The sequence below is a fragment of the Patiria miniata genome, unplaced genomic scaffold (assembly GCF_015706575.1).
Source record: "Patiria miniata isolate m_02_andy unplaced genomic scaffold, ASM1570657v1 HiC_scaffold_20, whole genome shotgun sequence".
NCBI lineage: Eukaryota > Metazoa > Echinodermata > Asteroidea > Valvatida > Asterinidae > Patiria > Patiria miniata.
Genome location: NW_024037059.1, coordinates 5,152,799 through 5,216,368, shown reverse-complemented (window position 1 = coordinate 5,216,368; position 63,570 = coordinate 5,152,799). Strand labels below are relative to the sequence as shown.

Genomic DNA, 63,570 nt, shown 5'->3' with positions numbered 1-63,570 from the left:
ACGTCGTTTCCTACAGACCATCCACGTGCATCGGCATTTTGAGCGTGAAACTTGCATATCGCGCATTGGCTGCATCATGTTTCGAATGCATTTCGAGCAACAAGCGCGTGTGTTTGGAACATTTTCAACATTGTGCCGCGCGTACTTGATTGCGTAAAATATGCAGAACATTGCAGTCTCCTACAGAGATGGCCGTCATTGGGCGAGCCCTAAACGGAATTACTCATTATTGATACATTGTATATCACCTCATTTTCTGAGGTGATATTGTTGCAGAAATTCAAAATTTTGTAACATCCTCAAAGTGAAAGCTGACATTCTTTGAGTTGATGAATTCTTTGCGCAACTGTTTGGCACAAGCATTTGATTAAGGACTCAACGCATAAACTGTAAATGCTTCTGCTTTGCCTGCGCGTAAGAGGCAATATATGAAACACGACATGCGCCAACAAGATAACACACGTGTACAAAATTACACAGAGAACAAGTAATCCTCTTTTGACGGTCGAATATGCACAAACTTGTAGCCTCTTTGTGTCACAGAAGCACACTTGAACACACGTCGTAGTGTCACTAAAACTTGTTACGTAATGAAGTTTTACAGTCAAGGCTGGGTGTAGTTATGCAAGTTGTCCGTTACATCGTTACATGGTTACCGTCCAAATTTCAAAAGCGTCAATGTCGCGGTTGCTTAGAGGCCGAGAACATTCATAGACTTATTATTTCAGTGCTTCTGTTTATAATTTTAATTCAATTTCCCAGGACCTGCCTAGGTTTGCATGTGAGCATGTACATTACCTGCCTTATGCAGGCATGCCTACTCCAGTTATGCCATGAGAATCATTGGGTTTAATGAGTAACAATGAGGATGTATAACCATGAATTGTACAGTGCATGAATTAATGAAAACTTCAATTAAACTTAGCATGGGCGACGGGACAGGCTTCCCCCGTGTCATATTGGATGTCACAGTTTCTATGGATGCTGACGGGCAGATTGCTACCACATCATCCACCGAGTCACTGAGCTGTATGGTTCTTCAGAAGGGCATGCCAGGATCGTAGAAGAAAACGAAAATAAAATTGGATTCTATCGAGAAAAAGATTCAATCTAACCTTTGAATCAATTCATTGTTTTGGCTACCCAGAAAAGCAAATTTGCCTATACTTTGGAAAGACAAATTGTCTGTTAGACTTGACTTGAACAACCAAATAAAGTACTGCGTACAGCAAACCAAAGTAAAACTTGGCAATACATTTTGTCAACGTTTTCGTGCCAAAAACATTGGCGTATACAATATTATGAACCAAAGAATGTTTTCGAAAGGTGATGACACAACTAAAAGCCAGAAAAGAATGGCTAACAATTCTTCAGTTGAAAATATAATATTTGTAATCAGGATGAATTCAAATACTGGAATCTTTGCACGAGAATCTCGTCCAAAAATTTATGGAGCTTGAAAAACTTTGCTCCTCTCAATATTTGTTGGAAACATTGAAGTGTGGTACATGTACATGTATCTACATGTACATGTACATGTACATGTACATGTACATGTGCATGTACACGTGCATCTACACGTGCATCTACACGTGCATCTACACGTGCATCTACACGTGCATCTACATCTACATGTACATCTACATGTACATCTACATGCAAGGCATCTTCTAATAGCCTTGACTGAAAATTACACTGAAAATTCTCCATGAAAAATTACTAAGGAAATACATGTAGTACATGTACCTTACAAATTATTAACTTTACTTAAACATTTGGGAAAGTTGTGTGCTACCAAAAGCCTTGTTTACTCTTATGCTTGCACGATAGTCTGTAAAATTTCCGTTTGGAACTACCTGTACATAAATACAGGTTAACTTGGTGAATTTTCACCACAATATTTTTGCAGCTGAAAGTAAGTAAAATTAAACTTGTCCTTTTCTACAAAGGAAAACATTGAGCATTATACGTGTGGTATCATCTACCGTGTGTCAGTAACAAATGTACGATTTGTTCGTTAGACGTACATGTAAATTGTAAAAACAACTGCTGTAAAAACAGCATAACAATTAGAGTTAAAACTGTGGAAATTTACCAATGTAATTGTGGCCATTACGATTGATTAGATATTATCCGACACTGGAAATATCCAAGAAAATCTTCATGACAAGGAAACTGAATGCTGGGTATTTTATTTGATCGGATTAATTGGCATGATGTAACTGTGAACGGCTGATATGTTGAGAGGAACAATAACGGAAAAGATGCAGAGTGTCTCTTTAATTGTCGTTCTTAGAGTAGATGGTGGGTTACCGTGGCAACGGTCATAACCAAAAACCCAAAGTACCATCTGCCTTGTAGAAAACTGAACCGATTGTCGGAGTTTAATAGGATCCTTATTATGTTGTTTTCTACTTGGGTTATCCATGATTGCACAACTTGCAAGATCTAGAGGGCGCTGTTTACACTCATCAATAGTTGGTCACAAGTTGGTGTGGGTAGTTGGGTGACTGCTGCTTGTTGGTGTCTGTGGGCGGGGACATGCGTGTGCGCACCGGGGGGGCCTGTGTGTGGCTGGGCTTTTTTTTTGGCCGGGCGAAAGGTCAAAGTTCAAAGGTCAGGTCAAAGTTCAAAGGTCAGGTCAAGGGTTATGTCAAAGTTGAAGGGTTAGGTCAAAGGTCGGGTCAAAGTTGAAAGGTCATGTCAAAGGTCACAGTGCAAATTTTATTTAAAAAAAATACAACTAAAAAAAAATAAAAACATTCAGACACATATATCTCTTTAGATTCTTTTTTTTTAATGAAAAACTTGGTCTATTTCATTATCTACTTTGCACTTTTATATGCTTTATACTTTATTTAAAAATACCCAGACAAATAGAGGGCGCTAGTCTCTTTTATAACCCCCAACCCCGAGGGCGCTATAATGCCATTTTCTCAAAACAAGTTTTTTTCAAATAACTTCAATTCGTGCTAGTACCCCTAAAATGACAAGTGTGACAGCGCCCTCATTAGTTTTCATTAGTTTAGTATTCGTTAACCACCCCCCCCCCCCCGAAAACCCCAAGTTAACACCTTGTATCTGCTGTCTACTTTAAAAAATTCCAACTATTGCAGCGTTTAGAGTTAAGATGCATGTTATTTCACAACTAAAACGGCCATTCAAATTTGGGCTTAAATTAGGCGCATAATAAATTTCCATCTTTTTTTTCCATTTTTTTTCTCTTGAAATATAGAGTAGACAGCAGATACAATTAAAATAATCACACCACTAAAGAAACCAAACACTCGTTTTATTTGAAGAAATGGGCACAAAACGGCTAACACTAGCACATCACATGAAACATTAATGCTCCATAAACCACAAGATCTTTTTTTCTTTCAAAATATACGAAGAAGTATTGAATGCAATATGCCGTCGTAGCGTGAATTTAGATGTCTATCAAATACAGACTCATTGGTAGTATTGCGCATGCCTAAGTGAAGATAATTATGTGACCAGTCGCACGAGTGTTTAACCTATAAATGGAAAAGGAGTCTTAATCTTCATGGCGTCTGTTTTCATACAGAACCGTCATACAAAAATTTCAGAGGGTAAGTTTGCCTCTCGTTTTCAAAAAAGTTGAAGCGTTACAGCCAATTACCAAATATATAGGAAAGACAACTTGTTTTTCAAGTGTCAAAAAAATATGTACATGTACAATTTCGAGCCTGCATTGCAGAAATATTCATGTGATGTGCTAGTGTAAACACAAACATTTATAAAATACTAAATAAAATATTGATATATTTAAATGTTGTTATAACATAAGTATTTTACATCAAGAAAATGCAATGTTTGAAATATTGCAAATATGATAAGCGATAAATTTATTGCAACAAAAAATAACAAACCAGGCACATGTCAGTATTTAAACCTTTTCTTTTTAGTATCCTGCGTAAAGTTAGCTCTTTTTTTAAAGGAATTGACCTATCGCGGAAGAGTCACGTTAGAATCGCGTCAACGCAGCTTGTGTAATATTGTCCCATTACGTGATATTCGAATGGACTCGGAATGCGCAAAATCTGAAACAAATAAAGCATTGTGTACAAAAACTCCATAGGGTTGGCTAACTCGCAAACGGCAACAGGACAACAGTTTTGTTATAGATGAAATCAAATAAAATGTTTAATTTGCATCTGCGCAAAGTACTGCCATGTCTGATCAACAATGACCTCCAGATTATGGAAAGGAAGTACAGAGCTATGTACTGTTAAAAATCTTCAGTTAATAAGAAATTTGGGATTTTATTTGAGTTTTAAGAAACTCTCCAAAAGTTTAAATTTGACTTTCGTTATCAGTGACATGTACCTGGTTCTCTCTTAAGTATTTTCCATTGAAATATCTTGGCAAATCCATGGCAAAATAATTGAATGATAATTTAGATTGTGGACTCCTAGCTCATCATCCCAACAATTCAACTATTGACCAAGGAGACGCAGAATAGCGATCTCCAACATTAAGTCAGAATAACGATCTCCAACATTAAGTCAGAAAAGCATTATCTGCCAAGATGGAAAAAATTTGAATATTCCAATTCAAAATTAATTTGAACTCAAAATTAATAGAAAGAGAACAGTTTCACAACCTTTCTGGGTCGTTTCCACAGCTCAAAGTTTCAATTTTATACAGCCTTAGCGGCAACACTAATGTAATTAACAGTGTGCTATTGCCATGGATTTGCGATTTTTTCATAAGATGAGTCCATTTATCTTTGATTATGAGAGTTCAACTGGATCAAGTCGACATCAATGATAGAGTACGCACTTGTAGATCGTGCACAATTCATGCTGTGTGCCGTCTTAGCATCCCTTCTTTGGATGCCCAAAGAGACGCCCATCCAGTCTTGATGAGAACCACACAGGTTGAAGCTGGACGCAGCAGTTGAAGTGAGCAACATCAGCCTTGGAGCTTGCACTTGTAGATCATGTACAGTTCACGCTGTGTGCCGTCTTAGCATCCCTTCTATGGATGCCCAAAGACACGCCCATCCAGTCTTGATGAGAACCACACAGGTTGAAGTTGGATGCAGCAATTGAAGTGAGCAACATCAGCGATGGAGTTTGCACTTGTAGATCATGCACAGTTCACACTGTGTGCCGTCTTAGCATCCCTTCTTTGGATGCCCAAAGACATGCCCATCCAGTCTTGATGAGAACCACACAGGTTGAAGCTGGACGCAGCAGTTGAAGTGAGCAACATCAGCGATAGAGTTTGCACTTGTAGATGATGCACAGTTCACACTGTGTGCCGTCTTAGCATCCCTTCTTTGGATGCCCAAAGACACGCCCATCCAGTCTTGATGAGAACCACACAGGTTGAAGTTGGATGCAGCAATTGAAGTGAGCAACATCAGCGATGGAGTTTGCACATGTAGATCATGCACAGTTCACACTGTGTGCTGTCTTAGCATCCCTTCTTTGGATGCCCAAAGACATGCCCATCCAGTCTTGATGAGAACCACACAGGTTGAAGTTGGACGCAGCAGTTGAAGTGAGCAACATCAGCGATAGAGTTTGCACATGTAGATCATGCACAGTTCACACTGTGTGCTGTCTTAGCATCCCTTCTTTGGATGCCCAAAGACATGCCCATCCAGTCTTGATGAGAACCACACAGGTTAAAGTTGGATGCAGCAGTTGAAGTGAGCAACATCAGCGATAGAGTTTGCACTTGTAGATGATGCACAGTTCACACTGTGTGCCGTCTTAGCATCCCTTCTTTGGATGCCCAAAGACATGCCCATCCAGTCTTGATGAGAACCACACAGGTTGAAGTTGGACGCAGCAGTTGAAGTGAGCAACATCAGCGATGGAGTTTGCACTTGAAGATCATGCACAATTCACACTGTTTGCTGACAGGCTTTCCTTCCTCCCATTGCCATGGATTTGCCCCATTAAGACGAGCCTCATCGAGTCTGGATAACGAGAAACCCAACAGGTTCAAGCTAGCAGCAGAGTGAGTCACTTCAGTGACGTTGTTGCCATTAGCTGCAGGTGTAATGGTGTACATCTACTCAGCTGTCATGGAGTTGGGGTTGGCACATGTCTCCCGTTCTTCTCAACATTTGCCAGTTTGTGCATGTAAAAAAGAAACCAAATAATTGCAAAGGTTAGTGTCGGTAGGTTACCTATTTTCTAAGCAGGGTACAGGATGTTTAATTTACAACAAAATCAGGGTGGCCAAAAATACAACACTATTAAATCAGACGCATGTATATTTAACTTTTTAAGATCCTTTAAAAAAAGATAACTTGCAGTTACACAAGAGCTTCTTTCAAGTGATTGAGACGATGAACCTTCAGCTGCAAAAGCACGGCTTCAAAATGTTTTATCAATTTGTTTCTTGAAATATATTTCAATCAAAAAAGGTGGCCACCCTGCATTGCTAATAGTCTTTTTGCATCTACTATAAGTGAGCACATCTTGTACCCTGCCCGATCACGTTCAACGTTGGTCAGCCAAAAAAGTCTAAAAGTTTAACCATTTAATAACTTATAAATCTGTCTCATTTAAAACTTTTATTCGATTACAATGTAGTTGGGACTATACTAGAACCATGGCAGTTTTTCATTTCAAGAAAAGAATCATCTTAATTTTTTAAAGAAGCAATGGATCAGGTTTGATTGTTCATGATCATATTCGGGGAGATTTTGAGGCAAAAAAAGAGAGATGTACATGTATTTGTAATATTCTTAATGCATGATACGATAGGTTTTCTTTTTAAATGGAGTACTGTGGAATAATTTCTGTTGGTGAATTTACAGACCACATCTTAAGTCAGTCTTGCTGAAAGGATGTAAAACATATGCAAGAACGAGAAAGGTTTGGCTAAAAAGGAATTTATGGTACAAATGTGGCAGAATACAGCCGAACAAAACGTTTAAAAATTATCAACAATTTTTATAGGAAAAACCATAACTGCTTCTGAAATTCTGAGAAATGTTTACATACATTGAGAAATAATGCCAAACACTAAAAACAAGTGGTTAAAAATTTGGCATGTAAACTCCCCCCCCCAAAAAAAAAACAACCCCAGACCCTAGTTCCAATAAAACCAAGTCAAATGTCATACAGGTTTCCAAGAAAATCCCCATCCCATAAATCAGCAGATCTTGGCATTTTGGCCCATCATTCATTTTGTATTATTTTGAATTGAAAGAAACTGTAATTCAAATCTTCGAGTGATCTAGTTATACTTCTCAAACTTTTTGTCAGAGCCAAAAAGTTTGAGGCACAGTCAACATTTTAAAACTACAAAAAGAAATCTTAGCTAGGCAATCACAAGTTGTCATAGGTAAACTTAAGACTAGAATAGCAAAAGTGCAGATGTGTGCTTCATACAGACTAACACATCTTAAATTTTACTATTTCTAGATTTCAACAGGCCAAAAGGTGTAACTTATTGTTTGACTTACAGCGGGGCAAAATCACGCAATATATCAACTTTTGCAAAATTAAAAAGTGGGAGTGACTCCAGACTTCTGCAGCTAAACTGATAGCATGATATGGGGCCACCCGTTATGAAAATGTATCAACTATTTTCGTTTAAAAAAAAAGGGAAAGAATGTTGCAACATGACACTGCTTCAGTTTATGGAGTCTAAAAATTGTTATTATGTTATTTCCTAACAAAATTGGAAATGTTTCTCAGTCCCAGATTCATGTCTTATCATTTTTGCAATGACTGAGCTTCATTGAGATGATATATGTGTATGAAGAAAAAAGCAGTATCAGGTTGCAACATTCTTTCCAAAAAAAAGTTTCGTGACTCGACTTGGTAAACCATACAGCTGAAACCAACAACCTAATATTACATACTTCAGAAAGTCTGTCACCTATATTCTGTTGCTTATAAATGACACTGCTACCAAGCCAGTAGAACCAACTTAAAGATACAATATTTAAAAAAATACAATAAAATAAAATCAAAGCTATTCACAATGCAGTGTGCTGACAAGAGGTCATTGCAGAAAGAAGTTCTTTTCACACAAAAATTACAAAACCTGTATTTCTTTTGAATATAGCCCTATGAAATAAAAACAGTTTCGGGTTTTTTGAATTTTAACTTTTAAGAACTTGTGTGTGAAAACTACTAAAGAGTTTTTTTTGTAAAAAATGAACAGGCACATGCATAACTACAGGATTATGCAGGATATTGACCGTGAAGTTGAAAAGTGACACATTCAAGAAATTCTTGGTGGCACACTGCATTGTGAATTGTTCATACTAGTTACTAATTTGTTGTGGGACATATTGCATTTTTGACACCCCTCAGGCTGCATGGCACCCCTCGGGTTGCGTGGCACCCCTCGGGTTGCGTGGCACCCCTCGGGTTGCGTGGCACCCCTCGGGTTGCGTGGCACCCCTCGGGTTGCGTGGCACCCCTCGGGTTGCGTGGCACCCCTCGGGCTGCGTGGCACCCCTCAGGCTGCGTGGCACCCCTCAGGCAGGTTGCGTGGCACCCCTCGGGTTGCGTGGCACCCCTCTGGTTGCGTGGCACCCCTCGGGTTGCGTGGCACCCCTCGGGTTGCGTGGCACCCCTCTGGTTGCGTGGCACCCCTCAGGATGCGTGGCACCCCTCAGGTTGCGTGGCACCCCTCTGGTTGCGTGGCACCCCTCTGGTTGCGTGGCACCCCTCAGGCTGCGTGGCACCCCTCGGGTTGCGTGGCACCCCTCGGGTTGCGTGGCACCCCTCGGGTTGCGTGGCACCCCTCGGGTTGCGTGGCACCCCTCGGGTTGCGTGGCACCCCTCTGGTTGCGTGGCACCCCTCTGGTTGCGTGGCACCCCTCAGGCTGCGTGGCACCCCTCAGGATGCGTGGCACCCCTCAGGTTGCGTGGGACCCCTCGGGTTGCATGGCACCCTTCAGGTGATAAAAAAATGTCCCACATCAAACCAGTCAACAAATAGTGCACAAGGCCCTAGCTGATGCTCTGATGGCACAGGACTCCATCTGCCTGGGTGATGAAGACGTCCATTGTGATGGAACTCTGGAAGTGTCTCAGGTGTCTGTTGCTTGACAGAGAACTGTGTGAGGACTTATCATACAGGCATCCACTCACTAGATGGTCATTTATTACTTGCTGTGTGTCCTCCATCTCCAGTTTAGTCAGGTCTCCACTATTAAGCTGGCCAGCTCAGCAAATCAACTAGCATGATATTGTCTCACTTTGTCAGACATGTACATGTACAGGCATCTTTGTGCAGTTACGGTTGTCATATGGTGACATGTTTTATAGTGTTCCATGGCAATCGCCACGAGAAGTTTGGTCAACCATATCATAAGCCACGCACTAATTACATATCTATTCCACATTAGTCATGATGATGGTAGTGTCTCGCATCTCGGACACAGGCACTTCTGGATAGTAGGACCTAATGGTGGTTTGCTGCATTTCATGGCCATCCCCACAAAACAATAAGTCGGCTATATGGGGAGGCCTACATCCTATGGCCATTCCCACAAGACCTTAGGTCCACCACGTTATGAACCACGTGCCTTCAATTACGACGTCATTACAGTAATGCCCGGGAATTGGGAACGTGTGTTGCTGTGGACACATGCACTTTCGGGTAGATTATGGCGGTTATGCGGACCTACATTTCATAGCCATCGCCACAAAACAATAAGTCTGCAATAGGGAGACCTTTAACATCCTCCGGCCATCGCCACGAGACCTCAGGTTCACCACATCAGAAACCACGTCATATTGTACTGGCATTGCTTTTCTTTGTCGTAGTAACGTCTGGCTGCAGTGTCTTGCTCAGCTCTGCAGACATGGACACCTTTTGTGTAATGACGGCAGAGGAAAAGGATCACAGCAGCAAGTTATACTCTTCTTGATTGCTTTGTAGACACTTTTGCGCAGCTTATACTCATAGTAGTTTAGGCTGACATTCATTTTATAGCCATGGAGAATTACGGATCCAGAAGAAAGACGGAGACGCTTTACTTCACATTCCCAGACTGATGTAAGTCCTGCAATCCTTTCAACGAGGGCCTTGTGCACAAGTTTTTATTACTAGTCACATATTAAAAGGTCTACACAATCTTCTACCATAAAGTTGCTCTCTCTGTGCTTTCACTAAATAATTTCCAATCGTTATTGGTTATTTAATTAATACCAAAAACAAATAATTAAAAAAGATACATCCCTCTAAAGCCCTCTGAAAAACCCCCCACATATTTCTGGTTGCTTTTGCACCTTCAATGCACAAGATTTGCCAGAATAAGTGTCAGGCTGCCAATTATTCAAAAGATTTGAGGTATTTTATTCCATAAATTAATGTAGGTGGATTTTGTTTTATTCTATATCACATCATTCAGAAGTGAATAACTTTTGCAATACTAAAATAAAACCAGAAATATATTTTTGGGGTGAAACTCGAAAAATAGCATGAGCAGAGAGCAACTTTAACGTCTGTGAATTGTTGACATGAAACACAAGAATCTTAAATCTGCATCTAAAAAGTCACGTGTTATTGACAACTTTCAGAATTACTGTTTTTTTTCCCTTCATATTTGGAATGGTAATATTTTTGTCAAATACGAACCACCGTCATTGTGAAAGAAAACAAGTGTGAAAAATACAACAGCTCATAGGAACAAGAAACAGAATGCCATCTCAAAAAACAGCATAAGTTGTCACTGAGTAATATTTCAACAAAAAATGTTGATCAAATTTGAAAATGGCTGGGTAAAGTTAAGTGACTCCATACCAGAATTATTGCTTGATTATGGAGTTCAATATCCACTACTTTAGTATTGTTCTAATTTGACTCAGTTAAGTTGATGGCATTCTGTTAGTTACGAGACCCATGATCTGACTAAGTATTCATTTGAAATGGTACCCTCCATAACAAATCTGCAGCGTTCTGCACTAACAGCAAAGAGCTATATTAAATTACTAGAGCGCTAACTCCTCATTCTTGCGCGCGGAGACGCTTGAAGCCGTCCTGGACGCAAACATTTTGAATTCATGTGCATGTTTGTTGAACATAATGGATTGAATTTTGAAAGTGTACTCTAAATGCAATGCGCAAGTAGAACGTACACAAACAACTTAAGCGCGTCATTACGGTTACAAAAAAATTCACAGTTAATCATCTGCAGTGGATACGCGCGCGCACGCGTTGCGCTGTTTGCGTAGAGCAAATTGAAACGCTCATTTGCAGATCGTGCATTTCGGTTTTGGGCATATCGGCTTCGGTAACACACCTGTATAGAATACAAATGCAAATATGCAAATAGCCTCACAAAAGCCGTACAAACTTTTGAGTTTTCCATAGGTATGTGCACAAACATGGATGCGCCCAGCAGGCAGCACTTTGTATATGAGTCAGCGCTCTAGTAATTTAATATAGCTCTATGGCTAACAGATACATTAATTCCCTACCATATCAAATTAATGAGACTTAGGCCAACAAAAAATGTTTCCTATTACCCAACCCAACAGAACAATCATCAAGAACCAAAATCCTTTTTTTTTGAAAAAATGTAAACTGAACCCCCCCAAAACAATTAGGTGCTGCCCCAAACCTTGTTTTGATGACATTGTCCTGCTTTTAAAAAATACTTTACTTCTTTCTTTTTTTGCAAGATGCTAGACAGTGTAGCCTACAAACAGCACAGCATACAGAATGAACAGTTGATTCTCCTTTTTACCCACCCAACCACCCATTTTTATGTAATACGAAACACGGAAAGATTCCCATATCTGGCCATCACTCGACACCCTGTGCACAAACCGTATGAGACTGTCTGAAAAAAAAGTGTTTTTCTAGTAAATACTTCAATATTTACCCTGCTAAATTTGACTTTTTAGGAAATATCACTTTCTGCTGACTGATAGGTCACTGAAGGGAAAAATGAGTGATGGCCAGATATGGGAATCTTTTCGGAAACACAACTTGTTTTGTTGGCCTAAACACATTTTTTTTAATCCAAAAAAAAAAGAGAGCAAATTCTAATTCTAGTCTATTTAAGCAGTGAGAACATTTGTTTTAATCATCAGTGATTTGTAAAGAATTATTTTGTCTATTTTGTCCCAACCCACATCTAAAACCATTCCCACTTCCACCCAATGTAACTCAGACAATACTGCCACTTAAAACAATGCTATCAGTTTCTCACGAACTACATTTATTTGTACCCTTTCTCTGATGATCAAAACAAATGCTCTCACTAGAAAAAAAAATACAATTGTGACATGTTTTTGTAAAATCAGATGGAATGTAGTTTCTTGACATTTTATTCAAAGTTCACCTCCTTCCACCAACCACAGAGTTTAACTGATTTTACAAGAACATTCACAAATTGAACATTACACTAAGTGTGGAAAAATGTTGCAACCTGATGCCACTTTTTCTTCAGATATCACCCCAATAAATGAAAAGACATGAATCTGGGACTGAGAAACATTTCCAAATTCAATTTTGTTAGGAAATACTTATAAACTTTTCTTGACTCTCCATAGACTTTGTACACAATCGCAGAAGTGGCGTCAGGTTGCAACATTTTTTCCAAAAGTTTACAAAAAAAAGAAGCCTCATGGCAGCAAATATATGCGTTATACCAGTGTAAACAAATTATTTCTTTCAAGACTTCTAATACAGCATCAACCAATGAACAAACCCTTGAATTTTCAAAACACTGTAACAGTTTGTTTTATTTTTTTATTGCTGCACAGTACTCTCATCCAGACAGGCGCATTAAGGCCAACTTACCACTAGGTGGGGCTAGTCCGCACTTCCTAGTCTGGTTAAAAAAATACTGCTCAGATTAATGAATGTGCTCAATTCTGCACATAATCCTCTGAACTGAGGCACATACTTCATCCACAACTGGAATTGTTACACCTTTGGTCAATGGTTGATGCCATTGGAAGTATAAGGAAACCTGCTTATTACACTCCTCTAAATTTGAAGGCAAGATTTGAACTGATAGACACAAAAGTTGATTCAGAAGCTTTCTAAGTATATTGACAAGATATTTGTCAGGATGCACAGGCTTTTCTCAATTGCCTATTTCTACCTTTTCACTCTAGATTTCTAAAAATCATATTTTAATAAAACCTAGGTTTAATAAAATTTACATGCAACACTTTTTTTTTTTAAGGAAACAGACGTTTTAGCATTCAGTTAAAGTCTGAAGGGGAAAACTGATATGGAAATAAAATTGAAACCAGAATCAAACCAGTTAAGAAATTCAAATTCCATCTTTGAATTTGTTGAATTTTTTGTGCCCATTTTAAACATCCTTTCTACTCCTAACAAATGAATGCTCTAGGTTCAAGCAAGACTGACTTGGTCAAAGTCTGGAAAAACCTATCCAAATTGCTAATTATGCAGACAAGTTTTGATTCACAGTTAACACAACTGATTAAAAACAAGGGGTTTAATATCGCCTCAACATTTTTGCCTAAAAATCTCCCATAAATACTTGGTCCAGACTTTTCTTACAGTGTTCAAATGCAAGTTAACTATCTGATGTAATCAGTGGGGGAAATTTTTTTTTCCAATTTGCAAGTGGCCTAATTATAATGCAACTTATAGGTTGCTAACAAATGAGACGTTTGCGGAAACACCATGTGCGAATAATTTCTCAACTAAGAGAATGGTTCTGAAAAGAGTCAGAGGTATAAACTCAACGTTCTGGTCAGTATGTTCTGACCGTCTTCAGGAGAGTCTAGGTTGCTATAACAGTCAGGTGTAGTTTATCAATAAACCCTTTCAAATACTGCCCATGATACTTTACAAAACAAGTGATCATCTGGACTATATCAAAAGCAGATCTCAAATCAGAAAAAAAATAATGAGTAGTTTTAAGAAAAAGAACTACTACATGTAGTAGCCCCAATTGGATTTTAAATGAGACAGATTTATAATATTCATTCAGTTGGATCTTTAACATAAGACTCATGATGAAATGCTTAACCTCTTTCAAAACTTTAATAGGATGATATTTCAACCAGTGCATCCAGGCTTCACTGATTCTTAAGTCACAGTAAGGTTTGAAGAAAGTTTAAGGTCTCACACCATCAAAACCAAAACTCACACTAGGTCTAGATGTCCGAAACGAATGAATGCATGTCATATTAAAGTTAATTCTAGAGGAGTTAGACTGAGCTGATAGTATTTTCCCAAGGAAGGTTTTGGGGTCACAAAGTTAGCAAGTCTACTTTTTCACATTTTTGTAATGAAAAAGTGGTCACATTCAAATACTCCTCAAAACTTTTTTCCATTGATTTTCTGCATTCTCGTTTTCTTACTAGTTAATTCTGAGTTAGACCGAGTTGACTAATTATCATTTTCCAATAAAGACAATTGAAATATTAATTTTTGTCAACAAGTGTTCTTTTCACACTTTTTGATGACAATTGTTCACATTTTAGTCAATGACTCCTCAAAAGTTTTTGTGAATTTCTGCAATTCTTTCTCATTCTCTTACTTTCTGGTTAATGCATTGGAAGTCTTCATTGTTTCACAAAAGACCTCTTTTGAAATGTATGTGCACATAAGAAACTGCAATAGGTGGCAATATTTTTCCCAAAATCTCTTTAGAGATTGTCGAGACATTCCTTACTCCGTAAGAAACGCTTTCTTTAAACTACACCTTTTATAGAATATCCTTTGTAAAGAGGTGTCAGGGTGCTCTTTTTCATTCAACATTGAGATTGGTTTTGATGGAGCAGACCAAATTACATGTACATTGACATAAACATAACTTGCCTACCTTCACATAAAGTCAAGTTGTCGGAGGAATTGTCTCAGGCCCCATGTCACTCGGTCAGGGATTGTGTACTTGCTGTTGCCCTTTTTTGGGAAGATGCCACTGTCAAAACCTTCCAATGCTGGGGAGAAGAAAAAAAAGAGGAAAAAATGAATACAATGAAAATATATTCAAGGGCCATGTTGACAGTTAAAAAAAAAAACCAACAAAGACAATTCATATTTAAGTGTTTTCTTGTGTACGCTTTTAATGTCTGGTCCGGAGTATAACAAAATAATCAGTCATTTCATTATTATTAATATATATAGAGAGACAAACATCGAGACCTACCTTCATGACCATTGTGGAGAAAGATTCACAAATTCAGTCTTTATTTTGCTGGCCGAAGCAGTTCAGAAAATGGTAAAAACGGCTTGTCATGTACGCACCAAGGTTCTGACAACCAGGAGGAATGGTGTTAGCTCAGTATTCTTGAGTTTTCTTGAGAATTTGCAACATTGTTTTGAAACGAAATTTTGTCGTTTTGTCGTTTTGTCGTATTGAAGAACACATCCGCACCCAACGAAAGCGGTGCTGCAAAATGCCAACGCGTGCACGAGTCACACGTGACGGGCTACGCACTCCAACAAGAGCGCCAATTTTCCACACCCAGTGTGGTGCCATTAACCAAATTAACGTCTGCGCTTGTCAGCGTAGAAAGAAACGGCTCTTTCTCCCACAGAACCTGGACACCAGACCAAATATTTGCATAATGATATGCAAATTAATCCATCGTTTGTCGTTCGTCCAATGGCTGTTCCAGACTCCACCTGTTCTAGGTTTTTGTTTTGAGGTGAAATCTGAATATTTAGATTACACGAGAAGTTATTCAAATCAGTAATTTTTGATTAAAAAGGCAAAACACGCCAAAAAAATAAACAAATAAATATAAATGCGAGATCGGTGGTGCAAAAGGGGGACGTTGGGTACAAGAATTTGACATAAGAGCCAAATAATAATTTAGAAAAAAAATGATGATGCTTTCAATAGTGACAATGATTGTAACTATTTATTATTTATTTCTAAAGATGTAGCCCCGCCCACCATAATATGTAACCTATTAAAAAATGAGAGATTGACTAAGATTAGCTACCGGTACCTTCTTATTTGAAGAATGTTCAGACATTTATTCTTTCCCTTGATCATCCTTGACTAAATATCAATAGTTGTATATGAGTAGAGTATGTTCCTCATTTATGCGGTCTCAATTCTTTTACAGTCAACACATGACAAACAGACAAACGACAAACAAACAGACGATGCACCAAAAAGCAAACAAAATATCTTTCAGTTTCAGGGTTAATATTTATTGACATTTATGTACCTAACTTCGGATCATAATGCAAGTACATTTTTTTATTAATAAAGAGTTAACACAAAGTGAACTGAATACAAAAGTGGCAATTACTGAACATATATTCTTGCACGAATACAGATGCAGTACTTAAAAACGAACCGGTCAAGCAAACCTGAATTTTCTGAATCTCTACCCTGTTTTTTTTGGTGGCAGTTGGCTTAAAAAAAATAGTCACAATGAGCATTTGGTGACATGGCTTTAGCAGAAGTACTATCAAACATTATCACAATTGGTACAATAGTACAATTTATTTTGGGTATTAGAATTAATCAGCAATTTTTTTTCCATAAAAGTGTGCATTATGCAAATTAATCCAAGACATTAAAATAATTTAAGTAGGACAATCAGTCAGCTATATTGTTAGCTTGGAATAAGAAAATTGCAGGTCATTGAGTTCAATGGGGTGACAGACTATGGGACACAGCTTTTCAGGAATGGTTCCCAGACTTATTGAAAAACAAAATTGGTACAGACAAGTACTGATTATTCCACATTCTACTGCATTCTGGATTCATTATTAACTTCAATTTGTTATACTATGTACATGTACATTCTAATCACTTAAAAAATAATCATCTGTGTTACATATATCTTTATTGTTAGCGACACTTTTTCGCGGCAAAGACACATACTGTTGTTTTGTAGCAAACAAAACAGTTTCTGATGTGAGGCCAATTCACAATGTTTTAAGAATGAACCTCAAATGCACTTGTGTAAATAAACAAACTTTCTGTGTCCATGTAGCATTATGAAAACCTACATCTTGAATTCAAAGAAAAATATCTACTACAGAATCAGTAAGGAAGCTATTTCCTTTAGCGACTAGATTAACAGCAGTTGAGCAAAATTGGCTGAAAGTAGTGTTACTTTATAAATATCTCAGCCTCTGTAAACAGAGTACATTTTAATATTGTTTTTTTTTTTAAGCAGGTACAGGTACAAAAATAGCCGAGCAAATCATTTTGTTTTTACATTTAGGCTGTATTATCCAAACCGCTTTACAAAAGAATAATGTGTTGGGGATATGTTTGACACTTGTAATGCATTTTTTTTTCATGTGCATATATCACCAAATGCCTGAGGAAAATGTGACCTAACTGAAAGACATTTTTTTTCAAAAGGTTTGGTCAAGTAAATTCACGTTCAGTTGCAAAATCGACTTCAACATTAGGCCGATTAGAAAGTAATCAAGTTTCTTTTAGACCTCAAAAACTAATTGAAAATACCAAAAAACAAAAGGTAATTTTGTTTTAAAGTTATTTTGTGCTTTATTCTGGTTTGTCAGGCAGTTAAAATGTGTGAATTAGACTTCTACTATAACTTGTTAATTATCAGGTCAAATTTCATTTGATTTGGATAAATACTACTTTCAAATATCGGAAATTTCTTTGCCAATTAATAGTTTTCTTTACAATCAGGAACTACAAAAAAAACAACTATAGGTGAACATACTGCATGCAGCAATTTCAACCAAATATTGATATATTTTATTAACAACAATAATACTGTTATTTGTTAACAATAACCAGCTGTTAAAAATATATAGCTGGCGTTACAAAATTCTGCTAATATATCTATGTTAAAGATTTGCTTTTCAACTACATGATATTCATCGTTTCCTTTCAATGGATGCTCGTTGGGTCCTTTTTTTTCCCACCACCAATTTCATTTTTTACAGGGTATACATACAAAACTAAATTTTGGCTTTGTGTGGAATTCCAACCACACATTTGTTGAAACACCATAGTACACAAGAAAATTCAAATTCGTTATTTGTGAACAATGAATGGGCAGAGCATATAAGTTAGAACAGTATCCATTTATCAGGAATAGATTCAAACACAGGATAACAGCTTATTTGCTCAAAAATTCTCAACGTAAAAACTTGTAATCCTGAAAATATTGAGGCACTGAACTGCAGCACTAAGTTACATATTGACGCTTAAAACTGAGAATAATAGCAGGTATCTCTGGAAAAAAAACCTATAAGTTATGTTAACCTTGAAATTCTGTTTTGTTTTTGTTTTTGAACATTTTGCAGTATCTGCCACCTATTCAGAATCCGTTACTTCTGTCTATGGCTATGACTAGTGTCAGTAGTGTGTAAGTAGCAAGAAAGAAAGCCATTACTAACAAGAACTGATTCAGACACAGCCGTAAACACATGGCAACATTTTACTTAATACGTAGCAAAAGGCAAACACTTATTGGATGAAGGCATCTGTAATGATGATAATTCAATAACAAGAACCACCTTCAATGGTTTAGGCTGAACCACTTACTGTTCACATGCTCTAAGTACGTTAACTTTTTCTTCTGAAATAAGCACATGGGCCATGTCATTTCCATTGAATATTAAGCGACTAGACTACATTTCACAAAAGAGGGTGAAGGCACAGGCTTTTTGTGTTACTAGTGCTGCTAATATGGCTGCCAGATCATTATTGATACTGCAATCACTTAAACACATGTGTTCTGCTTACTGATGATTACATCACATTGAAATCTATAGATATGTTGTTATTAAAACATGTTCCAGAGTGTATTTTAGCCAAACATGTTCAGTAATGTATTTAGCTACCACATGAAAACACTGCAGGATTTGGTTAAAATTTGCTTTGCAGAGTGACTGTCCACCAGAGTTAGGGACGAATGGTAAATTTGAGGCTGAACCCAGAGGTACCTCAAGGTACCTAGTGGTAACTTGAGGTTGAACCCTGAGGTACCTCGAGGTACCTTGTGGTAATTTGAGGTTGAACCCAGAGGCACCTTGAGGTTCTTAATTGTAACTTGAAGTTGAACCCAGAGGTACCTCAAGGTACCTAGTGGTAAATTGAGGTTGAACCCAGAGGCACCCCAAGGTAACTCGTAGTACCTCGTAAAACCTTGAGCTAAAGCTCAAGTTACTGCCTGTTTAATTTTTCATTCTCCTCTTATGGCAACACATAAGGCTGAGATCCACAAAAGTACCCAACTTGGACACATCCTTAGTTAGTAGCTCTCCACAAAGCTTCCAGGGAATAGACCTGTTTTCCCCGTCCTCTGCTGGGTGCCTTTGAACCATCCATCCTCCCGTTTGCTGTGTACGAAGACCGTCTCGCCCACTTTCAGCTCCAGCTCGGCATCGCTGTGTGGCGGGTAGGGAACCGTCACTCGGTACCTGAAATTATCAAATGCCACAAGATCGTTCAGTGCGCTCTCAATTCAGTACTGAAGACAAAAAGTTGATTACATGGCTTGAATTCCAATTTCGATAACTTCTATGCGCAATTCAATTTGATAAAAATACAGAATTATAAATGTTCATTCTTTTCAATTTTAAAGTTTTCATCATGGATTTCGGCTCCTCAAGGTGGTTTTGGCTCCTCTTCCAAAATATTTTTCCAATCTTGCATAATGTTCAACTCTCAGTTCTATTTTACTTTCCGAGATTTTGAAATGAAATCTTGCATAATGTTCAATTCTCAATTCTCTTTTACTTTCCGAGATTTTAAAATTGAATAAGTTTTCCATTTCTGGCAATTTGTGTTTTTGTGTTTACCTTTCTCGGACAAGTGGAGTTGTCTTGGGTGGCTTGTCCCTCCTCTCCACGGCACTAGCACCATCGCTGACCCCCTCTGCTCCTAGTGAGGTCTCCTCCCCACTCCCTTCTCCCTGTACAGCAGACGGAGTGGCAGATAGAGGGAGACTCGGGCTGGGGCGGGGCTGAGGAGAAGCGTCAGTGGACAAGGGGTCCTGCCCGTCAGGTAGGGAGCTGAGGCGAGCCAAGGGTACTGGTGCTGCTTCGTCCGGACTCACCTGGGATCGCTTCTTGGAGGCTTTGCGATCCTTCCTGTCCTTCTGTTAGACACAGGGGAAGCAAAAATTCAGTGTTCTAGAGGGTGAAATTACCGTCAGTAAGTTTATGTGATTCTATCTCATTTTGCAGAATCAAGTCTTGCCAGACAGATTCTGAGTTAATTAGTCAACAAGATGAAGTGAAATTTCAAGGCACAATACTCAATTTAATAGAGGAATTTTTGATCCAAAAACAATCCCATCAACGTCTTGTGACAATCAAGCATTGATTGAAGAATCACATAAATGTATCAGATTGTAAAAAAATTAATACAGACCGGGAAAGAAATGTTGTAGTCTACTTTTTTGATTCAGCACAACTAGAAGTCTGACTAAAAGCTTTTGAGGGTGAAGCTTTAAGCATGGATACAGAAACAAACAGATGTAGCAAGCAGGGTTTCAGTCGAGTCAAATCACAAGACAATCATAAGTAACGTCACAAGTCACTGTGAATGAATTATGACTAAGGAATGCATTTATCACAGTTCACTTGAATAGGCTGTCGCTTGAATTGGAATGGACGGACTTGGGATTCGCTTGTAAGGACTTGATTAAAACTATGGTTGCAAGAAAGAAACAGACATCAACAAATTCAGGCAAAATGAAGCAACAACACAAGCTACAGAGCTCCTTACCTTGTCCATCTTAGTAGGACCGGCAAGGGAAGACGCAACAACACAATCAGGTGCAGTGACATTTGGTGGGGGCGTGAATGGCAAATTATCGGATACCCTGTACAGACTAGGACTACTGGGCTTGCTATGTGACTGACTAGAGGCGGAAGACACTACAACAGTTTGTTTGCTGGGATGGGGCTGTGAGGTTGATACGGTAGTGGCAGCAGCAAGATTATTCTTGCTGGTCTGAGCAGAGCATGAAGCAACAGGGTGCATTTGGGCATTGCTTTGTGGTGGGTGTTGCTGGGTGGTGGTAGCTTTGGCTTGCACTGTCCTGCGTGATCGCACCGAATCGTTGTCGCTCTCGCTGTGACGGCGTGGCTTCAGTGCTTGCTGCCTGGCTTGGGCCTCAGCTGCTGCAGCCGGGATTTGTGCGGAGTGACGTTTAGCTTTGGCACTTGTTGAACTGCTTAAATGGACCTCTACCTGTGGAGGCGTGGACTGGGGCTGGTTGGCACAACCGCTCACACTTGCTCCCTTAGGTGACCCCTGACCCAGGATGGGGGATCCCCTGGGCTTTGTGACTGCATTCCCCATATCGTTTGTTGTGGTACCATCCTGCAACCCCGGCTGAGGTGAGCTAGGACTGCGTACTCGCTGGAGTATTCCATTATGCGTGGGTGGAGATCCCACCGCAGCTTGTCCAGAGGATGCCCTAGGTCTGACACTGATGGGTGCGCTTGACACCCCTACATGTCTGGTTTGCACCCCTGGGGATTGGGGTTGTTGGACCCCAGCAGGACTGACACTAGTTCTTGCCAACATGGCAGCAGTTTGCGTCCCCACAGTAGGGGGACTTCCTCTAAGGTTCCTCTCAGAATGAGCAGCAGTTGCCCTACCCTGCGCCACAGTTGAAAGACTTGAGCGCGCTGGGTAGTTTGGCGGGGGCGGTCTGAACTGCAGCTTCTGGGCAGCGCGCTCACTCTGCAGCTGAGCGACAGTTTTCTGTCCATCGGGAATTTGTGCCATGGGCCTACCCTCCTGCTGCATCGGAGCAGGGGAGGTTGGTTGAGAAGACTGGCCCACAGGTCGAGAGGCATTGGCGGCGGGCCGGGTGCCGGTTGTTTGAGTTGTGGCAGAGCTCAGGCCAACAGGTGGTGATGTCGTCGAGGCATCAGTTGTTGCAGCTGCTGCAGCTGCGGAAGCACGTTGGGCTGACATCCGTGAGGCAGCGTCGCTCAAGACCCTTGGTCTCATCCCCTGGATTGGGGAGGGGCTACCGGGAGCCTCCGTGGGCATTGCTCTCTGGTTGGTGGAGGCAGCCCGAGATGCTGCGTCGCTAGGGAGGCGTGGTCTAAAGCCCTGGCTGGGTGATGAGGTAGCAGTGGACGTGGATTGCGAGGTCCTGGTGTCAGGTGCAGTGGTGGTGACTTTCCTGGTTGATCTATCATGCCTGATGATAAAACAACACAATAACTAATTAACTCCATTTTTCTGTGACTACAATTAATAGGAAGCTACGAATATTCCCTCAATAACATCTCATACCAAAATTATATACTCAATGCTACATCATGAAGAATAGTGTCTATTATTTGTAAGGTATGTGTAGCAGGTGACTCAAACTTTTGTATCTAACAAAAGTTACATCGTTAGTATTGAAATTGGCTCTGGGAAGATACTCAGAAATTCGGGTTCAAAACTCATAAATTGCTAATATTCAGTCTTCTTTTACTTGAAATTCCAAAAACGAAGGATGGCAGAGCACCACAATTGTGTTTTGAAGGTTCAAAAACTTATAAGTTCAGTCTAATGAACTCATTTAGTGTGCCATCATGGTTAGTTCAGGTTGCCTCAATTTGGGTATTTTGTGGATACGGCTTACATTTTTGACATTGTCAAGCTACAGTGAACAGCCACAGCCATTAACAAAAAAGCCATTTTGGACATGAAGTCTCGTACCTGTAAGCCTGCATGTAGTTTCCAGGAAAGACGCCCAAGTCACCAGTCTTGACAGCCATGCCCTTGAACCAGCCATCTTTACATTTCTCCGTCACGGTGTAAAAATCGCCTTTCTTAAGCTCCAGCTCATCGGGCTTGGTGGACTTGTAGGAATACATGGCCACGTAACTGAAGACAGGAAGAGAAAGTCTAGATTTAATTGCATGTAGGGTCATTTGCATTTATCCCAAAAGTGACCTACCAAATTATTATCAAAATGTTTACTTGGATTAAAGATCGAAATGGTGCTATACACCCCGTGAAATTATTTTGTCAGGTTTGCTGTCACTTAGAAGAAATCAAGAAATGTAGGTGATTTCCATTGATCAGTCAATTGACTGATTTTTGGAATAAAGAGTGCTATTGACGAGATCGTGTTTTGTGATCAAAATGGTCTGCAGCGTTTTTACTGTTTTCTCAGTAAGTGTAATGTCCACTGAGCTGAAACTCCAAAAAGGTTTTGAACATTCTTCTTTGGATTTTGAGTGGTGTTACTACGGAACAACAAAATGCATGAAGAGCAGATGATCCTATGTGCCTTCAAAGATTGGGATGAACATAAGGATGGAACTCACAGAACTTATAGACTTATTCACTTGAATTACAGTTTTTAAATGGTGTATTTTTTTATAGCTATCTTGAGTGTACTTTTCTTCTTTTCTGCAAAGATTTGCTACCCACACTTCGCTCACCACCAGCTGGCAAAAACTATGACTGTGACAAAAAAGAAAAGAAAGGTCTCTAGGATTTTTAGTTGACCTTTGTTGCTTCTTTTTCACACTTACACTTCTACTTTTGGCTTGGGCGAGGCTGGTGCCTCTGCCACGAATCTGAAATCTGCATTGCCAGCCTGGGTGACAGTCGGGGAAGCAGCCACGCTGGGGGAGTTGGGCCCTCGAGTGCTGCTGGCGGGAATCTGGAGAAATATATATCAACATTCAGGTATTATTCCAGAACAAACTTTTGATTGCAGTGATTTGTACACAGATATAATCCTGACATTATTTGCTCACTTAACTTTGTGTATAACATACAATGACTTTTAATGGAATCTTTTGTTTCTGAAAGATGTAAATTGTAACTGTTGTAAGTGCTGTATACGGACTGCTGTCCAAGAAACACAATCTTTCTATTACAGGACTTGAACCCACAACCACCATTTTACGAGCGCAGACATCTCAACCATCCAACCGCTGAGCTTGCTTTGTACCTCCATGTTTAGATATCAATTACTATGGATGACATTTTATACTGGGAAGATGTAATTTCAGATTTGAACTAACCAGCAGATCCAAGCAAACTTGGTGATTGAGCTGCAAGATACTGGAACAAGTAAGCAGAAGGTTCGAGGGTTTGAGTCCCACCTGATACGTTTCCAACCCGAGTATGCTCTTGAATTGCACTAGATTATAAAGTTTTAAAGTTGAACAAAGAAACTGACTGGAGCAGGGTTTGAACCTGCGACCTCCGGATTGCTGTTCCAGTGCTCTACCAACTACGCTACCCAACTCTAAAATATTTAGTAGATATGTATACTAAAAAACAATGACCTAACCTGTGAAATACCAGTCAGGGGAGCTGGCTTCTTCCTTGCAGCAGACGTCGTTGATGATGATGATGCATCTGCAGCTGTCGCAGTAGCACCAGTCGATGTTGTTGCTGCAGCTGCAGTACCTGCCGCAGCCTGCTGTGATGTCGTCGCTGCCTTGTTGTCGATGAGATTGGCCGCCGTGGGATTGCTGGAACGTACCAGGACAGGGGAGCTGATCTCCATGGAATGCCTGTTGCTGCTGCTGCCGCCGCTGTTGCTGCTGCTTGCTGCATTGCTGGTGCTGGTGCTGGCGCTAGCGTTAGTGCTGGGCTGGGAGTCCTTGTTCTTGCTCTGGGCTGACACGCTCAGGCCGAGGAGGGAGGTGAACGAGTGACGCTTGGCTTTGTTTTTACTGGAAAAGAGAAACAATAGTACATTTTAACTTGCAGTTCACTCGAGAGAACAAAAATGATGCAAATCATTGTAACTTGACGTACACATCTGAAGTGTGAGGACCATTTTTTTCTGAAAAGGGAGATATAGGAACAACAAGAATTAAAAAAGGATGCTAATACAGAAGACCTTAAGTTAATCTTCAAGTAAAATGACGGCAAAAAGAATGTTATTATTTCAAAAAGCGGATGTCAAAACTTGATGTGAAAATCTTTTTTTGACAACGAAAGGATAGGAAAAACAGATATTTAAAAGGATGCAACTACAGAAGATGTTAAGTTACTCTTATTCTTCAAGTAAAATGATGGCAAAAAGAATAGTCTCATTTTAAAGAGCAGATGTCAAATTTTGATGAAAAATTTGACGGGACAGTCCAATATTTTACATGCATCATTACAATTTCTGGAGAGTGTCAAAAGTGGTCAAGTATTAGTGATAACATGCCCTACTTCCTAGGAGATTTATGACACTGACCTGCCGCCCTCCTGACCGGATCCCGTCTGATCAGGGTTGCTGCCTGCATCCCCGCTACCTTGGGACTGATGGGACGGTCCAGAGCTAATGTCAATACCGGCGTGTGCATCCACTAAAGCCTTGGCTGTACCATTCAGCTGAAATGGGGGAGATAGCAAGATGAGTTTTATAAAAGAAAAACGACGGGTTTAATTTGACACTGAAATACCAGCTTGTCTTGTACTATCAATGTTTTATTGCAACGGCAGGTTTTTAAAACCTGAAAAAAAATAAACAATGCGCTACTTCACTTGGAGTGCTTACATGAAAAAAGCGGGTCACAGTTTGTGCGATTTTACGCAAAGGAGGCTTGGTTTTATTGATCTACTGTTTACATTTTCATTGATGTGTGGCCGATGAGTGGTGAACTCAGGTTGAAGTTTAGGTTCATATGAGATACCAGGCAATGTAATGAGTCTCTAGAGAGAAACAGTCAACAGTACCAGTAAAATACCATGAATTGTGCTATAAAAACCACACTCCAGATGAGTTGTTAATGTGCAGGCTTGGTGTCATCAAGTTCAAGTGATTCTGAACCCTGGACACGAAATAACCACACTTAACTGGTCGCTTTTACACTAACTATGACACGCTCAGCATTTTTTTTTTTCATTAATGAAAGGACGCTTCTGAAGCCTTCACAGTCTGCCACTGCGCACAAACCAATGGGACATTAGTACTTTAACTAATAGCAACGGACGTCGGGCTAAGTGTAAAAACAATGGCTCTACCGTGATAAACCGTTCAAAATCCTCCAAAAATCAAACCTGATGGATTTTGAAGTATCAGGCTAGGGTTTAACACAGCCATGGCAATAAATCTGACTCGACCTTGCAAAACCAATTTGGGAGCAATTACAATGAATTTTAAAAAAAATTGTCCATAATGAAGAGATGTTAACGGTACCTCAACGAACGATAGAGGGAAGATGCCGATCTTGTCTCCCTTCTTTCCTTCCACCCAGTTCTCATCAACACGCCTGATCACGTTCAGAACCTCATCCTAGAAGTACACATAAGATGATAAAAATGGGGGGAAAAAAGACACTTTCAATAGAGCAATCCTGTCCTGATGTTATGTAAGACCACATTTAATAAAGCTACTCGGCAGAACAAAATATGAGCTAGTCACTTATAAGCAATATACACCAGAAGATAATTATTGTTTTTTTGTGTGTGAAGCAAGTCTCTTCTGCAAGAAATAAATCTTTGTCCTACATGCAGGCAGATACTTGACTTTGTCTCACATGAATAGTCAAGCAATGTTTCCAAGTTCATGTTGTTCATTTATGAGTGCAGGCATAGCACTTTACGGACCAACAATGATATTCCCCAAAACCAATCTTCACACATCCCCGACACACCCCATCCCAATACACCCATCCCAGGCCCCCTTCCTATCAAGCTCTTCACAGCTTTCTTTCACACATTACAAAGTCATCTCTAGGCTGTCACTGCATAATGTGTCCTACATGTACTGTACCTACTCTACACAGAACAGCTGCATAGAGTTCCTTCTCCAACATGTTCAATACACAAGTCAAGGCATACATAATTAGGCTTGTTACCTGTATGGACTTGTATCCAGACTTGAAACATGTCTCAAAAAATGAGAAACTAAGTCATATGTTTGCAATATACCGTAGATTCCAAACGGATAAATATTGTACAAGAACACGTACATGTACATCGTGTATGTGCTCTGCCCCAAAATGCATGTATACATGTGAATATTCGAGAAAAAAAATTAGCACCATCAGAAATTTTGCGAGCAAATCCAAAAATATTGCATCCAGAACTCAAAGCTGGGATTGATTTCGAACAGAGATGGTAAAACCATTTAGGGTCAGATTTCCGAAAGCTATTACGTACTTTGGGGACTTCCTTCATACTCTTTACAAAATATGAACTACGATTGTAAGCACTGAGGAATTTTTTCCTCCTCAAAATCTGTTCCACATGTTGCAAAGCGGAACAACGCTGGAAACAAACTGTCTGTGAGAACGAAGGGGATAAGGATGATGTGGAAACCAGAGGGAGCTTTATCTGCCACGGCCCTCTGGCTAATGTAGCGGACTCTGAGAATGTAGTGAGTCACATCAACGGGCATTTATTTTCATATGTCACACGTTTTGACAAGGCCAGTATCACCGTCATCAGATCTGGGGGGAAACCGTGAGACATCAAGTCTGTCTGTCTTGGAGGTTAAGGAGATATCGGTGGATGGTTGACGGTGGGATGTGCTGGAGGGGAGGATGACTGGGAAGCGAGGACTTGACGCATGGAGTAATGAGGTTACATGAGGACTGGGGGAAGGACATTGTTAAAAGGATGGGATACATCATAGGCTTGTTGACAGGTCTCTGAGTGTAGAAATCAACATCAATGCGGCCAAATGTCAAGAAAATATTTAGGCTGTTGTGTAAAGGCACTAGAAGTATGCCAAAGGATAGGATACAAACACTAGTTGACTCAATTGCTGATGAATGGCAGTGGAACAAAGAGAATAGTTGAATGAGATGGTTGTTGTTGTTTTGTTTACAATAATCGCAATGATTTGTCAGTCATTGCAACTGTGTTGAAAAGAAACACGAAAAGGAAAGAGAAAAGCTAAAGGAAATACTTGCGGAAATCACTTTCTGTGATTTCTGAACCCAACAATCCTAATCACATCTGTACTGCATCTTACCCAAGTAACCATTTGCAAGATTTCTCTCAGTCTCAAAGCACATGTTCTTGTGAAGCTTATTCTCCATGATTTGTTAAACATGTCTCTAAATGTATGAGCTGCGTCACAAATTAACAAGAATTTGAAATGTGTGCTTGACTGGTTGATGTCAATCACAATGTTAACCCAACAATCAAAGTCGAACTATATTTTCTGAGATGAAACACTCAAACAGATTGCAAGAAAAACTTGAACGACCTATGATAATATAAGTTCCACAGAAATGTATGTCCCACGAAAGCTTAAGAAAGAATTTTACCTTATTGAAAGTTAGGCAATCTTTCTCCTCCTGTTCGTTGACTTCGAAGTCGTACAATGCCTTGCACTGGGGCGGGTCTGGTGGCAGAGGGGTGAGTACCTGCACGTAGCTGGCCGGGAAGAAACCGATCTGATCACTGGTACCCATCACCACTCCCTGGTACCAATTCTCATCAATCTTTTTATGCAACAGGATGATGTCCGACTTGTTGAAGGAGAGATCGCTGCGGAAGAAAAGAAATTTCTGTCAGGGCATATAGGATCATTTGCTTTCCAATAATAACACCACTCAAAATCCAAAGACGAATGTTCAAAATGTAACCTGTTCAAGTTTCAGCTCAGCGGATATGCACAACCTTTCGATCACGAAACATGATTTTGTCTTTAAAACTCTTTACTTCCAAAGATCAGTCAATTGACTGATCTTTGGAAATCACCTACATTTCTTGATTTCTTAATGACAGCAAGTCAGACAGAATAATTTCATAGGGTGTTTAGTACCAGGACGATCTTTAATCCAAGTAAGCTGTTTGATTATAAATTGGTAGATTACTTGCGGGATAAATGCAAATGATCCTATGTGCCTTTAAGCAAGTAAGTAATACAGGGAAACGGACTGGGTTAATTTTCAATCAATATTAGGTTGAACGTAATGACTCACCCATGTTCTTGAGCGTCGTACTTGTACAGGGCCATTGCACATGGTTGGTTCTGTATGGAAGTCTGTGATGTGCAAAGAAACAAAAAAAATGACGACGAGTTTTAGTCAAGAACGAAGGAAAATCATGTTTCTCTCCAGCTGATTGACAAAACCCAGCACTCTGCATGCAAAAGAAATGAGCGATACAAGCAGTAACAACGAGTAATAACATGTTCAACATGGTAAGAAATCCCATATGTTATAAAATGATCTTCCCTCTCGCAACCTTTTTTTGTGTGTTACATTTATTTTAAGCTTTACAAAAACATTCTAAGTGATAATGAGGAACAATCCGTTATCTTTTCCTACTTTCTTATTACCTTATTTCACTACAATGCTACATGTTTATCAAGGCAAAATAAGGAAAATCCTGGTGCACATTTGACACAAAAACACAGACAGAGCTAGGATTGTTGCGCCTTGCCACAAGCGCAATAAAACAAATTTATGTCTTCTTCTTCCAAACCACTCCGAAGTCAGTTTAACGACCCATTTTCACTTTCAAGTACATATTTACGATACCTCGGCTCTTACAAGCGCTCAACTTTTATTGAACATAAAACATCCCATAACACAAACACGAAGAGAAAAAAAAAACACTGAAATTCCACACAAACAAAATGATCCAATCAACCGGATTACAATGTAAGGCTTTGACCTTAACCCGACCCCTTTTTAGGTTTATTTCAGACCACCACAATACTTTTTTAACCCCACCTTTCCAAATGGGGTAATTTTATCTCCGAAGTGTGATCCCCCTGTACAGATCCCCTGTAATTTAACAAAACATCCCCAGGGCCTTGCACCGGGCTTAGCAAGTACTTATTAATAACTCCTACGCCAGAGATCAAGTCTGTGGACATTTTTTTGCCCCTGGTGTCTGTCAGATTTGGTTTCTGCTTGATGCTCAACAGCTGTTCAGTGTTGATGGAATGCTGCTAAACTACTGGTTTGTAATTACAGTCGGAGGAAAAACTGGTGATTAGGTTTCGTCTTCTCACAGGGTTAAGTAATGGAGAAATTTCTCCATGGTTAAAGTTATACCACAAAGGCAATATCTGACTCAGACAAATTTAACTTCTTAATATAAAAGTAAATACACAAATATGTACACGTTCTTGTCCATGTACATGTATGTAAGAAATGTGTATATGTTCACTGCCATGCAAACTAAACAGTGCATGTTTTAACCACTTTTAGCAAGTTACATTCCTTGTGTTAATTTTGAGTTTCATCCTGAACAATAGATTCTTTTTTTTCTTCTAAATTGCTGTTTGCCTAGCAATATACAAGTTATTCATTTCTTAATGCGACATTGACCGAAAAACATCGGCCGATGTTCAGGTATTGGAATATTACTTTATAAGGAGGGGGGGGGGGGAGGGGGGGGGGGGGAGGCTGGTTCCCGACCCACAATCAGTATCAATAATGTACAAACCGGGAGCCAGTCTGCTCACTAAGTGGATCTGTTTGTGCCCAAAATAAAAGTCTTTTACTAGAGAGTCACAGACATAAAAAAGAGTTGTTTTGGTTGGAGTAAAACATGAAATTAAAAAAATTATCAAGAGCAAAACAAATTGAATTTGTTGAAGAGCCGGGGCACACAATGTTGAGTTCTGAAGCAAGAGTGTATGACAATGTCATACATGTAGCTCAAAGAGATACATGTAATAAGTCCAAGGCCACTATGTTATTAAAGTTACCAAATTCAGTTTTCCACATATAGATTCAAGATTTATTTCCACAGTTATCAGACTATCAGACTGTAAAAGACCATGGAGCAATACAAACTGAACATGGGAAAATAGTTCCTAATGTTCCTTTTTGTCCCATTTGTTCAGCAGTTCCAACTAAACCACAATACAACATGTGTGAACGCCCCACTGTGCAACTCCCACACAATTCACACTTTTTCAGGGAAGTCCATACTCAACACCCAGGGGTCACGACCAGCACCCAAAACCGCATCCATGTCTACAACTTTACAAGCAAGGTGCACTTGGATGAACACCAACACATGACATGTACTGTACATACAATGTACATGTACATGTACATTGTGTATGTATCCAGGTCTCAGGGTACATGTATACATGTACATGTACTGTTTCAGGAGAAATCAATGGTTCTTAATTCAAACTTGTATTAAAAGGGATGGTCTCTTAACATGTTCACATTTACGTTTTACTTATCCTTCATTTCCTTGAATGATAAAAAGCTCCAGAATACGTGTTCAAGACAGGGTGATATTTTGTGCATTGCATATTTACAAAAATATTATTTGAGACCAACTTGTTAAAATCAATTTGAGGTCAGTTATAATTCACATTATGATAAAAGCCTTGTCTTTTGTTTGTACATGACGGCATAAATGTTTGTACAACCATGGCGCAATTGTAGGCCTACAATCGTGAAGGCTGATGGGTACACACCGGTAAATCGATCCGCCAAGCTCATGAATAAAAGTTATACCCTCAAAATATTCTATATTAGAGAGTTCTGAGCGCCGTAAAATTGGGGAATTGAAGAGATATGGTAGTGAACCTCTGGCCCGGACTTGGGGCTTCCAATTCTGAGCATTTTGGATGCTATTGGGCTCGAAAGTGGCGCTATTTTGCCATGTTGTGGAGGGATCGTTTTTCAAGATGGCTACTTTTCCGCTTTGGGGAAAATAGGGGTCGTCTTCTTTGCGTGAAAATATCTCGAAAAGTCAATGGTCAACCCACCATAAATTGAAAAGAAAATGAAAGATGACACATTGATCATCATTTTTCTGTGCAGCTTGAATACCTGTGAGAGTTTTGAGTATTTTTAAAAGAATTTTGAAGTACGGGCATTTAGCACTAGTGTCTATGGGAGTTTATTTGCAGGTATGCACCCTATAAAGAATCACAAAGATGGCCGTTTCGCGCATGCGCTGTGCCGCGGCAGTGGTCTTTTCAGTGGGCGGAACCTACGGGGAGGGGGAAAAAGTGTTTTAAAGGTATCAACAAGGTTTTTTTTCCGTAACGGATGCTTCCAAATGATAAGGGAGCAGTAGGCTATCACCCGATTACAACAATTGATAGTTGAAATGGGGGGGGGGGGGGCATTTTGAGCTTAAAAGTAGCTGGAACTCAATTTATTGTCGCTGGGGGCGCTCTACAGCTTAGCAGGGGCAAAACAATCACTATTTTCGGGCTTAATATCGACCTCGGATAATATTTTTCTTTCATTTTTTTTTTCAAAATATTGACTTTTGAGATATTCTGCTTGTCCTGAATGTGATTTTGTGTTAAAATTTAAAAGTTGCCTGCTATTATAAAGAATCACAAAGATGGCCGTTTCGCGCATGCGCTGTGCCGCGGCAGTGGTCTTTTCAGTGGGCGGAACCTACGGGGAGGGGGAAAAAGTGTTTTAAAGGTATCAACAAGGTTTTTTTTCCGTAACGGATGCTTCCAAATGATAAGGGAGCAGTAGGCTATCACCCGATTACAACAATTGATAGTTGAAATGGGGGGGGGGGGGGGCATTTTGAGCTTAAAAGTAGCTGGAACTCAATTTATTGTCGCTGGGGGCGCTCTACAGCTTAGCAGGGGCAAAACAATCACTATTTTCGGGCTTAATATCGACCTCGGATAATATTATTCTTTCATTTTTTTTTTCAAAATATTGACTTTTGAGATATTCTGCTTGTCCTGAATGTGATTTTGTGTTAAAATTTAAAAGTTGCCTGCTATTATAAAGAATCACAAAGATGGCCGTTTCGCGCATGCGCTGTGCCGCGGCAGTGGTCTTTTCAGTGGGCGGAACCTACGGGGAGGGGGAAAAAGTGTTTTAAAGGTATCAACAAGGTTTTTTTTCCGTAACGGATGCTTCCAAATGATAAGGGAGCAGTAGGCTATCACCCGATTACAACAATTGATAGTTGAAATGGGGGGGGGGGGGGCATTTTGAGCTTAAAAGTAGCTGGAACTCAATTTATTGTCGCTGGGGGCGCTCTACAGCTTAGCAGGGGCAAAACAATCACTATTTTCGGGCTTAATATCGACCTCGGATAATATTTTTCTTTCATTTTTTTTTTCAAAATATTGACTTTTGAGATATTCTGCTTGTCCTGAATGTGATTTTGTGTTAAAATTTAAAAGTTGCCTGCTATTATAGGGTACACACCGGTAAATCGATCCGCCAAGCTCATGAATAAAAGTTATACCCTCAAAATATTCTATATTAGAGAGTTCTGAGCGCCGTAAAATTGGGGAATTGAAGAGATATGGTAGTGAACCTCTGGCCCGGACTTGGGGCTTCCAATTCTGAGCATTTTGGATGCTATTGGGCTCGAAAGTGGCGCTATTTTGCCATGTTGTGGAGGGATCGTTTTTCAAGATGGCTACTTTTCCGCTTTGGGGAAAATAGGGGTCGTCTTCTTTGCGTGAAAATATCTCGAAAAGTCAATGGTCAACCCACCATAAATTGAAAAGAAAATGAAAGATGACACATTGATCATCATTTTTCTGTGCAGCTTGAATACCTGTGAGAGTTTTGAGTATTTTTAAAAGAATTTTGAAGTACGGGCATTTAGCACTAGTGTCTATGGGAGTTTATTTGCAGGTATGCACCCTGATGAACAATAGTTGTAGCTTCAATATTGGGTTGTGGCCCTCCACCGACGCATTTCTATAAACACTGTATACTCGATGTTGTCCCAAGTGATTGTGCAAAAAAAAATCACTCGGAAGGGACTCGAACCCACGACCTCCTGCTTACTTGTGCAGAAGTCCCGCCCCTCGACCACCGAGCTTGCTGGGGTCGGCTGGCTGGTTCGAATCTGATATAGCAGCGGGTACCGTAACCAAACTTATGAATAGTTGTAGTATGAATAAGATCAAGAACGTACGCACATGTACCGGTATACATTTACACCACACGTACACTGAGGCCTCAATCTACTACAAAACAGTTTCTTCCTTACATATAAGGCTGGTTAATCCCAAAACATTCACAGGGAAAATTAATGGAGTTGAAATGTGTTCAACTTTTTGCTAATTTGCAGCACGAGGACTCGCCATGTTGTCACAAATTTGTATTTGTGTTCATTTCCGCACCGAGTTAGAACCAGGTTGTTAATTATGTGTGCGAATGTTTCATGTTCCGAATGGAAGTGTCAACCCCAGCTCTCATTAATCCTACAAGTTGGCCCCTGCGAAGTGGCGGGTTAGCTTTCTGGGTCTCAGCTGGTGGTAAAGGCAACAGGACCTCTTGACAACCGTTCCTTGACCTCAGCTGAACCCTAGCTTGCCTAACTGCTTGGGTATTTCATATCTTAGATGCATCTTGTGAAAGGTTATGTGTGTTAAGTGGTTAGAGTCTTTGGGGATATAATCTATCTTCCAGGAAATAGTGTTAGCCCAGTAAAATAAAAAATCACAGAAAACTACATGTGTGCAGTTGAAGAAGGTACGGTTTATGTGACAAACATGTATGATGACTGAAGTGTAATATTGCTATGTAGGACCTTTGGGTCAAAAAAAATTCTATATGGTTTATCCCTTTCCTAGACCATTTGCATCAATCCAATTCACGTAAAAGTAACTGCAGACACATGTAACAATGCAAAAAAACAATGACAAATACAGTATCTAGATTATTTTCTTAAGTTCAAAACTCAATAGCACCGTACAATGAGAGAGAAATCAACTATTATTCAAAAAATAATTTCTTATCGCCATACAATTCAAAATTGTTTGTTATCAATTATGAATTCAAAAGTCACTTTACAAAATACAAGGTCTTCGGTGAAATTTAAATCCTTTCAAAAGTTTCAAATTTCAAATAGTTTCCCCTGCATGTGTTGTAAAAAGCAACTTTTGCTCATGGCCCAACTTTTTTGTTACCAAAAAATTTTGCAGAGAATTTACTGGCAAACGATTTGATTCAATAACTAAAGAATTGATCAGCTCCAAATGCGTTTTAGTTCTGGCTCTGTTAGTAATCGACTGTTACCTTGACATAGTGTGAGGGGGTCGTCTGGGGAGAAATCTCTGTCAACAAGGCAGGGAACAGATATTTAATATTAACTCCCGACATGGCCTACTGTAATTGCATTTACTTGTAAGATGTTATGATAAATGCATATCATGAACACTGCCTTGTATATAAGCCAGTCTGATGAGGATAGCATCTGTCACTGGTTCCCTGTAGGCTCAAGTACAACCGGTAAACATGCCCAGTCTCAATGGTTTCTAGTGTCTCTTATAAGACTGAAGATGGCATTTGAGAGGAAGGACAATCATGCATGAAATAATACTGGGTATTAGCAACATTTATTTTTGGTGGAAATTTTTTGCCACTTTTAAATAAGGGAGTAAGCACAGTCACAACTAGGTGTAGGTACTTGGACTTTGAAAAAAATACGCTCTGAACACCTAAACCTGTTCCGTTTTCTTAATCTGCATTTAAGAAGTTTACAAACACAGTTTCGGTGCAGACAACACTTTTTTTTTCTTGAGCCTGCCAAATTAAAAGCTCTGTACAATTAATCACAAAGTTCAATAATGCTCGACACATGAACTACATGTACTTGTATACTTTTGGGGATTAGCAAAGTGCCAGTAACTGAGCTCACTTAAATTCACTTTTTTGGGGGATGGGACAGACTGAGTAAGAGAAACCAGGTCTCTCAACTGGAAGCCTAAAAGCCGGTCCCAGGTCGACCTGCGATTTGCTTGCGCTGCTGTTTTTAAACTACATTTAAAATTGCGTTTCATGAAACAGCCGTTAAAACTGACTCTGGGCAGCCAGGAGAGGGAGGGCTTCTAAAAAGGTAAACAGAATGGCATCTATTGTGTTTTGGGAAGAAACTCTGCACTTTCAGGGTACCCTAAAAAGCTGCCCCAGTCAGCAGAAAACTGCCTGTTTCAGCAAAGCTGGTCTGTCTAGCCATGATAATCCTGTTTACTCCTAGGACACAGCCCCCAGGCACAAAGTCATCCTGGGTAGGACCCAATCAACAGCATGGTGTTTTGCTACCACTAAACCAGCTCTCAATGAGACTGAAGGGGGGAGTGGGGATGAATGGGATGAATAAAAATAACTTTCACTAAAAGGAGTTCCCTATTTGCCTTGAGATTTCTATTAATACCCACCTCTGAGTTAATTTGGGACTTGTTATTGCAGTGATTTATGACGTCGTTTATGAGGGTTTTAAACTGCTGTTTTGTTTGGGATTTTTTTTTAGGTGAGTTAGGCTCAGATGTTTTGTGTGCATGTTTGACATGTCTTGGGGTTTGTGAAGGACAAAATAATAAGTGCAGAATCTTATCTCGTATTTCAATTACAGAACATCTCAGCTGCCTCTTGGAAGTTACTGAGGGAACAGGATTTTTACGATTACAACCAGAGAGTTCAGTCCAGGCTCCATGTGCATTCGGCAAGAACCCAAAAATATATATCTGATGTCATGAAACATTTGAGATGAAATCTCTGGAGTGAACATCTGTTAAACTTGCTGGTTGCACTTGTTCATGCCACAAATATCCCAACACACTCACATTCATGTGATTTATAAACCGGACTTACATGTATCGTAACGGCATAAGTGATACGTGTACATAAGAAATGGGACGGAGACTCATGAGGCTGTGAGGACACTCCACAAATCTCATCTAACAGTAACATTGTTGCAAATATGTTGGGACAGCCAAGGATGGGCACTGATTTCAAGGAAACCGACTTGAAAAGTTAGAATCCTGAGTGTACCAGTTTCAGAGGAAAAAACTGTAATAATCCCACTTCAACTTGATTCACGAAAATAACACTAGAACTTGTGTGACACAATTCAGGTTTTGATGGGCCCTTCCACCATTTGTCACACGTATCCTTGACCTGAAAATCAAAACCAGGCAGTCTGTATAGCCCTCATGGGGCATTAGGTTGAATTCTACAGGGGGGAAAAACACAAAAAGAGGGATTTGGTTTTGATGTGGCTTCACTGGCTTCCAAATGAAAGAAGCTTTGATTTACGAGAGTGCAATGGTTTAATCCCAGCTTTGCCCAAGTGTTCATAAAGTCAGGTGGTGCAGACAGAGAGGCCTCAAATTCCGACTATAAATTTGGGGGACAATTACAAATTGAGCGTGATGTATAGGAATGCCGAATCAGAGTCCTGAAATGTACACTGGGAATAACATTGCTTCTTGTTGACCATTTCTAAGAAGACTGTCATTGTCAACACTTTTTGATTTTTTGTTCACTCTTTATACATTTTTGAACCTTCCTTTTTCATCATCTCTAGCGAGCTTTGCTACCGGCTTAACTTAAAGTTGGCCGGTTCGTTCTACATGTAGACAATACAGGCTTTTCTCAGAATTACAAAGCTCACAAGGATTTTTTGCTCAAACTTCACAAAAACAGTTCCTTCAGTGTCTTCTGCCTTTGTTCGTTTACATGCAGAAATGTGCAAGTGGAGGGTTCCTGGCTGACATTGCAGGAAAAAGAAAGAAATCCAAAAACATACAACCTTTAAATGTTTGCCATTGAAAACAGCTATTAGAGTCAAGATGTTGACAGTTTGATCATTTAGGGCATTCCATTTTGAACTTGTACCATGCACTTCTTCTGGCTAGAATTCGTAAACCTTCCAGAAAACCAATCTGTTTTAAGCAGCTCAAGAACTTGCCAGCTGGTGTAATCGTCAAGCTGAATGTTTCTGCCCTGTTACATTATTTGCAGAATTTTTGTTGACTTCTAATCTTACCGATATGCTCTGATCCTATTACAGGACCATATAGAAAGAAGTCCCGAGCTTTGGACGAGACCATAACCCCGTAAGGAGAACACCTACAATAAACATGAGCCGAATTAAATTTGATTTTTTTTTGGGTAGCACAGAAGAATAACTGTTTCATATACATGGGAGTGCCAAAGGCAAGGCAATATTCAAAAGGTAGAAAATTGGAACTCACCTTTTTTGACATGAATTTTGTTATGTTTATTCCCTTTCTGTTATTTTGATAAATTTATGGAGTAAAGCCTGAAGGCCTGGATTAAAATTTAGAATTCAAAGAACGAATACAGTAAAACTTCAAGCCTAGTGTGTACAAGCAACGACATGTAGTGGAAAATGCCTACGCGCCTTTGCCGCCTTACAGTTCTGCAAAATTTACAGAATTTTATAAAAGCGAATGCCTTGAAAATGGGAAGTAAAATAAATTTCAACTAAATGCCGAACTTGTCAAGACTTCTTAATATGGGGAGTTTCATTAATTTCAGTTATATCAAGGAATTTAATTTAAAGGTTAGGTGAAGTGCTTTGACAGGGCATTCAATGTATCACTGTGACAGTAGGCTCATCCTTGTCTTCTAGTGCTCTCACAGCTGCCACTGAAATGCAGCATCATTCAATGTTCACACTTATTTTGATAACAGCTGTCGATAAGATGCTTACCAGGTAACAGAATGGCCTACTTTCAAATGCTGATGTTTGTACCATTTTCCCCACTGGCATATGAATTTGTGTGGGATCCTGCATCACAAATACATGTAAGACTTGAAACCATTTGCCAGAATGTACTCGGGTCCCATTCCAACAACACGAATGGGACTTCACATTTTACAAGCAAACTGTTTTGAGTTCCGACACACTTAGCGGCTATTTTGTGGGTTTCCTTCTCAAGGAAAAACAAGACACAGACAGTCTACCATTTCACAATGTCAGAACAATGTCTTCCGGTACAATGTAGTTTCAATTTGGTGTTGGCATGTGGCGCTTGTGTCACAATTGTTGGAACGAAGGGCACGTGACACTCAAGGCAAAGTCAACAATTGTTTTGTTTTTGTTGTATCAGGGTATAAATGCAAAGATAGCAACAAAAACGAAGACGGGCACTCTCATGACAAATTCATATGCACAATACAATGAGCATCAATGTCGAAAGGATGGGAAAATTTTGACAAAGCAATTATCTGTCAAGGATCATGGCACACATGAAAGAACACAGTTGACGTGCTGAAATCTTTAATGTTAATGTACCAATGGGACGCAATTAGCATGGAATGCAGTATTTGTGTTCCGAGATACGTGTAAATTGCAGTATTAATAAACATGACAGGGAAGGGAAAGATTCTTCTCTTTTTTGGGGGGGGGGACTATTTAGATATGTACTATTATAAATGAATTAAGTATATTTATTGTCATGTGCGCTTTATAAGAGCCTGCTATTATTGTAAATACTTTGTATGAGCTGTTGTTAGACTTACAATCTTATAGTCACTCCTGCCTTGAAAAAAAAATCCTCTGGCTTTATAATGCCAAGTCCTCCTTGCGTTTTAAGCATTACATAAGACTTAAGAGCACTGGATTGTGTTGCTGGTGACACTGACAGGCTCAAAGACTCAAAGGAAGATCTATACACGTAGGTATCCAAGAAAATTAATAAGTAATAACATAATGAAAATTGTTATTCATTCAGTTTGTAGCCAAGATTAACATACACAGCAGGTGACTCATGTAGTCCCACTCTTTTCAGCTGGTGGTGCTTTGTTCAATGATTAATATGGAAGGACCAACTACAGCTGATTTCACTCAGATGTCTCCGTAGTACTGATGGATCCCCCTCCAGGCAAGGAACAATGGACAAAACATGGACCAATGCCTCATTATTATCTTGACAACTTTGTTTCGCGGAAACTGGAGTTGTGGGAGTCAGCTTTTCAGTGTACGCAAGGTCAGGTGGCTTGTTAAACTCTTTGGGGCAGAATAAATTTGGCTGCAGACTAAATTTTGGGAAGGACATGGAATATCTCAGATAGTTGTGGTCAGCAGACTGAGGATTACCATGGACAAAGTGGGAGTTTAATTGGAATTACTTGAAAATGGATTGTACACAGCTACTGCATGGTGTGTCCTGAAGTAGAACTCCAAGTAACCAAAACATGTACGTAAATTAAAACAATGTAAATTGCTGGAAATGACAGATCATTATCAATGCAATTTCAAGATGATGTGCAAGTCAACAGGAACAAATGATTTTGCTAAAGTGCCCAATGACCATTTTCCCCTTTGATTGGAAAGCATCTTCGATTGAAAGAACAACAAAAGCTCTGTCATAAAATGATAGGAGAAAACATGTTAGGTTTCTTTTTTTAATTAACTATAATATAATCTTGCATATTTCCAATACAACTTTCAGAAATGGGAAGTTACTTGCTGACCCTATCCGGGACTACACAACTCAATTTATTCATTATCTGATTAAATGGGTCAAGCGATTAAAATGATGCCAATTTTCCATAATTCAGCCTGCATCCTGCATGCAGTATGACTGCATGACACTTACATGTATTTGCGTGTTAACAAGGTCAAGCTTCATTACATTGCATAATCCGCGGCTGTCATGCGCAACCACAATTTTCCCTGCACTAATCCGTCAAAATCTTTCAGCATCACTTTTCCTTTTCACAACCTTGACAAAAAAAATATGGCCTTATGACTATCAAAAAAGAGCAATGGTAGTTAATATTGGAAGCTTTCTGGAATGGAAATGTATATTCACCTCCAGGCTACAAGCCCGATGGAGGTGGGCAGAACAATCAACTTCACAAAGTAATGGTTGTGTCCAGGGTTAAGGCGCTGCCCAGACAAACAGAATATACCGGGAAATCTAACTATCCTTTGATCGGGCCAGTTTTTTAGTCACGCAAACCTCAGGCTCCATTTGTTTAGCACTCAGCTTGTTTATGCACTCACTCGACTGCGACTTTTACAGAGTTTTTAATACCGCAAACCGCACGTAGGCCCAGTGGTTCAGAAAAAGGGTAAGTTTTTGGACTTAAAGCGAATGTACTTCAAGAAGATGGCAAAACAGGGCGACATAAAAAAATGCACGTAAATTACTGTATCCATTGACATCAGGGTAAAAATGACTCGATTTTGTAAAAAATTCCAAGTCTTTGCGCAAGACAAAACTAATCACAGTAGAAAATTCTGATTTCCGAGGACAGTTTTACAAAATGATTTTTTCTAAATTAATTGTTAATAATTAATAAATGATTTTTGCAAAATGATACATAAAACCATGTTTGGCATCTTGTAAAGAGATTGTTTCGTATCGATTGTCAAATTTCACACTTCGTTAAGATCAATACATAAAATTGTATCAGTTTGAAGAATACATGAAGTATTCCTGGTACACGCACTTTCCACAAATGACTGACATGCCAAGAATTGTTTAATATGCATTAATTTTCTTGGTGAATACTTTGAAAGGTCAACTGACTACCTGCACAGGTAGGCCCTACTCCGTCAACAGTGGGAAAAAAAGAAAGCTAACTGAAGGATTTTTTGGTTGCTGCATATATCTTCATTGCCTGCGTTGCACAATTACATTGGGCTGGGTGCAATATTTTACAGACATTACAGTTGACTATTTTAACCCCGGCTTCTCAATCTCTGTGCAAGAACTGAAGATGGCGCTAGCTTCAATCTCTTCATCTGCCCAAGGAGTCCTAGAAACAGTTGGCGGATCTTGTGCATTTCAACCCCCAAACAGTATGTACTTTTTCTCACTGAAATCTTTTTTTCTGGAGTTCCGAATATTGGACTGAATGATGTTGCGTTTGGCTGGGTTGGGCTTGTTTTATCGGTCATGATTAAACACTACCGGCATAATTGATGATAAAAATAAAGTTTTTTTACGAGAACTGTGTATGTAGGCTTATCTCAGTTTGTTACACCTCTATTTGACAGCTGAACGTCACTTAGAATTTTGAAAATGACATGAAATTTATCGATTTGAATTTTTTTATTCCTCCCTTTTTTAAATCCTCCAAACATCTTCTTCAATCCATCCTCAAGTGTCCCATTTTTGTGATGGATTTGATTGAAAGAATAGACAGTCAAACTTTGGCATCTACTGTAATTGGTACAAAATGGATTTCAAGGATTTCAACTAAATGCACTTACTCTTACATCAAATTGAAATGCAATTTGAATTATGCTTTTTTATTTACTGCTTACTGCTAAGGCCAAAATCAGAAAAAAAAATTGACAGGGGTCTGGATTAATATTTTACAATTTATAATTTCCACACCCCCTAATTATGACTAGTCTCCTGTCCCCAAAAGAGGGAGTTTGCCTATTTGACAGCTTTAGTTCAGGAAATTTCCCTTTAACAGGAAAGCTTCCCTTAACAGGATCACCACCGGGAAGGTAGCTGTCATGATCCCATGTTAGTGAATGCAGAAGGGGGAGGGAGAGCAGAATTTAGATGGTGCGTGCTAGTGATGGAAGGGGTGGGAAAGAGAGGAAGCAGGGAGGAGGAAAGGTAGATATGAAACAGTGCGTGCAAGTGACAAAAGAAAAGATGAGGGGAGGAGAGAAACAGGATGGAGGAAAGGCAAACGAAGAACGGTGCGTGCGAGTGACGATAGACAGGGGATGAGGGAGGGAACAGAGGGTAGGGAAAAATAGGGGAGGACTTAGGGTGGCGGTAGGTAGAGGCGGGAGGAAGGGCGGAGGTATGGGGAGGGAATGTACGGTGATGAGCCAGTCAGGAATCACCAGGGGAAGTAAGGGAAAGTCTTGTCTCATCTGTGGCTGCAGTGCAATGACTAGCTCCAGCGTTTCACAGGTGAGAGGCAACTCAGCAAATTGAAGGTCCATATACTCAAGCAGTTGGTTGCTACCAAAAAGTCACTGTATGCCTACCAACAGTCAGTTGGCTTGTGGTATAAAACAAGAGTACACAATGAATAGCCATTTTCCCCTACCTTTTGGTGGGTGGGGTTTTGGGTGGGAAACGGCAAAGTAAGCACCAAAAAAACAGAGTCATTTATCAAGACTTCTTGCAGTAAGCTAAAAAAAAATAAAGTTCAAATTATCTGAAAACCACAACATTCGAGGCAAACTCCCTCTTTTGGGGACAGGAGACTAGTCATAATTATTTCCACACCCCCTAATTATGACTAGTCTCCTGTCCCCAAAAGAGAGAGTTTGCTTCGAATGTTGTGGTTTTCAGATAATTTGAACTTTATTTTTTTTAGCTTACTGCAAGAAGTCTTGATAAATGACTCTGTTTTTTGTGCTTACTTTGCCGTTTCCCACCCAAAACCCCACCCACCAAAAGGTAGGGGAAAATGGCTATTCATTGTGTACTCTTGTTTTATACCAACTGCTTGAGTAGATGGACCTTCAATTTGCTGAGTTGCATCTCACCTGTGAAACGCTGGAGCTAGTCATTGCACTGCAGCCACAGTTGAGACAAGACTATCCCTTACTCCTCCCTGGTGATTCCTGACTGGCTCATCACCGTACATTCCCTCCCCATACCTCCGCCCTTCCTTCCCCCTCTACCTACCGCCACCCCTAGTCCCCTATTTTTCCCTACCCTCCATCCCCACCCTCATCCCCTGTCTATCGTCACTCGCACGCACCGTTCTTCGTCTGCCTTTCCTCCATCCTGTTTCCCTCCTCTCCACCCCTCATCTTTGCTTTTGTCACTTGCACGCACTGTTTCATATCTACCTTTCCTCCTCCCTGCTTCCTCTCTTTCCCACCCCTTCCATCTCTAGCACGCACCATCTAATTTCTGCTCTCCCTCCCCCTTCTGCTTTCACTAACATGGGATCATGACAGCTACCTTCCCGGTGGTGATCCTGTTTAGGGAAGCTTTCCTGTTAATGGGAAATTTCCTGAACTAAAGCTGTCTAATAGGGGATGCTAGTACACTGAATCATTTTGAACGGTTATCAACTTGAATCTCCATTAAGTCTTTATAATGGAGATCGATGGTGATAATTTCATGTTGCGTTATGCAATTTCGTATTGAAACAAAAGAAAGTTCCAAATTTGAAATACACTTGAAAAATGTTTAGCTTGCGCCATTTTACACACAAAATGTAAGGAAATTTTGTTATTGCATACTTTATTCCCAAGTTATGTCTATTTCGCCATTAATTTTGCAAAAATATAAAATGCTTCAAAGTGTCCAGCTGGTATCTGGCTGAATATTGATTTACAAGGTCCAAATGACAAGGAAATGCAAAAACATTTTGTGTGGACCTTTCTTGTCATCACTCTTCAACGATTCGGCGATTCATCATGGGCCAGGACCAGCATAGTGCTTGAAGTTGATGAGTCTGGTGAGAATGAGACGTATGGCGAGAAGTACGCACAACTTATGTCATTCAGCGTTTTCGTGTGAGTGCCAGATGGGGGGGGGGGGGGGGGGGGGGGACCTGTGCACGGAGCACATAGACTTGAATATGTATACATGTATATTTTATGAACAGTGTATGAAAACCAACAGAGTGCAAATTTTAGGGCTGTCAATTTTCGTATAATTTAGTATTTGATTATGCGAACCTGCGTTTGACCGAATATTCAATACTTTGCTCGCAGCGATCGATGTTGTGGTCTGCTGGAATGTTTTGCATTTAAGTACATGCGTTGCATTGAATAACGGTCAAGGGTTTTAGCCTGCTAAAAGGATGAGAACAATAAACCGCTGTCGACAAAAAGTTGCTGTTTCCATCAACAAAAAGCGGCATGTGATGATAAAGTGCCGCAACTTCACGATTAAAATAACGTTACAGTCCTGTACATGTACGTCCATATTAAAAAAATGTAATAATGATAACCAACCTTTGAGGAGGCACTTCTCCCGCTGACCGTCGTCTCCCCGGAGCCCGAGATTCCGGCATTACTGGTTCTTGGTGGAGGTGACCCAGGGGGCGCTTTGCCCGGCCTCTTCAGCCCGTCCAGCAGCCGCACCAGCAGTATATTAGTAGGTAGATCGGTCACCAGCCGACAGGGTACCAGCTCCCTGCATTCTGGGCACTTGAGCTCGTTGCGGGTGTTGATGATCTGCTGCAGGCAGCGCATGCAGAAGGTGTGCTGGCAGGGCAGGACCCGGCTGGTAACATCCAGAGGCTCCAGGCAGACCGAGCACTCCAGGAGATTGAAGATGGTCTGCTCATCCATGGGGGCTGCCAGGTGTCGGCTTCAAATTTAAAAAAAAACTCAATCTGCAGGCAAATAGGAACAAAAAGAGATTAAGTAACAAACTGAAAAATGTGAGAAAATTACCGAGTCTCCTTCATCAAAACTGATGGAACACATAACACAATCTATTACATGTCGGAAATTGGATCATGGAAATTGGTCACAATACAGCGAGTAGTACAGAAATCATTACAGGCAGGGACCCTGCAGTGCAAAGTTATATTTGGAATGGTTGCAACGTACCTAGACAAAAAAAAGGCGAAAACAGACTGAGAATTTAAAATTCATAAACGAAAGAATGTTGCATCCTGACGCCATTTTTTTTTCATCTTGTATTTTATCAGTGAAGAACATGTCATTGCAAAAATGTTGAAAAGACATGAAACTGGGACGAAGAGACCTTTCCAATTTTGTTAGAAAATACTTTGACAATGCACTAAACTCTCCATAGACATTGTACACGTTAACAACCAAAGAAGTGGCATCTGGATAGTACATTCTTTCCCTCATACATATGACGTCATTAGTCTATAGGAAATCTGCTATACAGTTGTGTACAAAATCTATGGAGAAGAATATTTCCTAACAAAATAGGAACTTTTATGTGATTCTCAGTCCCAGATTCATGTCTTTTCAACATTTTGCAATGACTGACCTTTATTGAGATGAGAAATGAAGAAAAAAGTGGAGTCAGGTTACAACATTCTTTCCAAATAAACAAACAAAATGGGGGGGGGGGCAGGGGAGGGGGAAATTAAACAAAATTTTCAAAATTCAACATGTTCAATGACAAAGATCTCCCTTGTTAATTTAAGGAGTACAGAACAGGAGGCTGTTAAGAAAAAGGCACTCTTGCTCAAACTGAATTAGGCAATATTGTATTAAAAGTGTACACAATTCAAACGTATGCCTGCGACTGCGTACGTGTGCCTTCACTTCGGCCATGTCAGCTGTTCATTATGTGCATGCATAACGAACGTTGTTGGTTGTTGACCCATGCACGATTGACCAATAACGTCAAAAAGAAACGAGAACCAAGACACGTTTCCGCGAATAAACCTTCCAAATACATTCAAATTATAGACCGCTTCATTTACATATATGTACTCACCTATTCGAACTTTGACGAAGAATACAAAGTAATATGAAATTTACACATTATCAGCGGCTGAGGTTTCACAGTCGACCCAAACCTCATGGCCGCCATCTTGCTTGTTGACCGCATCACATCCGACGTATTCGGTGCTTTCACCAAAAAACGTAGTCCTCCAAATTACAATATTTATCCAAATCGTTTCGTATTTCTTTTGATGTACACTTTTTCATGAATAAAATCCACCACTTGAGGATATTTGAATAGATCAAATGAGAAAAGTGATAATACACTTCTTTGAAATTAAATGCGGAGTACTTTTGTGTCTTGCAAAATAATGTTGGACACATGCAAAGTAATTTGACAGACGACGTGCACAAAGTCTAGGGACGTGTGTAGGAGTTGATATTTCGTGGAAATGCTGCCGCCCTCTCTAGGCTAAACCATCCACAAAATCGAGAAAAATGTACCTCAATTAAGAAATGTGTTACTTAAAGAATTTTAATTGCCATTTCTGAGTCAAATATAAAATTTAAAGTAGTAAAAACTGATTACAGAAATAATCTGATGTATTGCTTCCCCTTTTTGATTACAAGACAGCCGCTTTTGAAAATAAAGTGACAGATTCACAAGATCCATTTCTGTTTTCTATCAAGAATTGTCATCCTGACGCAATATTTATTGAATTAATCATTTCACAGAATTAAATGCCAAAACAAAAAAATATCCATGAAAATCACAACAATGTATTTAATTATGACACTGGGTGGTTTTGAATTAGTACATGCTACATTCGGGTGATCTACAATGACCCGAAATTGATGCTGAAATCAGATTTTTAAAAAATTTATAAAGAAAACATTTTTCTGTACACAACAAACTTGATCTTTTTCCAATTTCATTTCAATCCATGTTTCTTCCTATTTGGCTGAAACTCAAAAAGGCAACAAAAAAAGGAGGATGCAAGAAACTCTAGTTCTATTGGCATTCCATGGAGCCTTAAAAAAAGTACCAAAATTATGCAAGCCTTTGACCCAGTATTCAAGAGATATATACCGTTGCATTCTCTGAAACACAAAGCTATTTTTTTAATGATAAACACTGTCTTGAAATTATCATGTACGAACAAAAGACAGCAATTTTCACTGTGCTCAGTAGCCATTTTGTATTGAAACCAGTTAATTTGTCAACAAAATTCACAATTTGGAAATGCAGGCATGAAAACAAGCACACAGTTTGCAATGTTACCAGGCCCTTTTTCTTCCCCTGAAATGACTTAATCAGACATCGATTCGATTGAAAAAAAAAATGGAAAAAAGGTAAAAAAAAAAAAAAAATTGACTGGAACGTGTTGGCGACATTTGCGCCAATCAAAGGCCATACATGTACAGCAACACCACAAACTATTCATTGCATAAGCTTTTCAAACAATGGCACTCAAGTAGGAACTCGCATTTTCTTTTGCAAGATAAATTCAATTCACTGACCACTTCCCTTTCGGCACACACAAAACTTATTAAGAATATCCAGATTTTTTTTTACCGAAAAGAATGTTTTGCTCTACAGCAAGATCAACTTTTAGTTTCAGTGTGGTGTTCTGGTAATTTCAAGTCACGACATTTGAAAAAATATACGGAGGGATCACTCCTCAGACATCGAAGCCAATAAAAAAAAAAAGACGTAGAAGAGTAAGATTGCTTTCAAATACATTCTGGACAAAAGTGAAAGTGCTTAATTATTTCAATAAATAATATCAGGATTCAAACAACAAAGAAGCTTGGAATTCCATTTGATAGATACAATAATCTGGACTGGATAAGATGGTATTTCAATATTTGGAGTTTAAATTTAAAACGACTGTTTATAACAAACAGAGATAATAAACATAATTTTAACAAGAAATCCTCGCCCAGCACACTGCTTGAAATTGTGTCCAAGAAGTTCAGAAAAGCCTTGTACGATTCGTTTAATCATGGAGGGTACTCCATCAAATTTCATGAAAAGGTCATGTTGGAGAACAGTTTTCTAAAATGTCAAAATCTATGACATTTTTATTTACTAAAAAAGAATCTAAGGTTGCCCAAAATTATCAACATCTGTCCTCAAACTTTTTCAACAAACATTTCAGAATGCAAACAAAGTGGACTTAAACCAAAGAGGAAGCATTGCTGAACTGTGTCATGAACTGTGAAGGAATTTCAATCTAGCACGGAGTAATTAAACATGAATTCATCCTGGTCATTTCTGGTTAATACTTGATGCAAATTTCAGAGTGAGTGTATTATTTATTGACCCAGTAACGTCAATGAATAGGGTATAGCTGGCTTCTTATTCTGTACACAGATGCCAAAAGAAGTTCCAGTGAAGAGCCACTCTCAATTGATCGAATGCAATTTTGTACACTCTGGAACCTAGGCTTGCCTAGTTTTGTTTTCATGAGGGTTTGATCGCAGAGTTCTCTTTGAAAAAAAAATCCACTTTCAAATAAATTCATATCGGTTTCTTTCAGCCCATTATAATCGACTTGCGCACTTGATGAGCAACTGAATTACCGCCATAACTTCCGAGTGTTTTTACAAAGAGAATCCAAAATCCATTTCAATGTTGTTTACAGGGATCCTACTAAAAACAAAAACCTGGGCCACCCCTGTGGTTCCCCTACCAAGTTTCAAGTCTTTCCACATTGTCCACTATATGAGTATGGCAATTTAAAACTGGTGCATCACATTGGCGAGTCAGGTTGGCGTGGGGAGTCAGGTTGGCGTAGCGGTACTTTCCTCGCCTTCCACCGCTGTGACCCGGGTTCGAATCCCGCCTGGGCCAATATGTGGATTGAGTTTTCAGTCCCTACCTGATTCCGTGGGTTTCCCCAGAATATTCTTCTGGGCTTTTCCTCCCACCTCTAAAACTGTAACTTCTTCTCATTGTCTTCCCTCCACAGGTTTCTTCAGGCTTGCGAGCTACAGTGCCTAGGGCGCTTTTGAGGAATCCTTGGTTTCATTACCAGAAATGATTAATAATAACAGGCACTTGTCCAATAGACCGATCAATTAATGGTAGAGTATATCATTTGCAGCTATCCAAAAAGTAACTGACCAAATTATTGTTAAAAAGTTTACTTGGCTTTAAGGTAGTAATGGCACTAAACTCCCTGTGAAATTATTCCTTCTGGCATGCTGTCATTTTAAAGAAAACAATGAAAGGAGGCCATTTCCAAACATGAGTAAAGTGACGTATACTTGGAAAGTTCCATTAGTACTTCGTTGTTAATTCGGCGCATCCATGAATGGGTGTGCACAAGCGTTGACACGCCGCACACGCACGAAGGCCCTCTATAATTCGTCGGTTCAGTGCGTGACATCGCATAGCTGCAATCAGCTGAATGAGAATGTGTCCCGGATGCTGATCTCGGGCGCAATTCAAAACATGACATTGGCAACTTTTGATTTGAAATCGAGATCCTAGAATATTGTTTTCTCGGAATATACAGTATTCACAGAGCTAAACCTTCATCAGGTTCGTTGTTAAGCACCTGTCTTTAGATTTTGAGCACTTTTGTTACTTCGAACAAACAAAATGCACAAATGACAAATGATTTACCCTTTCCATTACTGGATCAGTCAAAAAAGACAAGGTCAGGCTTGATAGTGTAAAAAAAATAGAAAACATAACACTTGTAATTTACAACAGAAATCTGGGGGCAATTTCACGGAGCTCGTTTATAGCAAGCAGAAAATCTGTGCTAAAAGTAGAACAAAATTCTGAAAATTGAAAACCCTCTTTCAATGTCTCAAGCAAACCCTGCGAGCAAGATTCTTTTTTCTGTGTAAACTGCTTAGGGTTCCATGAAATGGCCAAAAGTTCTTCTTGCAGAAAAAAAAACATGTGCTTACAAGTGCCACAAAATCTAATTGAAGTTTATGGCACTGTATGAAGCTTCAAAGAGCTTCTTAGTACAGAAGTTTGCTCAGCTCAGAAAAAAAAAGTGCTTAGCAAAAACAGGTTACCAGCCAAAAACGTCATGCAATGCAGACTGGTTGTGACTGTTTGGAACTGGTTTTGACTGGTTGTAACTGGTTCTCAGCTGATTTCTGCTAAGCATATAAACTTGCTAAGCACTATTTTCTGCTGTTAGACTTTGTCCAAATTACTTGGCTATGGCTTCAAATTACACACGAGTCTATGTGAAGTGGCTGCAGCCGCTACCATAGACTCGTGTGTAATTTGGATATGGGCCTTAGCAAAAACAAGTTCCCAGCCAAAACGTCATGCAATGCAGACTGGTTGTACTGGTTTTGACTGGTTGTAACTGGTTCTCAGCTGATTTCTGCTAAGCACGAGTCTATGGGAAGTGGCTGCAGCCGTTAGCATAGACTCATGTGTAATTTGGACACGGGCCTTAGAAGCCCCAAGAAACTGGATCCAGAACACCCAAGCCATCGGTTTCACGCTTCGGCCTCCACGTGGGTAGAATTGCACAGCGGCTGCTCCTTGTGCTGCGAGTTCTCCACGGGCTTCGGCGACGGCTCCCTGGCGGTCTTGCCGTCGCAGTTCTCCGTGGCTTCGATCTGCGTCTTGTCCGTGGGCGGCGCGGGGGGAGCGAAGACGGTTGCATAGGGGAAGAGTTGGTGACACTGGGCGCGGTAGGCGGCCGAGTCCGACTTGAAGAAGTCGTTGAGGAGTGTGAGAACGTAGGAGCAGTTCTGTTAAATAAAAGGGGAATTGATTCGATTCAAGGAGAGTTCATTTAAATTTTGTGACTTACAACTATTTCGGTTTCAATTCAGAGTATTTCCAATCCCTTTATAATCCATATATATGTAAACGACCAATTCTTATTAAAAATCCACCCAAAAAATGGCCTATAGTACACCACTTCTTTACAAATTTCTACCCGATGCTGGTAGCACAAATATTCCTTGACATGAAGGAAGTACTGTTAGATTAATAACAAAAATTTAGACATTTACTTGAACTTTATGATAATGAAAGGAGACTATGCAGAGTGGTTTTATGAGGAGTGTTTATTTTATTTCATTTTGTTTATTTCTTATTTCGAAGCCCATTCAGCGATGTGGGAGGAAAACCCCAGAAGAATATTCTGAGGAAAACCCACGGAATCAGGCAGGGACTGAAAACCCAATCCACATGTTGGCCCAGGCAGGATTCGAACCCGGGTCACAGCGGTGGAAGGCGAGGAAAGTACCGCTACGCCAACCTGACTGTTATATCTCACCTGCAAAGTTGTGTCTGTTAGTTCATCACCAAGGTATGTTGCTAGCGACAAAGCAGTCTCTTGGTTAGATGGGTCCAGGTGGAAAAGACATTTCGCTCCTGCATTGAAGACAAATGAGACTGGATTAATCCTCCTGCTGTTTGAACAGTCACTGACAGTAAACAAATAAATACATATTCTTCCCCTGCCATGCCTTTTACACAGGCTAGTCACCAACAGCCAGATCACATTTCAAGCAAGCACTGTGACTAGTCAAATTCAGTCAAGCGGCAAAAGTAGGAACAGCTGGCTTATCAATCACCTACAGTCAAAGCATAGCTAGATCAAGTTACATAAACAGTCATAGCCAGTCAATCCTGCGGTGTGTAGACTGGGAGTAATTCCAAACTTAAAGGGAAAATACAACATTTGCAAACATCAAAAAATAAAACTACCAAATCATTTTGTAATACCTTGCTGGACTGTTAGTGAATGACAGTGTAAAGCATCCTGTAAAATCATGGCACCTGGTATACTGTCATTTTCAAGAAAAGTGGTATTTTTGTATCAATTTCCAATGCTGATCGGCCGATCAGCGTTGGAAAAAACTGGCTTTTTTTCAAATACTGGCCCCAATTGACCATCGCACTTGTTTGCAATCGATTACACACCTATGAACGGGTACAAGCCAGCTAGACTGGTTCCCTGACCTTACAATTCCCCAATGTATGTAAACTGCTCTGTTTCTTCTTAAATGGAGTCAGGGAATCAGACTACAGGAAAATGATTGTTTTTCTTGGTTTTTATAGCATTTTTGAACCCAAAACCTCAAAAAAGTCAGTGTAACTATATTTGCTATATATTTCCAACACCCCAATTCCATCCATTTCTGAAAATTACAGCAAAAGCAAATGATGTATATTCCCTTTAAGCAAACCAGACTTTATTTTAGAGCACAGCGGTACAGTGGAGGGCTTTCTGGAGAGAAATTTGTGGATGCTTGTGACCTACCGATTGTGCGATGTTCCAGTGAGTGTTGGTGGGCATCGATGAAGTCTTGGTTGAAGGCCTTCAGTTGCTTGCCTCCTAGTAATCGTTCCAGCTCCCCTGATAACACCGTCTGAACGGGCTCTGCTAAATCTCCTCTCTCATTGACTAGAAAAAAAATCATACGATACACGATGAATAGAACGGAAATGAACTACACGTATCGTGAAAAACAAATAAACTTCAAATGTAACACTTCACACGAGAATGCTGATATATGGCATCACAATATGAAGATGCTTTACAAATGATCAACATTATTATTAATAAAATCCCTCCTATTGTTTGATCAGTAACAGACGGTCACAAATTCTTTCACTTTGCCTGCCATGCATTTGTATACAGACTAGCAAAAAACAGTCCCATCACATTCGTGTAAACACTGTGACTAGTCAAATTCCATCAACAGACAAAAAGAGGTAACTGGTAGTTACAGCTGGCATGACAATCACCTCCAGTCAAAGCATGGCTATATCAAATTAACAAGGGGATTCTTAACTGTTTAAAACAGTCACCTGATTGATTTTGAGAGAGGGAGGGTTTTTAGTATCTTGTCTTATAGTTAAAAACCTTTCGTTTGGTTAACAGCTACCTACTATGGCCTTGATGCCTACCTTTGATAGCTAGCTTGACTAGACATTCATGTAGTGCAGCGTTGGATGCGTCTACAACATGCCCTCGCTTGACTGCTTGCAACATTAATAACAGCTTGTCTGCAAATTCAAGAAATAAACACCAACAGGCGTAAATACTTCTGGCGAATGTTTCCTGTGCTTTTATGGGGTATTAAAGATATGTTTAGAAATAAACTGAAGTGTTGACCTAGTATTACCACAATGCTCAGTGGGGAGAGTGGCCTAGTGGTTAGGGTTCGTGACACATGATCAGAGGGTCAGGGGTTCGAATCCAGATACTGGTCGCATGTTGCGTCTTGGGCAAGCCACTTCATCCCAACTTGCCTCTCTCCACCCAGGAGTATTAATGGGTACCAGCATTAGCTCGGGAGTAACCTGCGACAAGCATTTCAAGCATTGCAGTCGTTTCATACTAACTGAAACCGGAGATAAATGCCAGCCTGATGGGCCACATTGGCTCGTGACAGACTCTGCAGTGCTCTGCAGTCTTGAAAAACTCACAATCAACATAATAGATAGAATGTACCAGTACTTCACTGAACTAATCGCCCAAAGCTTTGCCATTCCACACAAAATCAAGGCTCTCCACAACAAACGTTTCAGACATTCCCATTCAAATCATTTCTTGATCCTTCACCTTCTTTGAATTTTTGGACATTTTCATGAAAACACTTCACAGAGGGAAAACAAATTCTGACTCACCTTTTCTTAAATAGATTTCAAAAGCTAGAAGGTGCGTTTGTATTCTGCTCTTGGCTAGTGTTTGTAGAGGCTTCAGGAAGTAGACGGCTTGATCTAGTGGATTGTCCCCCTGGAAAAAAAAAAACAGATATGAAGATGAAATACGTCAAAGATGATTATTTCAAGACTGCGGTGTTTGACTCATGTACGATGGTACGTTTGTTCGAACCCTGCCAGGAACATGATGTTTGTGCCCTTGGGCAAGACACTTAAATACAATTGCCTCTCTCCACCCAGGAATATGAATGGGTACCTGTAAGGGTAGAGGACCGAATGCGCACTGATAACAGTTGCCACGTGGTCTGATGGCCTGATCAATTTAGTCATATATTTGAACATTCATTAGAGCCTTACCCTGGCCAGCTTGTCCGGCACTAGCTCCTCCTCCTTAGGTCCGTCAGCATCTGGGTCGTGCTTGTTCTTGCCTTGCGTCTTGGCGTCCCCGCCCACTTTGCCCTTAGTCTCCTCTTCCTTCTGCTGGGCCTTCTTCTGGGCGCGGCGCTGCTTGCTGCGGATCTTCTTGAGCTCCTTGGGGCTCAGGTTCTCCGTGTCCAGGGATTCCTCCTTGTCCACGTCCTCCAGGGGCTTGTCGTGGAGGTGGATGTAGACCTGACCATCAACAAAAATAAAAAGAATTTCTCCAAAAATGAACTCAATTTGATACCGCTATCTGTTACTGTCAGTTTGTCACAATCACAGTGTAAAGATATGGAGTTTCAGCCCGCACTGCTCCAGGATGTCACTGGCTCTGCCTCAACATATTGACAGTGATTGCTGGAGGATTTTGCAGGATTGAGGCAGCGGTCATCCCTACCAGGGACCCCATTCAAGAAACAACGGATGATTTTGGGAGATTGAGGGTGTATGCAATTTAAACATGGGAGGCATTTGCAGGATTTTGCAGGATTGAGTTTAATAGCCTAGGAAGTTAGGGTTAAAGCAAAGTTACTAAGATAAACATCTCTGGTTCTTCTAAGAACGATGTTTCTCTTGCATATTCACTTCTCATACTACCATGCAAGCCTCTGCTTGCACTAAAGGTACACTGTTAAGTCTCCCTACCTCTATTGCAATTTTGGCGGCGTTGAAGTAGAAGATGTGAGTCCTGATGACATCCTCCAACCTGAGAAGATTGACGTACGCCCGCAGGGTCATCTTACGCATGCAGTAGGTGTGGAAGTCAAACTGGTCTTCTATAATCTCTGTAAAATGCTGACAACCGAAAAAAGAAAGAAAAAAAAATCCCAAAACTGACTTAACAACAAGCAGCACACAAGATAAACTCTTGATCTTTCTAATTTTTTTGAATAAAGCAAGACATTTGAGAATGCAAACCTCACTAATCAAGGACTCTAAATCGAGTGATTTACCAAAAACAAAAGGATGAGCTCAGCATGCCTTGAAGTGTGTAGCTGCTCATCCTTGCAGCAAACTATGCAGTAAACATGGGGGCTTTCTTCAAACGAATACTGAAGAGTTTCTTGGAAGGCGGACAATTCGGGCGATTCACAATGCAGTGCGCCACCTAGAGTTTACGGTCGACAAAACATGGCCCATTTGAATGAGTGTCAGTAGACAACTTGAGCTAATTCGTTATAGATTGGGGCATATGCGTTCTGACTACAAAAAAAACCACCACATTGATAACAAGAAAAGAAAGGGGTAAACAGATCCTCGAATCATACACTTACCAAACTACTGACCGGAAAAACAAACACTTTCAAATGTCCCGCGCTGCAAATTTGTCGACCATCTCCCACAATACACTGGGAAAATTGAACTCTCTGTGGCAAACTCTTGGTGGCAAACTGCATTGTGAATCGCCCGAATTTGTTTGAAAGGTGTCAAATTTTAAAACCACTATTGAATTCATCGCTAGGAAATTGGCTACAAATTGGTTTCTGTAAATTATGAGCTCAGGAAACACTCCTTACCCTGTCCACCTCGTGGCATTTCTTGAGCGCCTCGCCGTATTTGGCCTGTCGTTGGAAGCTGAGGGCGCACTCCGTCTGGAACCACATGCACTGCATCTCGTTAAGGTTCTCCATCGCGGCCACGCCCTCCTGCAGGGAACAGAAAGTACAAGAAGTGGGTGAGGGGAAAATTCCAGCGTTATGACATCTTAACCATGATATCTAATTAATGATTCAGAGAAATGATCCAAAACTCCCAGGCTGTAATCTTGGCCATTACTAGATGATGGATGTATAAGATTTGGAAAAAAAATACATTTTTAGGTTTATTCATTGAGCTCTTAAAAGCTGTGTATCGGACAATACATAGTGCTGGAATTGCCGATCGGGTGATTCTTGGAGTGATACAGTTTCTATGGCTTTCGAAAAAATGAGCAACAGGACTCGAAAAGCAAGCTGATTGGCAAACAATTCTAGATGGGAAAGTATCATGTTTAATAGAGTGATGACACTACGTAGTGACCTTCTTTTAGCAATTCTCTAAGGCATGCTATTTAAGGTTCCTTATTATCAGGAAAACTCTAAATTGATTCGAAACTCCAGGATGGAATCAGAATGAATTAAAAAATGTTGGGGAAGCCTTTACCGCATTTTCTACTTGCTTACCCTAGTAAACTTGGCACACATTTCCTCTGCCTGCTTGACCTGGTTTGCCCTGAGCATGTACTTTGCACATTTACAGTTGATGAACCTGTCTGCCGTGTCCAGCGACTGTGCCTCATCCAGGCACTCCACGGCCTTCTTGACATCACCCGCATGCTGCAAGGAAAAAACCAAGCCTCTCATTAGTCTAGATGCATGTGCATCCAAGGTTCTTAAATCCAGGCCCTTTTTTGTTCACAGACGCACTTCGAGAAAGTACTAAAACCGCGAGCCTTAAACAACTGTAACCCTGCCAGACGCAACACAGTGCATGTGGTGGAAAAGAACTGGTGCACTTTGATGCATTCAGCTACCAACACCAGTGCATGAATGGCCAGCTCTGAAACAATGAAAGCTAAGTCCCACTGAACAATGCCACAGTTGCATCCTGCTGCCTGCGGTGACCACGGACTCTGAGGCAGTGTTGACTTGAGACTTTTCCCCTGATGCATCTTGCTACATTTGACAGGCTTGTCACGTAGTCAAGTGTTGCATGCTGCTACTTTTGGCAGGGTTCTAGCAAACATATCCTGGAGGGTTAGGGTTAAAGCTCTCTTTTGTATTGGGGATTAAAGCAAAGGTCTTAATTGTCACACAATGGATTGGCACTGAGCGAAAAATGAGACCCGACAATATGCAACTTTTTTTGTGTGTATGAAGGAAAAATGTGATGACATTTTCTGAATATTCCAATTATACCTTGAATATCTTTGCCTTGATAATGAAGAGTTCAATGAGTGTTGGCGTGTGCTCCACGGCCTTGTTGACAAACTCCATGGCCTTCTCTACGTTTCTCAGCTGATCGTAGTGCTGGGCCAGGAAGTATAACGTCCACAGTAGGACAGTCGGTGCCTCGGGCTCGCTGTCTGTGTCGTCTAAAACAAACAATATCGAAACCACACGGGTTGTGAAACTGAAAACATGCTTGAACTTGATGCTATAAAACTAATCAGGTATGTAACTGATCTTATGAAAATATACAGTGTCTAATCAAACAGAACCAGCAACATATTTTGTCTCAGAAAACAAGTAGCTTATTTACTGTGCTATAACCCCAACTCCCTAGGCTTTTTTTGCTAGGATGTAGCCTCAATCCTGCAAAATTCTCCAATTGGCCTCATGGAAAAATATCATATAGCCTCAATCCTGCAAATTCCTCCATTATTTCTTGAATATGGTCCGTGGAGGGGTGACCACTGCCTGAATCCTGCAAAATCCTGCGGCAGTGACTGTCAGTATGTTGAGGCTTGGCCAGTGACATCCTGGAGCAGTACAGAGGATTTCAAGCATAATCCTGGCATATATTTATACATGGCTGAGTAAAAACAACACAAGGTCCAGCCCAAGACCTTGACAAAGTGCACCAGTAACGCACTTTTGCCATGTAACCTCAATCCTCCAAATTCCTCCACTTTGGCAAAGAGGATTTTGAAGGATTCAGGTCGGTTAGGGTTTATGTGGGAATATGATGTACCATTGTCATTTCGACCCCAATTATCTTTGAATTTCAAAAATAGTGCGAGTATACAGAAATTCCATTGAGGTATTTTAACAATAAGAATTGTTTACCTTTACTGAACTTGGAGTCGGTCTCTAAGCAGTCCAGGTAGCCTAATACAATTCTCTGGATGACTTCAACCTTCCAGGGTTCTCTGTACAGACCCTTGACGCTCACGAATGCCGTGGGCACCCCTTTCCTGAGCATCCGCCGGAGGTAGTCGTCCAAAAGCTTCTCAAATCTTTCCCCTTCAAAAGGAATAGTGTTGCAGTTGTAATTGACCCTAACTCCACTCAAACAGTTTTGCTAGGACCATGCTGAAGTAAAAAATCACGGCCCTTCGTAGCTACAATTTTTATAAACTACTGTACAATCAGAGCTATTTCTGTAGCTTGTTTCTGTAGCTTGTGAGAAAACTTCAGAAGCTCGCTTGACTTGAAAGCGAGACACCACCACGTAAGACACCATCATGTAAACAGTGATTATGAAATTATTCGTGTGAAGGTGAATTTTTTTTAATAAACTGGGAGAAATATTTTACACATTCATGACGCAAAATTCAATTCCATTCAAAAGTCCATCAAAATGACATAAAAGTGTCTTGAGGGACATTAACAGATAATGAACACATTAAAAATGGCCCCAAAAGCACGGAAGAATTATATATAGTCTGAATTCTCAATTTATAAAATCATTAGACAGGTCACTTCGGTTGTACGGCTTTTTAAGTTGAGATGATGCTTACCCGTTGTGAAGTTCAGAGGCTTCCTTCTTGGTACCGCGGCCCTTGGGAATTTGTCAGCGACCCGTGTGTATATCTGTAGCCTTTCCACCTCCTCCAATGGGCTCTTGCTTTTCTCTAACCCTTCATAGAAGCTCCAGCTCTCCGGGTTTCGATTCAGCAGCTCTTCGTAGATGGTGACTGCTTCGGAGGCCCTGCCGAGTTTCAGCAACAGCTCCGCTGGAAGGGAGACATGATAAATGACGAGTTCCAAAAATGAAATAAAAGATCACGGTGTATGGAATCATGTTTCAAGCACAAACACTCACTGTGTTTCTTATCCCCATCCTATGGATTTCCAAACTGTAGGTTTCTAGATGCCAACTCACAACACAAAGACAAAACACGTGCCAAGACATTTACGCATTCTCACCTCTAGTTTCCAATATGGAAATTTGGTCGCAGATTTGGATCTCATATTTGTCGAGATGCTGAAGTGCCTTCTCATGATCCCCCGACTCCCTGTAGACCTGGTTCTGATACAGCAGGAACTCGCTGTGCTCGTAATCATAGGGCTTGACCTGCTGAAAAGAACCATGAAACAGAGATGCAGTTAAGTCTTCACAAGTTCACAAGTGGGTCATTCTATAAATATGGGTCCATTTTGTTCCCCTTGTCCCGTTACACCTGGCATCGATGATTCTGTAATTCTGATGCACTCTTTAATGCAGTCGTCCTCCAAGAGTGATTATGAGTAGCAATCTACCTACCTAACAAATAAAAACTATTTGAAGTCGTTCTTAGCGATACTTGCACTGCAAGTTTAAAATTACCAAAGTAACAGGGACAAGACAAATGTCACACTTTGGACTCTCAAACTTATAGAATGACACTGTAGTCAATTGACAAGTGGAGGTCACCACAGCTACCTTCGAAAGATTGTCTGCATCTTCCTGGTATAGATGAATTCGGTAAACAAAATCAAAAGCCATTTTTAAGGTGGAACCCCTTCCACGCGCATGCCACATGCGTTCTTGACGATAAGGCACGCTTGCATTTTTGTAAACCTATTGGTCGAAGGAGCCCGGAGTGCTTGTGTACCACATGAACGCGAGCCTGGTTCCACTTTAAATATGGCTTTTAATTTTGTTTGCCGAATCAGCCTATACTCTCATTTGGCAAACGTTGCTTCATTTATTAGTAACAAGCCAAATCCGGTCCAGTCCGGTCCAGTTCAGGCAAATCCGGTGCAGTAGCAAATCATGTCTCTGAGTCTACGTTTGCATCATAAACTCTGTTGGCAACTAGCTACACTACAAGAATCTGATCACAAACAGTTGATCCTAACATTGCCGTCTTACCTGCTGTGTGTTCCTGAATTCTTCCAGTATCCTCAGAGCCATGTCAAACTCCTTGAGCAGGTGATAAGACATGGCGTAGCCGATCCAAGAGGCTCGCTGGGCTGGTCGCAAGAGTAGGAGCTGATACCGTGTGTCCTGCACAGAAAAGACAAGAGTGTGCATAAGGCATTGTGCAGAACATGAATTCAGGCAGTGAGCTAATATCGGTATGGAATCTGATCCATCATAGACATACAGGGCCTACTTTTGCATCTTGCTGTACGGCATAAAAGCACTCACTGGTAAGAATTATCGACAGGTTCGAGAGAACTACAAATATATCTGTTTATGGGCATGTGTACTTCGCTTAGTTAAGGATTTTGTGCTCACAAAATTAAGAAGAACAAGGTACTCACAAAAAAAAAAGACAAAATGTGATATCAATTGCCTTACATTCTGGATAGTTACCCGTTTCTGCTAAGCAAGTATTATCCTATGCTTAACAGATTTCTGACCTCAGCAACTACTCCTGATCTTATAGTGAGAATATACAGGCAATGGCCTCCGAGCTACGAGGCTTATAACAGATTTGTAAGCCCTGAAATTTTCAATCAGTAGGCACTTGAAAAAATCATGAACTTCAAGATATACAGCAGATAACACAGAGAACGACTTGCCTACTGCAGACAGTCAGTACTTTAATTAAAAAACTTACGTGTAGGAAACTGCTATGCAATTCTTTGAAAAAAAAATATTTCTGTATTGAAGACTGAGAAATTCTGTACTGCAAAAGGTTAACATCGCTAAGAATGTGCAAATAAAGGGAAATTGCTCACTGATTTCAAATTAGATATATGAGTCATTACCACACGGGAAACTCAGGTAACTTTCAGTGGCTTATGGCAACTGGATGCCATTTCCTTTGATTGTTCAGGCCAGGATTGTTCCGCACCGTTTCTTCAGTTCATGCTTTTGTGCCAACGCCAACTTAACGCACTAACGCAGTAGCATATTCTTTGTATTTAAAGATAATGGATTATACAATTTTATTTTCTCTGAGAATTGCAACAAGGACATTTCATAATATTTTTTACTTACAATCAAGTGGGCTATCTCATAATATTTTGGCAGTTACATTTTTTAGTCTTTACATATGATCCTATATGCCTTTAACTATTACTGAGGCATCAGGTCCCATGTACAGTATTAGAGGCTTTGCTACACAGCACTGTATTCATTCAAATACTGTAAAATCTAGGGCTTGATTTGGATGGATTTGGGTTTACTTTGGGCTGAAGAATAATTTCATAATTTTTTTATGAAGATTTTGTACTTACCCGATAACCTTCCAGGTCTCGCATCTGGATCTGTAGGAGTGATAAATCCCGCAGGATCTGCAGATTGTCCTGATGGATTGAATAAGAAACACCGGTCTCAATAATCACAAGGATAACTCATCCAAAGACAAAAATCGGATCAATTTACAACGTGTTGTGATGTAAGACTGAGATGAAACACTGAAAGTTTTTCCTGTTGTTATAAATTTTTGAAATTACTTTGATAACACTTTAAGCCTGCTCTACTTTTGGATAGGTCTAATGTGCATCAACATGAATGCAAAAACTGGAGTGAAAACATGGATCTCTTTATAACCAATCTCTTCTCTCTTTTGAAGTTCAAAAGATAGAGAAAAAGGTTACTACTTAATTAATTTTGGAATGAAAATAGTAAGTAAATTTTACTTAAATCTCCAAATACTCTTTGGATTCATTCCAATTATAGCCAAGAGTGATTTTTTGGTTGTCTCCTTGAAGATAAAATGAAAATTCTTCATAGTTTTTTGTTTCAAATCCAATGTCTTTGTGTATTTCTCTCTTTTTTATGCTAGTATAAATATTCCCAAGCCTAAAATGGCAATTGACTGACCTTGTCCCATTTGAGAGCGTTCCTGTAGCACTTGATGGCTTCATCATACTTTCTATCCGACCGCTGGAGCAGTCCGTACACATGCCAGCCTGCAGATTCTTGGCATTAAGGAAAATACTACAACAACCATGACATCCTTCAATAACAAGTTTTAAAACAGATGAATTTTTATATTGTGCAGTGAGATCCTGTTCAATTAGTGAGATGTCAACAAAAAAATACCCACTTCTTTCGTCATAAATTTTATAGGTAAAACACCTTTCGTGAAAACCTAAGGAATTCTAGATTTCAAGCCCAGAATCGTGAAATATTCTGGCAAAAAATCCTGAAATTAGGAAAAATCCTGACAAAATCTCATCCCTGGGACAAAGAAGAACACATCTGTCAGTATTAATATTAGTACATTGAGAACCCTTTTAGATTGAGTTAGACAGGATTCGGAGTACGATTCGATACTACCTTCAGAATCAGACTCCATATTTCAAAGTGCTCCATATGAACTGTACTGCACAAACAAGACTGAAACTTAGTCAAATGATTCTAGTGCAACACATATTGAAAGTACCTTTTGAGCAAGAAGAATGCACAGCAATGTCAATCAAATTATTTTTACCTTTGAAAAATTATGAACTGAGTGACTCACATTAGACATTTGTGGTAAATTGTAATGCAACAATTCAACCGTTTTGGTTTTTGTTTTGACCATTTAACTCGTAAAGGATACAGACATGGCTCTTGAGGTCATTGCGCAATCCTCGTCTGACCAGCTCATAGGCTTCTTCCTTCTTGCCCAGGCAGTTCAGGATCAGACCCTTCATAGATTGGGTTTCTACAAGGTGAGAAGATAGTAGTTATGATTTAATGGATTTCTTACACATAAATCCTCTATAGCCTTGTGTAACTCACACCATGTCATAGTTTTACAAGACAAGTCATCATAAATCAATCACAAAAAATTAAACTTTTTAGAAGAATTTTCACATAGGCATCCGTTTCTTTTTTATCTCCTGAAACTGGTGATCTGATTTAGGATGTACTTGTGATTTGTGAATTTGTAAGTCACACCATTTTTTTCAAACTGCTTATTCCAACATGTTTTAGGCACTAACTGGGTTCATTTCACACATTAATTATTCAGGTACCTGCAGGACATCTTCTATGTTAACCCCAACTCCCTTGGCATTTTTAGCTAGGATGTAACCTCGATCCGTCAAAATCCTCCAACTGCCTCCATGTAAAAATAGCGTAAATCCTCAATCCTGCAAAATCCTCCGTTATTTCTTGAACGTGTTCCTTTGAGCTTTGAGGGGTGACCACTGCCTCAATCCTGCAAAATCCTCCAACAATCACTGTCAATATGTTGAGGCAGGGCCAGTGACATCCTGGAGCAGTGCGGAGGATTTCAAGTATAATATAGGCCTAAATTTATGCACGGCTGAGCATAAACAACACATGGTCTGGCCCAAGACCTTGACACAGTGCATCCTCAAAAATCAGCCACACATTTTTGCCGTGTATCCTCAATCCTGCAAAATGCTCCATTTTGCAAAGAGGAGTTTTGGAGGATTTGGGAAGGTGAGGGTTAATTACTCTGGCAGGTGCAGGACATCTACGTTCAAGTGACTACACAATGTATATGAACATATGTCACAAACCTGTACACAGAAAACTCACTATTTTGAGAGGAAATTTTTCTGAAATAACCCAAATTACTCTGTAAACATTTTACTTGAAACCTCCTTTAATTCTCCAAAATCTACCACTCCACAGGAACTCAATGTCACATTTTCTTGGAGTTTTCTCTCTCTGAGCATTGAGTCCCAGATAGGCTTGGCCTCCTTAATCCTGTGATATCCTCTAAACCACCAGGTGGATTTTAAGGGGTCCAGGAGGATTAAGTTAAGATGCAAAAAGAGCACACTCACCTCCATGTTCAGCAAACTTTGGATTTGTCAAA

At 40.0% G+C, this 63,570-nt stretch overlaps 2 protein-coding genes and 1 long non-coding RNA gene across 4 annotated transcripts in view; all 3 read right to left on the bottom strand.

The window, feature by feature from the left end:
- Positions 1–3,124: 3,124 nt before the first annotated feature.
- On the bottom strand, positions 3,125–15,403 carry LOC119729325. Its single transcript, XR_005271225.1, has 3 exons — positions 15,101–15,403; positions 14,774–14,891; positions 3,125–6,095 (listed from the first exon to the last, which is right to left on the bottom strand). It is a non-coding gene; the product is annotated as an uncharacterized LOC119729325 (long non-coding RNA).
- A 687-nt stretch (positions 15,404–16,090) lies between these two features.
- Positions 16,091–46,214, bottom strand: LOC119729324 (E3 ubiquitin-protein ligase SH3RF1-like). Its single transcript, XM_038201948.1, has 12 exons — positions 45,894–46,214; positions 44,423–44,805; positions 28,765–28,826; positions 28,105–28,327; positions 26,025–26,120; positions 25,080–25,216; positions 24,177–24,564; positions 23,407–23,537; positions 22,583–22,750; positions 20,639–22,073; positions 19,708–20,006; positions 16,091–19,326 (listed from the first exon to the last, which is right to left on the bottom strand). The coding sequence occupies exons 2-12, from the start codon at positions 44,759–44,761 to the stop codon at positions 19,158–19,160; spliced, it is 3,447 nt and encodes a 1,148-aa protein (XP_038057876.1). The 5' UTR covers positions 44,762–44,805; positions 45,894–46,214; the 3' UTR covers positions 16,091–19,157.
- Positions 46,215–50,073: 3,859 nt separating this feature from the next.
- The window catches only part of LOC119728194 (N-alpha-acetyltransferase 15, NatA auxiliary subunit-like), a 14,412-nt gene continuing 915 nt past the window's right edge, over positions 50,074–63,570 (bottom strand). The window contains exons 2-19 of one of the 2 annotated variants that reach the window (XM_038200321.1): positions 63,539–63,570; positions 62,338–62,442; positions 61,614–61,702; positions 61,025–61,093; positions 59,709–59,843; positions 58,781–58,931; positions 58,372–58,587; positions 57,698–57,874; positions 56,828–57,003; positions 56,093–56,245; positions 55,448–55,576; positions 54,576–54,725; positions 53,868–54,122; positions 53,475–53,583; positions 52,752–52,850; positions 52,102–52,245; positions 51,112–51,209; positions 50,074–50,578 (exon numbers count right to left, since the gene is read on the bottom strand). The exon at positions 63,539–63,570 is cut by the window's right edge and continues 53 nt beyond it. In XM_038200321.1, the coding sequence (XP_038056249.1) occupies positions 50,321–50,578; positions 51,112–51,209; positions 52,102–52,245; positions 52,752–52,850; positions 53,475–53,583; positions 53,868–54,122; positions 54,576–54,725; positions 55,448–55,576; positions 56,093–56,245; positions 56,828–57,003; positions 57,698–57,874; positions 58,372–58,587; positions 58,781–58,931; positions 59,709–59,843; positions 61,025–61,093; positions 61,614–61,702; positions 62,338–62,442; positions 63,539–63,570 (2,545 nt within the window). In that variant the 3' untranslated portion in view covers positions 50,074–50,320. The remainder of the gene's footprint in view (positions 50,579–51,111; positions 51,210–52,101; positions 52,246–52,751; positions 52,851–53,474; positions 53,584–53,867; positions 54,123–54,575; positions 54,726–55,447; positions 55,577–56,092; positions 56,246–56,827; positions 57,004–57,697; positions 57,875–58,371; positions 58,588–58,780; positions 58,932–59,708; positions 59,844–61,024; positions 61,094–61,613; positions 61,703–62,337; positions 62,443–63,538) is intronic. The other variant, XM_038200322.1, reaches the window with a different exon arrangement.

Coding starts and splice junctions, on each gene's coding strand:
- LOC119729324 (XM_038201948.1), bottom strand. CDS start 44,761: ATGGATGAGCAGACCATCTTCAATCTCCTGGAGTGCTCGGTCTGCCTG. Junction 24,565..25,079: donor TCCGGTCAGGAGGGCGGCAG/GTCAGTGTCATA, acceptor TCTCTTTTCCAG/TAAAAACAAAGCCAAGCGTC. Junction 20,007..20,638: donor GTCCTACTAAGATGGACAAG/GTAAGGAGCTCT, acceptor TGTGTCTAACAG/AAGGACAGGAAGGATCGCAA.